At 42.8% G+C, this 72,089-nt stretch overlaps 1 protein-coding gene and 4 long non-coding RNA genes across 7 annotated transcripts in view; 1 reads left to right on the top strand and 4 right to left on the bottom strand.

The window, feature by feature from the left end:
• Window positions 1-10,179, bottom strand: part of LOC143109065 (uncharacterized) — a 15,208-nt gene extending 5,029 nt beyond the window's left edge. Inside the window, exons 1-4 of one of the 2 annotated variants that reach the window (XM_076271642.1) lie at window positions 10,099-10,179; window positions 8,676-8,876; window positions 8,178-8,259; window positions 2,646-3,667 (exon numbers count right to left, since the gene is read on the bottom strand). In XM_076271642.1, coding sequence (XP_076127757.1) covers window positions 2,646-3,667; window positions 8,178-8,259; window positions 8,676-8,799 — 1,228 coding nt within the window. In that variant the 5' untranslated portion in view covers window positions 8,800-8,876; window positions 10,099-10,179. Of the gene's footprint in view, window positions 1-2,645; window positions 3,668-8,177; window positions 8,260-8,675; window positions 8,877-9,927; window positions 10,019-10,098 lie in introns of those variants that run through there. The other variant, XM_076271643.1, reaches the window with a different exon arrangement.
• A 6,781-nt stretch (window positions 10,180-16,960) lies between these two features.
• Window positions 16,961-18,405, bottom strand: LOC143109900 (uncharacterized). The gene is made up of 3 exons (XR_012983997.1): window positions 17,727-18,405; window positions 17,220-17,295; window positions 16,961-17,027 (listed from the first exon to the last, which is right to left on the bottom strand). It is a non-coding gene; the product is annotated as an uncharacterized LOC143109900 (long non-coding RNA).
• Window positions 18,406-26,760: 8,355 nt separating this feature from the next.
• LOC143109667 (uncharacterized) lies at window positions 26,761-27,952 on the bottom strand. The gene is made up of 3 exons (XR_012983933.1): window positions 27,814-27,952; window positions 27,178-27,237; window positions 26,761-26,957 (listed from the first exon to the last, which is right to left on the bottom strand). It is a non-coding gene; the product is annotated as an uncharacterized LOC143109667 (long non-coding RNA).
• Window positions 27,953-28,147: 195 nt separating this feature from the next.
• On the top strand, window positions 28,148-29,494 carry LOC143109698 (uncharacterized). Its single transcript, XR_012983936.1, has 3 exons — window positions 28,148-28,366; window positions 28,445-28,556; window positions 28,710-29,494. It is a non-coding gene; the product is annotated as an uncharacterized LOC143109698 (long non-coding RNA).
• A 3,549-nt stretch (window positions 29,495-33,043) lies between these two features.
• Window positions 33,044-48,112, bottom strand: LOC143109932 (uncharacterized). 2 transcript variants are annotated; one of them, XR_012984009.1, is made up of 4 exons: window positions 47,951-48,112; window positions 33,783-33,912; window positions 33,603-33,668; window positions 33,044-33,192 (listed from the first exon to the last, which is right to left on the bottom strand). It is a non-coding gene; the product is annotated as an uncharacterized LOC143109932 (long non-coding RNA). The 2 variants fall into 2 exon arrangements; XR_012984008.1 differs by lacking the exon at window positions 47,951-48,112 and adding an exon at window positions 34,016-34,060 and having other exon boundaries at window positions 33,045-33,192.
• Window positions 48,113-72,089: the final 23,977 nt, after the last annotated feature.

Here is a 72,089-nt window from a genome sequence, read left to right as displayed (position 1 = left end):
GGCTAACCACAACTACTAAAACAAGCAGTTAAGCTAATAACCAGATATACACCAATTATGCAGGGAAATATCTGTTTTAATGTATTTTGACAAGTTAATTTTAAACTGCTACAACAAAATTCCCTGATATTCCATGACTTTGCCCCAAGAACGATTAAATTCCTTGACTTTCCATGTCTAGAATAGACTTTCTAAGATTCCATGATATTCCAGAAATTCCATGACCCGTGGGAACCCTGTTACTAACTCCATACAACCTTCCACGGGGTCTGGACGTTATAACAAGCAATGTGTACATGGGTGGTTGACATGACATGGCCTTTTTTTGGTCCAATGTGTCAAAGATAAGTAAATTATAAAAAGATATATCAAAAACTATGGTGATATTGTTCAGAAAATGCTGTTTTATATGAACATGCAGAGCATTCATGGAATTAATCTTCCATTTTTTCACAATTTCCAGCCAAACCAGAAAAAGCTCATATGGCGTGACTGTCCCAGTCACATTTCACAAATTTTGATTTTGAATAAAAACAAGAAAATTAATTCATTTTCTGTTTATTCAATCATATATTGATAACCCAGATGCCTACTTGTGAGTCTGCTTGACTAAAAGTTCAGGCATAATATTGTGAAGCCACCCTTAACTAAAACACTTTGTCCCAGAAATGGATATCATATGGTGTGACGCCATATTATTTTTTTTAAACAGGCAATTGTTTGGAGACCTTTGGGGAGTAGGGGTCCTCCTTCTTTCAGGAGGAAGAACAACACCTCAGAAGGACACTGAAAGTTACAAGGTGAGTTTTCTCTCTTCATGTTTTCCAAAAAATCAAGTATATCCGGCACTCCTGCTTCAGTTCCCTTTTGCATTGTCTTTTGGTGTGACGCATTTTACGCAAAAATGCCCAAATAAAATTACTTTTCAGTCAATATTACCTTTAAAACTATATAGTCATATTGCAGTTAGCATGTTTTTAGGATGTTAGCATAAAAGCACATTGCATGAAACCTCATATGGTGTGACCCCATATCATATAGTGTGACCGGGTTTTTTTGTCACACCATATGATTTATTTGTCACACTGTATGATAGAAACTGCATTTTCCTGCATAAATAATGTTTTTTCATACATATGTTTAACTCATAATTAAGTGTAATATATATTTTGACATATTTAACATGATTTAACATTTATTATTTAAGATGTGCAACTATTGCATGTATTGCGAATCACACACACATAAAACACAGAAATCACCCCCACACACACTCACTCACTCACTCTACAGCCTTGGATACAAAAGATACATATTTGACATTCTAAATATCAATAGTAGTCTGAGAAAATAAATTCTGGTGTTAAAGAAAACAGTAATATTAATGTTGTCTGTAGCACTATAAGTAATTGCAACAATTTAATCTGATTATAATGCAGGAAAACTTTTTAAATTATCTAAATAAATTGTTGAATTTGTCTTTTAACAGATATAAAGAGAATAAACTCAAAGGGGAACGACAAACATTAAGATTGAAGCCCACCATTGAGAAGAGAAAAACTCAGGGAACCCAAGAGCTATACAATATTTGGTGGCATTCTGTTTTGCATAGTTGTGATTTCTGAAAGTGAACCTTTACATGATATACCTGTCTTAAACTGTCTTTTGTTGCTTGTGAAATACATATAATACACATTTTTGTATTAACAGATTGTTTTGTGGTGTTATTTATCATATGGCGTGACACCATATCATTTGGTGTGACATCAAGAAATTATGAAAATAAAAAGGCTTTTGGGGTCTAAATCATACAAATCTCCATGAAACAGATAGAAAATAGGGTCAGCAAAAGTCACAAGCATTTTCTTTCTTTTATACCAAGGTATGTCAAAATGAATATGATGTTTATTGAAAGATTGAGGACATATGCCTTACTCTGTGTATTGATGAAGAAATATACTGTAAAATGTAATAAATTTGCACAAGGAAATGCTAGATCTTGATGAAGTAATGATATAAGATTATAATACATTGCTCACATTAAAAACAAAATACCCCATTATAATTTTACAAACAATAACTTTCATGTCACACCATATGACAATTTTAGTCATTACCACAACTAATTAGTGAATAAATATGAATTTCAACAAAAAATCTAAAAGACCATACATATTTTTGGGAATGGAAGGTACTGTGATTTCCATGCCTAATATCTGAATTTTTTTTCAAGAACTTTTTTTCGGCCTAAAACGTCAACCACCCACATGCTAATGATACAGCACTAGCTCCACACTACCTTCCACAGGGGTCTGGACGTTAGCAAGCAATGAGTACATGCTAATCATACAGCACTAGCTCTATACTAACTTCCACAGGGGTCTGGACGTTAGCAAGCAATGAGTACATGCTAATCATACAGCACTAGCTCTATACTAACTTCCACAGGGGTCTGGACGTTAGCAAGCAATGAGTACATGCTAAGCATATTACTAGCTCCATACTAACTTCCACAGGGGTCTGGACGTTAGCAAGCAATGAGTACGTGTTAAGCATATTACTAGCTCCATACTAACTTCCACAGGGGTCTGGATGTTAGCAAGCAATGAGTACATGCTAAGCATATTACTAGCGCCATACTACACCTTCCACAGGGGTCTGGACGTTAGCAGTGTGTGGGGGAGCAGAGGCAGGAACTTCAGTAAAGGTGTTCACAATGTCCTGTTGGGGATTGTTCGAGCTTTGAACTCCCAAGAACTCTGCTTGCCAGACTTTCTGTTTGTCTTCAGAACTGAGGAGCTCCAGCTTGAAGTTCACAACCTCTTTCAAGTGCACGTCAAAGAAGTTGGGAACAAAATATCTGTCTGTGAGGTCCATCTCTACTGGATAAATTCTGGAATTGCAGTCAGGCTTTGAGCAGTCAGTTTTGAAACAGTCAGTCTGCAAGACATAAAACCCATCCATCTGCATGGGTCTGACAGGCCGGTGCTTGAGGTGTCTGCGGCCTCTGAATCCCTCCAATTTTTCCTGGTCCTCCACTAACTTTCTAGAATTGGTATCCATGGGCAGGATGTATGTGCGGAAAATGAGGGGTACTCTGCTGCTCTGATAGACCAAGACATCTGCATGGATCTTAATCTGTTTCTCTCTCTCTTCCTCCTGGCCAGGAAATATGACAGATTTCAGAGAGTAGAAGACCCCGAGTAGAGAAAAGGAGGGGTTGACCAGCCTGGCATGGAAGCGACTCAGCTCACACTTCTCTATAGAAACTCCACTGTCCTGCTTATGCAGAATCTCCACAGCATCCTTCAGCGAAGACTGGCTACCTCCCAAACAGAGAAAATGTGACAGGTGGATCTCCTCCAGCTCTCCTGAGATGAACTTGATGTCCATTGAAGGGCCAGCTGGTCTGTACTGCATGTGGGGCAGGTCATCAGCCAAGAGATGCCAGTCTATGAAGTGGTACTGCAGGGTGACTGGACCAGCACACGTCCAGCGCAGACCAGACTCTGAGCACTCATAGCTCCCTGCAGGAGAGCTCAGTCTGAAGATGGAGCCACTCTTCTCTGTGGAGACTTCAGGTTCCACCAGGACCCAGTGGCTAGAGTCTGGAACTTCAGCACAGGATTCACAGCTCATCTTTGGGGTATCATTGTGATAATCCTTCCTTTAACACACAGACACACACTCAAATTACTTAAACACTGAAAAGAGCAGTGTACTGAAAAGTTTCTCCCTCCAAACATTAATCAGGTCAAGGTGTTTGCTTTCAGAAGGTAATGTGACCTTTCAACTGTGCCCAGTGTATGAATCACAGAGCAGAGTAAACATAAACAAGGCGGCAGGCTCAGATAACATCCCAGGTCGTGTCCTAGGCTATGTGCCACAGTTAGGGCTGTCACTTTTGTTCCTGTTCGATTTGAGACATAAGTGTTCATTGAATCGATTGTAAAATCAATTTTCCATGTCTAAAGACGCCAAATATAGGCCAATCCATGGACAACTAACAGGCATTAGGACGAACGTAAAAAGAGGGTGCTTGAGACGCACAAGCAGACCTGCCAACCTTGAAGAATTTTTTTGAGTAGCACCTCGAGCCGAGAAAAAAAAAATTGCTCACGTCGGCCTTCATGCATGCAGCCAAAAACAGACATAGCCATACTCGCAAGACACGTTTTGGATAGCGACCCAGCCAAAAACAGACATAGCCATACTCGCAAGACACGTTTTGGATAGCGACCCATCTTTAATGTTGAATATCTAAATGGGATTCAATGTGTTCCTGAAAGTACAAACTGAATCTTTTACAGTAGCTCTATAATGTTGACAATCTATTTTAGAGCCTAATTATCCTGACCTATGAAAACCACTTGGGTTGAGGCACTGATGTGGGTATGTTGTCCATTTTCTTTTATGTGGGCCCTATTCGATCATCTGATATTATACCTCTTTTTTCAATCCATTATTAATACAGATTTATTTTGTAAAGAAATACATCTATCACCCATGTTATGCCAACATACCTAATTCACCTGGATGTAGGTTACAGTAGGTAGAGGCTTATGGACATCTGCTGTTGTCAGTGTGTAGTCTATCCCTTTACTCACAATAACCTACATGTTTTGTTTATTTGTAAAATTTATTTGTTCAATTATTACCTGCCGACTAATGCAAACTACTGATTGCTATTAAAGAATTTCACTTGCTCATGCACTCAAGTTTCTTTCAGATCGCGGTGTCTCTCTGCCATCTGTGAGGCTGCAATGATTAGGCCTACATTATCCCAACTACAGTGATATGTGCGCAATCTCCGTCTGTAAGCCTATTATTTGTTCTCACTTGTATTCACGCTAATAATCAAGAAGGATCCATATGCTCCAAAGAAAAAAACAAATTGAACACTCATTAATGAGCAGTTCAAAATATTTTGCCCTGGTCCACTTTCAGACTCGTTGTTAATGGCTGCATTTTGCCTTGGAAAGGTCCGCGCTCCATTAGCGCCTTAGTTATGAAAACTTTAACCATCAGCGACACGTTGAAAATATGCTAACTAAGTAATAACTTTCCAAGACATAGTCAAACTATTAGGCCAAGGTGAATTTACAATCACTCAGTGGAATATTTTCAGTTTCACAGCAAAACGGCAGCTAGGGGAAGGCAAATTTGTGAGTGAACACTTGTTAAACTCACCTCATCAAGTCTTTCATTTAACCCACTGTTGGCTGAAGAAAAAATAACATAAAGGCCACTATGCTTTGCCTGTCATTCCCACTTGTCACTTTCTCTCTGTATCTCATCCTCACATGAAATATATTAGCGGGAGATTCATATGCTCATGGAGCTTTCCGGAGAAGTTGGATGTCTGCTCGTTTTGCGTAAATTTAAGTAAAAAATCTTAGCGGAGTATTTTGATGTGAAAATGCGTGGTTGCTACGCAAAATGTGTACAGGTTAGCAGGTCTGCACAAGTCAGCAATATTTCTGATTATTTATTGGCGTGAAGTTTCGTACACAATGACAAACATGAGTGCAACATTCTTGAGTGGACTCCCCTAACATCAATGAAAAACAACACGCTGACACTGGGCATCTGACTGTGATAATCCAAAACCGTACAATAGTAAAAGTATTCCACCTATGAGCCTATCAGTAACAAAGTTCGATCTGCGCAAATATCAGTAGCCATCAATGTAAAAAATAGCAAGCGACAATTTTTTTAGGCCTATCTAATTTTATGTGTGAATTGCAAGAAAAGAAAAGTGAAAAGATAACTTCAAAATTAAAACACTTAACACATGACAACTGTGTGTTTAACCACTCACATCTAGTTAATGCACAGTTAAAGTATTTTATCACCCAGAGAGAAGAAGTACTCTTTTCTGATTGGCTGGTTGGGTGGCTATTAATTCAGAATAACGGGACACCTGAAGTAGATCTGGTAAAAAAAAGTTTCACCGTTCCATATCAATGCTTATGAATGGTAACTATAACAACCATAGTAGGACGACGGTTGAGCCTGCAAGCAGACTTTGCAACAATGGAATCAACTGTAAACAAGCTACTGTCCATGCTATCGCTGTTAAAGGGTCAAAGAAAGTTGTACAACAAGTCGGCTTTTTTTTTTTTTTTTTTTAATGGTACCGCGTGTTTCCTTTGCATGCTATAAATAGTGGCAACCGGGTGATAAGCTGGATAACGGCCTTCGAGGTATCCTGTTATACGGAATTAATGGACTTGGGCGCGTCGCGTCAGGGAGTTCTTTGCCTCTCGCCCTCGCCCGTTAATTCTCTATAACAGGACACCTCGTCGGCCGTTATCCCTTACTTTACAGCAGTGGTCCCCAAACGTTTTCTTCCGAGGGCCAGCTCACTATGCCTGGCTCTAAGAGAGGGCCAGAGACTCGAAGTATATCAACCATAAATAGCTTAGTGCTGTGAACAACAGCAGTCTACCTTAGTTGAATATTCCATTACATTTAATCATAGGCTACTGCAATGTAATACCATTGCTAGCTGTGTTTATGTTGCCACCATGCCATATCAGTGTAAAATGTAGCTCAAATGAAACAATACTAATAAAAAGACTCTGTTTCTTTGCATACATAGCTCAAGTTGCGAACAAGCAATATCCTACAAATAATGTAAAGTTATCAAACTATGAGAGTTTTATGAAGTGCTGGCAAACACATCTGAAATGACCACCATTCTAACTTTCACTCACCTGATGAGAACTTTGAACTCTGTATGAACATTTGAACGTGTGAATAGAAAATAGAAATAATTATCCCAGAAATATGACTTGAATAGAAGTTAGTTAGTTATTAACAAATAATTTAAAAACTTTTAGAATACTTTGAGCACTGATGCAGTCAGCATAGGTCTCTTACGTTGTTTGCAGGTAGGCCTACATTTCATTCCGTTTTCGATGGCAAACGCGAAACAGCGCCAAAACAACCACCAGTGGACAAAAAGAGTATTACATGTGTACTGTTAAGACTCGCCATAGAGAATAAATGAGGAAATTACGGAGGTTATAGTTTGACGATGTCGTACTCCCGTGTGGGCCAGATGCTATATACCACGGACATGTTTTGGGGGGCCACCCAAAATGAGTTGGCGGGCCGTATTCGGCCCGCGGGCCGTAGTTTGGGGACCACTGCTTTACAGCCTAATGAAAGCTTGGTCAGTTGACTATTAAAGTGTTTTCATTGTCAGGGTTTAAAAGGAACATAGGCTTTTTTACCTTTCAGGTGCAGAAACACTAGAAAAGCCACCTCATTCAAAAGTTCTGTGACCTTAAAATCAACCCTCAAAATATAGCCAGGACCGATGCAGGCTTAAAACGAAGTGGGAGATGAAATTACCCAGGATACCGTGCGAGCTCACTGAGCCGGCCGCATTTTTCATATATTTTCGCAAATAAGCATATTAAAATTTCGAAATATGTTGGAATATGTTAGTTTGATGCACATCTGATGGACTGTTGAGTTTTGAACACTAATGTTAGAAAATATCTCACAAATCTATCTGACGATGTTCCTGATATCTGCTGAGTGCTTTGAGAGAGTCTGCCCATCAAATAACGTTATATATCTGATCTGGGTAGTTTTGTCAATATTTAAGGTATGTGTTCTGACTTTCACATGAACACGTATATCTTTGTTGATTAACCAGACGTAGATAAAGCAGCACAGCCCACACAACAATGACCGCTGGAATGGGCATGTTCTTGAATGAAAATAGTAGCAGGCTACTACCGGTAGACACATCGGCGCTGCGTGTGACATAGGTGAGCACGTTCGCTACGCTAATTTGCATATAGTGGTGTCCCAATTCATAGGGAAAGATCTTCACCTCCACTTCTGTTGTCGAGGGGGCTTTAATGTTGAGTGCAATCAAAACCAAGTGGAAGTTTTAAGGGAGGAGAAATGGGACGGGCCCTTAGTCATATCCAAACCATAACTCCAACACTAGTGTCACATCCAAACCATAACTCCAACACAAGTGTCTTATAGTCACAGGCACATCTTATAGCTGTTCCAACACTATTGCCTTATGTCAGACAGCCGACATGAGGTAGTGAGTTACTAAGGTTAACTGTCTAATTGTTGCTTTTGACATATACACTGCTTTCCAAACTAAAAACTCCATAAAAAACTCCCCTTCTATGAAGACTGACCTGTCAGAGTCAGATGAAGACACGCCCACTTTCGAGGCTCTGCTGCTCCCCTTCTTCCCATCTGGATCAGAGTCCATCACGTCTGCAAACACACACACACACACACACACACACACACACAGACAGACAGACAGAAACCATATGATACGGTGTTCTGCATTAACCCCCCGTGACGTTATAGAGCGTTATAAAGCGCAGTCTGTTTTATATATTTATTTATATAAATTGAAAGGAACACAAGGTCTGAACTCTGTCACCTTGTCCCAGTTAATCCCTGATGAAGTTGGTTTAAATTACAATAATCGTTTGACCACACAGATTACACTCTATTCTGTTTAAAAATTGTATCACGATTCCTTTTTTTATCTCAACCGGTTATTATCTAAACACATTTGTATTCACAGTGATTGTTACATCCCTACTGATCTACTTGGCAAAGAAAGTAAAACTGTAAGACTGTGTAGTAGGTAACCTGATATAATCAGAGTATAGACTTACTGGTCACAGATGTCTGGATTTTTTCCTTCTGACTGAGTTTGCCTTGAGAAGAAGGTCCTGCTTGATCTTCCTCTTCCTTATCTGTCTTGCTAGTGATATCCCCTTTCCATTTCCTTTTGCTCATGTTTTTCTTTCCATCTGTATATTTCTCTTAGCTTGTTACATCTGCCTGTGTTAGACCTTAAAGGAATGAAACGGACCCTGAAAGTAAGAGAAAATTACACAATCAAGATTCATTAAATCAAGATCATAAATGGGGTTCATTTAATACCTGATGGCAGTTTAACATTAACTCATGTAATTATAATAATAATAATACATTGTATTTATAAAGCACCTTTCAAGACACCCAAGTTTGCTTCTCAAATAAAAAAAAAATACAGACAATTCTAAAACAATTCAAAAAAACAAAAATATTAGGTCATAGGCATAAGTGAAATCAAACAGAACCAAGATGGCTGACACTGACTAAGATCAACTGCCACTATGTAGCCTAACAATAACATGGCAACATGTCTGATTTTGCATTTCAATTCAGCTTTTAAGATAATAACGGTTTCTTATTAGGCCTATATTTCATACAAAATTATGTATAGGCATACAAAAGCAAACAACTCATAAGTCACTCTGGTCAGTGTGATATCTGCACAAACTAACGATGTGCTTTAAAAAAAAAAAAAAAAAAAGTAGCCTAAGTCATTATTACAGGATAGTATGGCCTAGTTGTTACTATGTGACAACTTCCAGTTCTTCAGAGCTAGCCAACGGCGGGACATCTTATTGCATCTGGCTGGTGAAGCAGCCGATTTGGTTGCCCTTTGGAACTCGTGTCACCGAACGCCGAACTCGTTCACCGCTTTGCATTGCGGAAGCGTTACGCCTACCCGCCATGCTTCCCGCTCCGAAAAAAATAATAGGGAAGGCAATGTGGGGTTTGCCGCGATAATTGACATACATTAGACCTCCGGCAGCTTATGCTGGCGATGCAACAAGTTGAATTGGCATCGAAGCCGTAGGGGGAACCCAAAGTGAGTAAAATAGTTAATTAGCATCGTTGCCAGTGCCCTGAAGTCTGCCCTGTATGCAGTTACCTTTACGCGGAAACAGCCGGGTTTTGTAATAGCCTAACACAGCACCTCAATCCTGCCTCGTGCTGTGTGTACCCTACCCTGTTTTGTATGAAGAGTTACATACGCGACCGATTACACACATTTAAATTACTTGAGCATTGTTTGAATGCAGAAGTCCGTACCTCACAGAGTCTCACCAGCTGCCTCTCCTCACCGCGCGTCGAGAGGCAAAGAGATTCTTATCAAGTGAAAAGAATATGCTGCACATTCTGCACTGTAAGAAACCGCTTTGGATAAAACCTGTTATAGTTTTCCTGGCTAAATAAGGAGATTGGGGGGCTAACATTACCTACCTGCACGGTGACCGGAGTAGCCAGCCTAGAGTTGAGTTGCAGAAGTACTACTTTCACTTTCGTGGTCAGAGTCCCACCCCCCGTGTTCCTGTTTCCCTTTACGCTGCTAAACTAAGGCCCTGTCCACACGTATGAAACCGATCTTTTTTTCCTCCGTCTTCTCTGAAACCGCATCAAGAATATTTGCGTCCAAAAGGATCCATCTCAACACGACTCAACACGTTACTTCATACCCCAGGCCTATAGGTGGCACTGTTTCTTTACAGAAATTGACCAAAATTTGAGCTTTACAAACAGACAGAATAGGCTACCTACGACCAAATGGCTAGTGCAAGGAAACCAGAATTGTTTGTGTGGACTGATGGTGAACTGTCAACTGTAGTCAACTGTAAAACTAATAAACTTTATTTTACGGTTTGTGAAGGGTGCAGTCCCGTCCTTTATTTGGCTAATGCAGGTAGGCCTACTAATCACCTTTACTTTCTTTGGTTGTAGCCTAGGATAGTCCGTGATTCACATTAGTTTTGGCTATCACCGCAATTAGGCTACTAAACGCAAGGCTTACCCAAGTTCTAGGCTAAATGTCGCCACATTTATACTATTGCTATAAAATCTTGGTTAGTAACAGTCAATAGCCTACTTTTGCCTGCATCAAATCGCGCATTCGCATTCAGTGTGCTACCATCGGCTTAACGTGAGTTCTAAGCGTCTTTCTTTGTTCACTCGACTGTGAATGCATGTATATATGTTGTAAGACATGTAAAATAAATGAATGACACTGGCACTACGCACAAATTAATGTAGCCTAAACTTACACCGCACTTTCCTAATAACTTAAGTTCTCTCGCGTCACTGACAGTAGGATGCATAAAAAAACACCGGGAAAAACAGTGTTCAGTCCATCAAGTCATAAGCTATTGGCGCTGCGCAGCACCAGTTGTGATATTTATCTTACGGAGTGTAATCGTAGGTAATGTCATGTATTTCGGGCAGTGCGTTTACAGGATTCGTTTGGACGCTCGGCCAAGACGAAGCAAAACCTCTGCGTTTAACCTAAAAAGCGTCTCCGTGTGGACGGGCCCTAAATTCCTGCCCCTTCCGTTTGCCTCCATGGGACCTATTTTCAAAAAAAAATAAAATAAATAAAAAATAACGGTGGTCAACGGTGAAAGACAAACTATTTTCTGGTCCTGATCGACTTGTGCCTTGGATTATACTAGATAGATAGAAAGGTAGATAGATAGATAGATAGATACTTTATTGATCCCCAGGGGAAATTCAAGAAATACTATGTTTTTCAAAATAAAAAATGATTTTACATGTCAAGAATGTCACAGTTTGTCGAAAGATATTTAATTAAAACGCTAAGGAAAATACGTAATTAGACAGACTACAAGTCCAAGTCGCTTAGCAAGTATAAGTAGGCTATAGTATAAGTAGGCTATACTCTTTTGATCCCGTGAGGGAAATTTGGTCTCTGCATTTATCCCAATCCGTGAATTAGTGAAACACACTCAGCACACAGTCAACACACAGTGAGGTGAAGGACACACTAATCCCGACGCAGTGAGCTGCCTGCAACAACAGCGGCGCTCGGGGAGCAGTGAGGGGTTAGGTGCCTTTCTCAAGGGCACTTCAGCCGTTCCTACTGGTCAGGGTTCAAACCAGCAACCAGTAGGCCACGGCTGCCCAAGCGTATGTCACTACATTTTCCCTCTACTTATGGTTCTGCCCATCTGTTAACTTACAGTAGAAGATACAGCTAACAATGCTGGTGTGTTTTGTGCCAGAATGCCACCATTCCAGCAACGGGAGTTGCTCTTTCCCAGATAGCACAATCATTTTGGCCCAAGACTGGCTTGCTATTTTGGCTAGGTTTTGGAGGGATGTAAGGCCCCTATATGGCCCAAATGAAAACAAAAAGTGGCCAAAACGCACCCAAAACCAATTATGGAACCCCCAAAAATAGCCATAACTGAACCCAAAAGAGTTCAAAATCCCACATTCTAACCATAAAATAGCCAAAAGTGACCCAGAGAGGGGCCATACATTTACCAAATGATGGCTTGCGTAGTTGATGAAATGCATATAAAATATTTTATTTAACAAAGTGAAACTCATTAGAAAAGACAATTTCCTGAAAAAAAAGGTATATTTAAAAAGTGGGCATCAAAAAAGAAGTAGGGATCACTGGATGATTTCTGCCTCTTGTGGCAATTTCTGCCTCTGTGGCAGCAGAGCAAACTCGATTTCTTCTCACAGCATCTGACAACACATACACAAAAAAAACAGAATAGAGCAATATTAATCAATCTATCACCTCATTGCTGGTGAGTCAGCTGAGTTGTGTTAATGTGCTGCTGAATCTGACTCTGTATGCGAGTCATTTGAGTCAGTTTCACCCCATTGATGGCTCTGAGTCAGTTGTCATTCAGTAATTAGTGTGTGCGCTTTTTGCCACTGATCCTGAGTCTATGTGTGCGAGTCACTTGAGTCAGTATCACCCCTTGTCAGCTTTGAATCTGCTGAGTTGTGACTTACTGACAAGTGTATGTGCTTCAGACTACTGATTCTGACTGTACATATGTGAATCACTTGAGTCAGTTGAGTCAATCGAGTGAATACTGCAATACACGGTTTAAGTAATTACGAGTTTGGACTCAGCAAGGACTCAAAGGATTCGGGTTAATGGAGACTTAGGATTCATGACTCACAGGTTAATTTATGGATCATGGTGATTGAACTGAGTGAGCAAGGGATCGCTCAGATCTATTTCATAGACCTTATTTTACAAAAAGTATTCTGAAGCCTTTTGGAAAGAGTAGAAGTAGGGAGGGCAGTAGATATAAAAACGTACCAATTACCACTGCCTTTAACTGAAGCTGTTCGAAAGCTATCTTTCCATTCAACCCTCGCCAGGTGATAGCTTTTGCAAAGTCATTTTTGATATCCTGCTTCAAAATTCGCCACACTGTCTCTTTAACTGTGGCACCCCCGGCCAATCCATGTTTGATGACCTAGAAATTATAAATGGAAAAACCAACATTGTTTTTTTATTTTGTTTTTAAATAAAACGGGTTTTATTTTACCCTACCCCAAAGAAATCAAAGGCATCTTACCAGTTAATTTTTCAAGTCTGGCAAGCTCTGGAGGTCACTCTCAAGTAGGGTTACCAACTTTCTGATATGAAAATAAGGAACGGGGGGGGGGGGGGGGGTAATACACTTCAGTATTTGTTTATCTTGCACAGATGCACTGTAAAACTCTGAGCAAGACATGTCATCTCATGCTACTAGGCTATCAGCGTAATATACGTGACTCACAGTGGCTCAAACGAAAAGTGCATTCTCTGTTGGGATAGTGATGACAGACAAACTGAGAGGGATAAAGGACAGCAGCAAAGTTTCCCTTTATCTCATACAAATCGTGAATTTTTCATTCAGTCTAACTTACACTGTAAAACATTTTTTGTGAAATTTACGGTAAATTACTGGCAATTAAGTTGCCAGCTAATACCTGTAGAATTACAGTAATGTCCAGTATTACTGAATTACAATACATTACTGTAAAATAAAAACAGTACCTTACTGTAGTTGTGTTGCGATTTATTGACGTTATTTTACAGTGTTTAACTGAATAAATAATGTATAATACTGTAGTTGTGTTGCGATTTTTTTACGTTATTTTACAGTGTTTAACTGAATAAATAATGTATAATACTGTTTATTATTTACAGCAACAACCTGTGACTGATTTGCTTTACAATACTTTATTGTAAGTTACTGTAAAAAAACTGCATGCTAAAAGTACTGTAAAATTACTGTAAAATGAATGCTAAAACATGCCTAATCTTGTTTCTCATTAAATGCTTTTCAACTAAACTAATCCCCTGGAGTTAGGCTAACCATAATGATGACTGAGAAGGTTCAGAGTTAAACTTCAACTTTATTTCGAATGTAGCAAAAGAATGCCATTCATTCAACTCAGCATAATTTCACCATTATTCGATCCATAGCCCTGCTGTTTAACGTCACTTAGTGCTATCTGTAGAAAAAACAATGACAACATTTGGGACAACATAGACCGAAATAATGGCCCGGCAGCTTTCCACTTGAAGCCGGTGACTGGGTTGATTCCCACAAAGCACCTTCAAAAAAAAAAGGGGAGGGGGAGAGAGGGGGGAAGAGTGGTGGTGAGAGGGTTGGACAAGTAGATAAAATATGCTAAAAGACGAATGATGGAGTGGTGAGCAGTCTCCAGATCCAGATGGTATTTACTCACATACACAGCACATGTAGGCCGCAAGCTTCGGGGCCTTACTATGCTGAACATGAATTTGAATGTTAAAGGAGAATTCCGGTGTGATATTGACCTAAAATGTGTTGAAACATGATACCGAGTGTGAACATATGGGTCATAGCTCATCTCGGCTTGTCCCCTGCACTCCGAAAGTAATTCCGTGGAAATGCATGGATTCCAGTTGCTGCTACTGGAAGTTACTTTTGAATCTGATCCCTTATCATACGTGTTCATTCGTACTCGTCACTCGACTTATCATGACTAAATTCAAGATGGCAGCGAACGGTAAACTTACTGAAGGTACTGTCTGTATAAATCGTCTTGTAAATAAACTACCAGTGCTGTGTAAAACAGTGATTTATTTGCATGGCTAGGCCGATGCCCGAGGCCCCCCCCCGTTTGAAAACCTGTTGGTAGCATTGGCTAACTAGCGCCAGATTTCGGAGTGCAGGGGACAAGCCGAGATGAGCTATGAGACATACGTTCAAACTTGGTATCATGTTTCAACACACTTTAGGTCAATATCACACCGGAATTCTCCTTTATTTAACATTGAACATTTTCGGTTGCAGTACCTGTTTCAGCCCCATGAATAGATTTACATTGGAAATGCATTATAGGAACATGACAGTCCATGACAATGACATAGGGGAAGGTGTGACATCTGTCTATCATGTTTCATCACATGTAGAGGGCATAAGCTTTCAGAAAATGTATAGTTCGAGTGGTTTAATTGGCTTTTCCTAAAACAATAGAGACCAAAATAGTCTTTCTACTTGATTTGCCTGGTGACTCTGGTGAGAAGCTTATACATTTTGGTCTCTATTATTTACATATCTATCTTGTGACTAAACATGCAAAGACAGATGTCACACCTTCCTCTATGCCATGGACAGTGATGTTCTTCTAATGTATTCACAATGTATTAAAATAGATTGATTTTCAATGTAAATCTATTCATGGGGCTGAAACAGGTAGTTCAACCCAAAATGTTCAATGTTAATCTATTCATGGGGCTGAAACAGGTAGTTCAACCCAAAATGTTCAATGTTAACATTCAAATTCATCTTCAGCATGGTCAGACCTTCAAAAAAAAGTTGGTTCCCTTGGGAGGTGAGGGGGTGATTGTAAGGCCCCGTAGCTCATGGCCTAATTCAAATTCTAAGAAAAGACTTTAAAACAAACACTAGGCTATCACTCAAGAAACTGTGTCATCATATTTTTCATATTATAATTACCTTTGGATGAATTCAAGGACACATGAAGTCTCCTCTTGGTACTCCAAATTGAAGGTATAGAAGGTTGCAAACAAGGTGGCCAGGCCTGCAGTGAAGCTTGAATGTGGAGTCATCAACACTTCGATGGCATCCATTTGTTGGAAACAAATTTGTTCCCTGAAATGAAACCAAGAACATAAGAAACGTTTTACACACACACACTAGCAGTCAAAGGTTTGGGCTAGAGGGTGACACGGGAAGCAATTTTCACTCCCGTCCCATCCCGAGCCCGCACAAATACTCCCGTCATATCCCGATCACGTGACAGCCCCCCCAAAAAAATTCTGTCCCGCAAAATCCCGAGAGAAAGACTCCCGAATCCCGTCCCGCTCCCTATGTTGATGTCTAAAGTTATCCGACTGTTAGGCTACAGTAGCGTGCGGTGACCATACATTTTGGTAGGGCAGAAAGCCTTGTCTAACTTTTCTTTAATAGCCGATCATTTTGGGCTATATTAAAATTACATATTTTACAGTACTTTGCTGTAGGCTATGCTTAAATCATTTCATAGTTAGATCTCATCCCATCAGTTAAGTTTGCACCGTTCTCATCACGTTAAACCAGCGAAGCATAGCAACGTTGCTATGAGTAAACAAAACAATTTTTTGTGTTCCGCCAGGGTTATGCGATAAATATATTGAGGAATGCGATCGTCAAGGTGTCATGCCCCAACATTGCATGACACATTAAACTCAACGAGAATCGCTTTCCCGGACAGCTCGTGCAATTGAATAGAGTTGTCCTTTGCTGATACTTTCGCCTGTAACTGTTTCTTTGCATCCATTTTGCCTTAGGGCCTATCGCTGAAGCTGATTGATTGTGAACAGGGCAGCTGCTTGTCTTGCTCTGATAGGCTACCAATCAACAACAAACGTATTGTGGGTTGTAATTGGTTCTCTTTTCTAAAACGAAATGCCTCACGTCTTTGGGCGCACTCACTGCATTGCAGCGTCATTTTTTAAGTTAATAATCTCTGGCTTCCCGCCAGCTCCCGTTTATTATTTCCTGTCCCGTCCCAATCACGTTACCAACAGTGAAATTTACTCCCGTACTGCGGGAAACCCGCGGGAATACCGTGACCCGCGGGAGTCCCGAAAAATTGTCACCCTCTAGTTTGGGCACACCGGACTGCAGACTACAAACAAAATTGACATCTGCCACATTAAACACCCAGCAAAAGACAAATATCATACATAATACTACATTTCCTCTTAAGTTTTATTATGGTCTTATGTTGCCCTTTTCTATTTTTTACCACTACCAAAAACCTAAATTGGAACACTTACCTTGAATAACTAATCTTGGAGCATCCGGTAAAGGCAATCTCTCCAAGTCTGCAGGAGTGGCTGTTTCCTGAAACAGAAGAATAGCAAAACAAAACACAACTGATTATAGACAAACTAGACACAGACATAGACAATTTCCTGAAAGACCGTGTACAATCAGATACTCCACAAGTAAATGATTGGTTTGGGGTATTTTTATGTTGCTTTGTATGTCTACAAAACCCCAATGTGCTGTTAAACTCATGCTGATAAAACTTACAAAGAAACATAACTTGTTTCAGGATGAACGGAAGGTTGTCACGGCTTCAGGATGAACCGAACCATTTAACGTTAATCTGCAAAACAACAGAAACAAACGGTCATGTTAGAAAGGAACTAACGTTAACGTTAGATCATATGTAGCCTATTATGTTAACGTTAGAGGTGCTAGTTAGCCTATCATTTCGCTAACCTTGGCTAGCAACCGAATGCTTCAGTTCGAACCCCGCTGAAATGCTGACAGTTTTACTAACGTTAATATGTTAATCTTTTTTGTTTCAAATATACCAGTGGGCTGGTGGCGTGCGTGGCTTTCCCATGCTAGCTAGCAGCAAAGACTAGAATTTAGCGCCATCGCTAGCTAGCTAGCTAGCGTAGCCTAACGTTACTTATTGCACTACAAGCTGGCACTTTATTTGAACGTTAACAGATTGTTAAGGCGGAGCAGATTTTGTGTTTCCGTAGAAATAGCCAACTACTGCAAACGTTTCAAAAGCCATGTACTTACTATTACATCTCTTTGGGAACCGCCGTAGTGTCTTCCTCTTCAACCCACAACGTGTTCGTAGTGTCTTCTGTGTCTGTGTCTTACCGTGGGAAAGTCGTTGGGGTGTCTGCTCAATTTGCAACAATGTATGAGGTTGTCAAGGCGACCTCGGCGCAGTGCATTTGATTGCAGAAAGCTAAGCACTCGTTCACTCATTATCAGCAGAAGTTTAAAATGCAAAAATGCATTGCAAATCATTTGTATTACAATTCAAAACTAAAAAAGACAACATCACTGTATCTTTTGGAGCTTCCTGTTTGCAGTTTGCGTTAGGCTGATCGTTCTACATCCAGCCTCCTCCTGATATGTCACAAACTACACTTACCCCAAACACCACTACAAAGAAAAAATCTGAAGCTAAATGTGCATGGGGTAAATTAACAGGCAAAATAGTGGTTTTAATATGAATAAAATAAAGCAATACATAAATAGGCTACACATTCTGGTTAGGACTACAATTCGTTTAGCCTACAAAGCCTGACAAATCAGGAAATTACGGGAAAATGTTGTGGAATCTCGTTGGTCTTATTGTAATTTTGCAATATTGGACTGTAAACTGTATGATTTCCCACAATGCATTGCACATTACATCGTTTTACTGTAAAGTTAAATATACAGTAATTTCCAGTAAGATTTTACTGTAAAATTACAGCAATTTTTTACAGCGTATAATACTGATCTGTCATGTATTTGCACGAGTTGATTCTCAATAATACGGAACAAAATGCGTTCCGTATCAGTTCAATATGGAACACATCTTTTTCCTTGCAAATACGGGACGATTCCGTATTTTACGGAACGGTTTGCAACCCTACTCTCAAGGGCCATTAATGCCTGGTTGTCTGCCAGCGGAAGATAGGCCCAGTGCCCATTAGTTGTCAGATTGTTTCTGCCACTTGTCACTGCTGCCACCACAGTATGGAGATACTGGATCATCGCTATTATGTTTCTCTGCTGCTCCAGAATCATGTTTTGCTTGATGAGCATGTCAGGCAGGAGAGCTGACCAGAAACAAGGCAAAAGTTAGTCAAAGAAAGATACATTTCTTCACTATTTTATATGGTTTCAGGAGTGGCATACACTAATCCTTACATCCACACATTTGACTGCACACTCCAGTTGTGTTTTTTAATCACTGCTCTGGTGAAGAGAAGCTTGGGGAAGAGCAGCTCTCGAAAGCTGATGGACTTTCTAGCTCCCCTCACATACTGGCCCTCATACTGACTTGCACATTCCTTGTGCTCCTGCCCTGAGATCTGCCCCTGATCAACATTTGTCACCTCAAGGGCCTGGCGGATGGATGACCCAAGGGTTGTTACATTGAAATGGGTATTAAAACAAATACAGCATGATTATTTAAATGCTTACACCTGAATGTTTTTGTTTCACCTTTATAAAATTGTGAATTTGGCTTCTTAAGTTAGACAGACCATTAAAGGAGAATTCCGGTGTGATATTGACCTAAAGTGTATTGAAACATGATACCGAGTGTGAACGTATGTCTCATAGCCCATCTCGGCTTGTCCCCTGCACTCCAAAATCTGTTAGCCGATGCTACCAACAGCTTTTTCAATAGTGGTGCTTCGGCATCGGGCTAGCCATGCAAATAAATCACTGTTTTACACCCATTTACGAGGCTCAATGTATCTCCACACTTCATTGGTAGACTTCCGAGGGCCCTGACATTTAAAACGAGACATTGAGAACTTTGAAAAAGCACTGGTAGTTTACTTACAAGACGATTTATACAGACAGTATCTTCATGAAGTTTAGCGTTTGCAGCCATCTTGAATTTAGTCACGATAAGTCAAGCGACAAGTAAGAATGAACAGGTATAATAAGGGATCAGATTCAAAAAATAATTCAGTGGAAATGCATGGATTCCAGTTGCTGCTACTGGAAGAACTTTTATCTTAATATAAAAGGCCTAGTCCTATTTCTCTTCCCTTAACACAGTAGTGAGGAATATGACTGCAATTCGCCTTATTCACCCGGTGGCCATTACGAGTCTGAGGGGTACACTTGCCATTACACCTCAGTCCAGCAGATGGTGGTGGTAATGCACTCCGTTTGCAAACTGCTAAAAAACAATTCACTGAAGAACAGGCCAGTGAACCCTTCTTTAATCGGTGAGCTTTTTTTGGCAGTTTGCAAACGGAGTGCATTACCACCACCATCTGCTGGACTGAGGTGTAATGGCAAGTGTGCCCCTCAGCCTCGTTATGACAGCCGGGTGAATAAGGCGAATAACTGAAATTGTGACATTTGCACTACCTGGTCTTCTGTATCGTCTGCGGCTTTTTCTGCTGGGAGCTCAACACAGTTAAATTCAGTCCTGTTGTTGCCACTGGTAGTTTGGGACTATGTGATTCTGAACTTGCTTGAAAGGCACCCTAATGAATGGGGCTTCAGGAAGAGTTTTAGTCCTGGGGGGGTTGGTGGTATTCTGGTTCACTGTCTGACTCTATCATGCGTTTAGTCTGCCTTTAGAGACAATCACAGATAAAGAACCGTAAGTTTACAAAAACAGAGCTTTGACATAAAGCACAGCAATCTCATCTGCAATGTGTTGTTGAGTAAATATTGATTATGGTTCAAAATTAGTAGACCTCCATGAATAATGATTCATGAGTTAAAAGTTGTGGTTAGAGACAAAGACAACGGGGGGTGCTGTGGCGCAGCAGGCTACGGCGCTCGCACCATATACGGGTCCGAGTGCCCACGGGGACCCAGATTCAAATCCGACCTGCGGTCATTTCCCGATCCCACCCCATCTCTCTCTCTCCCACTTGCTTCCTGTCACTCTCCACTGTCCTGTCCAAATAAAAGGCAAAAAGCAAAAAAAAAAAAAAAGAGACAAAGACAACGGTTCACCAATACTGTTCACAGGGAAGGAAAAGCACAATAACTGAGATTTGCTGAATTGTTACTTGATCCTTCGTTGTGGCCTTTTGTCTGGGTCTACCTTCTCAGGCTCTGCCTCGGACTGAAGGTGGCAACTTTATCCGAGCCACCTCATAGTCACCTGTCAATGAGCGAGCCCTGTTTTAAAACTATTTATATATATACCTTGGTTGTTTGTGTTGGAAGCTCACAGAAGGGATCACGTGCCTGGTCCAAATCTAAACCGAAACAAAAAAGAGTAACAAACAAACAAACATGAATACACTACAGGACTGTCAATACACACAGGTAAAGATAACATACAGAAACACACAAAACACACACAAAAAAAAAACAGCGGCACAGGGCTGCTTTTAAGAAACTTACTGACACTGTATGGGAAGGTCTCAAGATCAAAGAGACTTATATCAGCAGTGTTATTTATCACTTAATCCAGGGGTTCCCAAACTTTTCAACCCGCGACCCCCAAAATAACCGTGCCAGAGACTGGCGACCCCCACTATCCCTGGATGTGACTCAAAAAATAAAATAAAATGTGCTGTCCAAACACGGGCTTAACGACAACACAAAAGAACAGAGCAGCCTGTTATGATTTTACATATAGAACTTTACTATATGATAAAAGCAGAATACCTTAGTCAAAAAATAATATCCATGAGTGCACATTATTGCTGTCATATGCAAACGTAACTTTGAAACATTACTTTAATTTCCATTTTAAAGCAACACCAAAGCACTTTTCCTGTCGCACGCACGCTTGTTTATCCAGCACTGGCTTTGGAAATAACGATGTCTACAGACAAGGTAGAGTACGTTGCATGATTTTATGAAAGTATAATGTATTGCGACATCAGAAGCAAGTGAAATTTGTAGTTTCTTATGTCTCATTCCATCGAACTACAGATCCGCTACCCGATCTGGCAAACTTGCGGTTATAGCCGATAGAGGGTCGCGAAGAGAATGCAGAAGTGCCGTTCACCCTGTTACGAGTTGATGATTTTGGAAACAATATTTTAATGTACAAAAAAGTCTTTGGTGTTGCTTTAACAGAAGAATATCTCAGTCAGGGTAATATCCACAAACTGTTGTAAACATATGTACATTGTTACTGCGCAAATTTACATTTTGGCAACTACGTTTCAGCGTTAATCTCATCTAATGAGATGAATGCGCGCTATGCGCGGAACACAGCAAGTCCATTCTTGGTTTAATTGTGGAGACGGCCACACGGAGATCATCCTCCACATTTAGACGCGATCTGTATTTGTTTTAAATATATTTCAGTGCAAAGAACGGCGTCAGTACGTCCATCGCGGCCTTAGCTGTGGATATTCCCTCTCGACTGAAATCCAGAACTCAGCAAGCGTCTTGGAATTAAAATCTGTCTTTAAAGTGCGGTCACATGACAGCTCAACCAGTTCGTCCTCCATGCCGGCCGACAGATGACTTGCGGTGGTTACAGTGAATGGTGATCTTATCCAGTCATAATTTTTCAGAATTGTATTTTTTCCAAATTTATTTGATTTATGGAAATCATTTCGCGACCCACCCCTCGCCGTCCCTCGCGACCCCCACTTTGGGAACCCCTGACTTAATCAATATGTAAATCAGTATGTTAATCAATATGTAAATAATGACTTTTCACACTGAATTCTTACTTGATCCCTCATTGTGGTCTTTTGTCTGGGCCTTCTCAGGCTGAAGGTCTGTGTGGTTCTCTGCCAGTGGCAACTTCATCTGAGCCGCCTCATAATCACCTGTCAATTAGCGAGCCCTGTTTGAAAACTATTTACTATTACTGTGTACAGGACCCTGGCTCTGTAGCCAACCCAGGAGTTTGCGGGCTTCTCCATGTTTTTCATCGCTCTATGGATTTGGTCCTTTTTGTAAGGAGGCCACCAGCAGACTCCATCTCCAACCCACAGGGATGGCACCAACTTCACCTCAGAAGTCTTCTCAAAGAGGATGATGCTGTACCTTACGACTAGTCTGTAACTGGAATGTTTTTTCCATTAATTGCACTAGTAATACACTAGGCCCATTACATTATTATGTTACAATGTACAGCTATATAAAGCTATATAAGCTCTATAAATATGTATGAAGGTATGCCATTTTGAATTTTGAGCATGACATACCTTCATACATATTTATAGTACATTGCCATGAGATGAAACCTCAACAACAAATGATAAACAATGAACGATGAACTAGAATTCACCATATTCACACGGCGGCCATCTTTCTATGACGTCATGCTCAGGGTGGGAATCCTCTGGGGAAGTCCAAACAAATAACTGTCAAAACTGTCAGCTGTTCGGTGTCTGTTATTATTAGCCCAGTTATGGCAAGATGGTACAAAAACTTAACCCATCTACCAGCCTTGACATTCCAAGAGATTGATACATGGGCAGATGAACAGGTCGGCATCCCTAAAAGAATTCAAAAAAAGGGATACAGCAACTGGATAGAAGGTTATATCCACGATGTTGAAGGTAAGACGATAACCTAACTGCTAACTTAATAACGTTTATGTAGGCTAACTGGGTTGCACTGATAAACCTGTATTAAGGTATGGCCTTGTTTATCATTTCTGTCCAGAACAAGACTCAGGCTTGCATTTATAGCCAGTGAGACCGTTTTATACGTTGATATAGCCTACTATTGAATTTTGAAGTAAAATGTTAACTTACGTAGCCTACGTCAGTGTTAACGTTAGCCTTAAACTGTCAACAGTAACAATTCTAGATGTAGGCTAAACTTCTTCTATCAGGCTACGCTGTTGGCCGATCAGGCTGTCTTACATAGGCTAGCCTATAATTTTGTTTGTGCATCCCACGTCATAGCTTAATTTATCTCCCTGTTTATCCTTTCATTTTATTGGCTTATTTTCGCGGAGATTTAACAATACGCGAGGTTGTCTATTAATGAAAGTTATGTTCTGCTTTCAGTCAGGGTTGAGGAGGATAGGACTAATGCTGTCAGGGTCAGGGCGAAGGCATACCCCAGTATGCGTAAAAATGAGCCATCTTACAGGGTACAGGTAGGCTAATGATGTCAAATTAGCATTCTATATATTTTTTTCCCTAGACGTGTGTGGTCTGAGCATCAACAGGCACAAAGACTTAAGCCATGAACAAGTTTTAATATTATCTTTTTTTTTCTCTTGAGCACCTCACCATGTACACAGAACTACAGGCCAGTCCGGCCCTGTCACTGCAAGCATCTCATGCTTGATCACCCTCAAGCACACTGTGGATTATTTAATTTAATTTATATAGTATATTTAGTATTTAGTTTTGTTATTTTTTCTTATCTTCTACTGTCTCTATAGTACAGTGGAGTTTGGTTATATGTTTATGCTTATATGTATTCTTTATCTTCTACTGTCCTTATTGCTTGTTGTGTTTTTTATATTATATACTTTTAATTACCATTTCTGCTGTAAGTGCATGTTGTGTGTGATGTCTGCTGCTGAGACCTTTGAATTTCCCCTTGGGGATCAATAAAGTATCTATCCATCTATCAATCTATCTATCTATCTTTTACCTAGGTTGAATTGTCCAGTACTGATCAGCGGATTCAGCATACCAGCTGTGCCTGTAAAGCAGGTCTCGGGCACTGCTCACACCTTATTGGCCTCCTGTATACTCTGGCTCATTACTCAAAATTAGGATACAAATCAGTCCCCCTAACCAAAAGTAAAACCTCCTTACCCCAAACCTGGCACATCCCTTCTCGAGAATTAGGCCTAGAGCCCAAACCTGTCACTCTCTTGAAAATTAACAAGGTAAAATCCAACAAGACTGATCACAGTTCGGTAAATAAAAATTACGGTATTGGCCCAAAACTGTACTCTCCCGTCCCTTTACCCCTACCCTGTGAATCATTTGCCAGTTCACTGTTAGACAACTTAAAGTCAATTGGAAGCGACTGTCAGATGTCCAGACTTCTAGAGAACAATGCACAATATGTTACATCCCCACCGAATTTGGGAATCTCCCATTTGGATCACCTCTCACCTATCAGACCCTAACCACCCCTGATCTCTCTAACAACTTACCCACTTTTACATTTCCTGCACAGCCATGCAATTACTCTTATGTTTTGCCCGAAGTTTTATCTGAATTATATGACACTTTCAAAATTTCCTGTGATGAAGCTGTACAATTAGAAGTAGAAACAAGGCTCCAAAACAATAGCACAGTATGGCATGAAGTGCGATCCCAACGGCTAACTGCCTCAAATTTCAAACGCATCTGTTCCCGGCGTGCAGATTTTGAGTGTCTTGTCTCTGTGTTACAGAAGAAAACTAGCCAAACTAAACTCATGAAGAGAGGAATTGAGTTAGAGCCAGTGGCTGCCAAATTATATTCTGAGGTCACTGGTAATGAAATTTTCCCCTGTGGATTTGTGATCAACATTAATGCCCCCCATCTAGGCTGCACACCTGACCGTAGAGTTACTGATCTGAATGCGGATCCTTGCCATGGCCTACTTGAAATAAAATGCCCAAACCAAGAGTGTCATACAAACTGCTCATACCTGAGAAGAAAGAGGATGGAACCTTCTCCCTTAAGCATGGGCATGAATATCACTTACAAATCATGGGACAGATGGCTCTTACAGGAGCAAAATGGTGGGATTTTTTTGTAATGTGCAAGGAGGATTACCATCTGGAGAGAGTGCACTTTGATGCTGTTTTATGGGAGGACATGAAAGCCAAACTAGATCAATTCTTTTTTGAATATGTCTTGCCAACTCTCGGCCATTAAGTGACCACAGCCCCATTGTTATGTATATACTTTGTTAATAAAAATGTATTTCTTCATCTGTAGCTATTCACCTTATTGATGTCCATGTTGTAAGCTAATTAAGCATCATCATTTAAAGCCAAAGTTTAAATGCATTGCAAGTAAAATAACTACATCATGCTACTTTAGAATCTATTCAGTTTATTAAAATTCCAGTTAAGAATGTTAAATGTGATGACTAACATAACTCCATGCCTAAAAGAGTGGCCCTTGAAAATTGGTCAGCATGGCACAAACATACCATAGTTGGTTGACAGTCCCCAACAGAGAAAGGGGAAGGACTCCATCAAACACATGATGCTGCTTAATTCTCCCTATAGCTCTCTCTACATGTATCCTGAGTCTGGCAATTTGTTGTGTTGTGGTGACTTCCTCCCTAGTGAACGGTCTCCTCTGATTAAGAAATGGTGGCACAACAAGTGAAGCATTGATAGGTGACAACAGATCTCCAATATGAAACCCCTTGTCTGCCATTACCTCATCCCCCTCCTCAAGTAGTGACAAGATGCCTGACTGTTTGGTAATCTGCTTGTCAGAGATTGATCCCTCATAGAGACTGCTAACGGACGTTATCTCACCAGAAGGACACACACCAATCAATCCCTTTAGAGTTGTTGATCCCTTGTAATTTGAATAGGTTTCAGAACTTATTACCTTGGAACTGGCTTTCTCAATGTAAATTTCTGTGCAGTCCAAAATGACCCTTGTTCTTGGAAATGTGTCCTTAAAACACTGTGGCATAATTGCATTCACCGCTGATCTGTGTAGCCATACGGGCAATGAACCAAGCATAAAGAATAAGTAATTTGACCATGTTATTATTATCCTACTAACTGTGGATTGGGACACATGAAATCGATCTGCCAGTGATTCTTCTAATGCTCCCTCTCTTACACGGCACAGAAAGAGAAAAAACTGATCAAATAAACATAAGCCCTCTGCCCTGAAGCCCACTAGGGCCATTTCCTGACGAGTCTTATCCTGTTTGACCATTTTCTGTGCCTGATTCCACCTAAGCATGCCCTCTGCAGTTGGCTGAAGGGACAAGAACAATGCTCTCAGTGTCTCGTAATCCTATATAAAAAAGTATAGAATAGAAGAAAAAAGAAAATAGAAAATCGACACCTTTTATTTTTACTGAACAATACAGAGATCAGCACAATGTTAATGCACAAGGAAAATAAATTACTGTATGAGTTTTTTGTGCTAATACTGTAGAAAGTACTGTAGTAACAACACTAGAAAAAGACTGCATGTTTGATTATTATTCACCTGAAATCCAGTGTAGAAGGTCAACAACTTTGAATCATTTTCAAAACGCTTCAAGCTGAAACGGGATGCCTTGAGGATCTTATTCTCCTGTGTAAGGCGGGTGATCTCCTGCCGTGCTGCTTCTAGCTGATCTTCCAGTGACCGAGAGGGTTCAGCATAATCATGGTCAGGGTGGGGTGCTGGCTTAACAACTTGGCCAGCACTATAGGAGACAATGACAAATCAAAAAAAGTTCAGTTCCAATTTCATGTGTTATCACATAAGTTGTATAGTATACCATGTAAGCTACTACAGTGAATTTGTTTCATTAATGTAGATTACATGTTATACCCTGCTGCTACACATAGCCTATGTCTTATGTAGCAGCTGTGTGATATTTTGCAAGATGGACATAGGCAATACTTTATAAGTGTCTTACTTACCCAGTGTCAACTCCAGCCAGGCCTACACTGGCATCCTCTGTCTCTCCAGGAGGTTCATTGCTGTATATGTAATCATAAAACATGAGAAAAACTACAATGAATCAACACTTTGTAACTTAGACCAACCAATAGGACAAGGCTACATGACGTTAGGAGACGTATGAAACAAACTTCATTAACTGACCTCTCTACCTCTATAACTCTCATTTGTCTTTTATGCGATGTTTTTGTCCAAGCAAACAGCTGAGGGACACTTCCTGGCAGCAGGCACGTTTTACCAGACTCATCGTGGTGCACAAAACACTCCTCAGCGAAATGTTTGCCACAAACTTTTGTGTTGGACGTAATCTGCACGAACAACACACAACAGCCTGCCTGTTAGCTGCAGTTAGCCTACAGTGACCAGGGCTTTCCCTGAAGTCGGTAAGACAAGCTTAGGCCCTACTGCTTGAGACGTGGCATTTCTATCGAGGGTGTTCACAACATCCAGTCTACCATACATAAATAAAACCACATCATGTTTGCGGCTGATCTAACAAGTAGTGATAACGTTACAAATTGGGTTACTAGCTATCATTACAACATTAGCCTGAAGTTAAGCTAACCGGTTGGGTAGCTAGATAATTATGCACTTACCTGGAAAAATGTGCCGATGTCTCTCCTAATTTTTGATATCCATTCTCTCTTCAGTTTGGTGTCTGTCGGGAACCGGTGGAACGAAAGTTGTTTGTCTTTTTCCCGTCTTTTGTAGGAATTACACCGAGGCACACAGCAGTAAGACATATTTGCGACTGATACACACAACCGTAACTGTTTTTTTCAGAACTCGAACTTCCCACCCTGAGCATGACGTCAAAACAAGATGGCCGCCGTGTGAATATGGTGAATTCTAATTCTGGAATATGATGGTACTGAGTAATTAGAGGATCAGAGGTGCAAATGGGTCTAATGAAGAATGTATTGTAACCGGCAGAGTGATAACGGTCTGTGTGAAGTTTGTCCCTCCGCAGCTACGGTAGCCCCCTGACGTCATGGTGCCCAGCTAGCTGCTGAGTGGCTAACAATTCATTGGCGGCTAGGCCAGTTTCTATAAAATAGTTTTAGCGTCAGGCTAAGAGAGATTCCCTGACATCCAGATAAAACTACAGCCTTGTTACGGTTTGGATACGCGTTCCCCTGTGCAACCAAGGTATGTGAAAATGTTTATATAAGGTAGCAAGCCAAGTATTTAGTTATGTTTATCTAACACTGGGCTATTGGGAAATAGGTGTCGGACTGATTGCCAGACGCTTCCGGGTAGTCGTGCTGTGTACTACCGAAGGTCTTGGGCAAGGCACCCGCCGGGTAGCTGTACAGCGTTAAGACGCGGCATCCACAAGGTAAAGGTTTATTGTGTTACCAGGAGAACCGGTGTGTAAAATGCAATGCAAAATGAGTGTTTCCCTGATGTAATGCATGTTCTTGTTAATTGTCAAACCTTAATAATGGAAACGTATCTAATGAATATGCTGTGTGTAACAACTGTGATGTAGGATTGTGAAGACTGATGCAAGGGCTGCTTTTCTACTGTCATTTCGTGTGGTTTCCGAGTCACCTTGAGGTAAAAGAAAAAAAAGGAATGTTTGGTATGAAATGTTTGTTATACTATGTGACGTGATGTTATCTGTGCCTATGTCTATCAAGCACTAATGTTAATGCTTTTGTGTCTGCAGGCAGATTGCTCCTGCTGCTTTGCCTTGCCTAAATTAAGTGTACAGTTGCCTTTCCTTATATTTTCTTTTCTTTCTTTTGTTTGGTTATTTTGCCGTGACCTCCGTCTAGTGCCCCCCCCTCCGACTGATGTATTGGCTGTTCCAGTAGTGTGCATTGTCCTGTTAAGATTTTGCCCAGCTGTATACTGTATTTAACCGGTTAGTAATAACAACCTCCTCATCCTTGTCCCCCTTTTCAGAGTACTAGAGCAGCTGCTCATAAGAGGTTCCTGGATCCGCCTTTGCGCACTGCACCGCGTATTGTAGTGGTAACCTGCACCTCACAATATTGATTGAATCACTTGCTTGTAGTGGTTGTGCCTATGTGTGTGCGTGTGTGTATGCATTTGACTGTAGGCACCAGAGTCCAGAGCACGGTTGGTGAACTTCACGCTTATCCCGGACAGGTAACCTACCTTGACAGCGAATCAGTATTGTCCTGTACATTGTTAATGATATTGTCCCTGGTAGCAGCCAATACCAGTCTTGGTCTCCCCCTTTAGGCCCGTCCTTACCGTTCGCACCTATTGTGCCTCTGTCATAATGGTGTGGCTCTTTTAATTACATTATTGCCTAATAAAGTACTGTTATTTTTTATACTGAAAGCACGTCTCTGTCTAGTTCATCTTTGGTGTATTCCTATGAACCTGCTTGCCTGAGATCAGGTATTCAGCAGTTAATGTGTAAATTATATCTTGGTGTGAGAGGCACCAGGTGGCGTAGTCAAGAACCTTTAAGTCTAGATCTGGTCAAAGTTTCACAAGGTCACAGTATGACTGTGTTTTCCATCAGTTGCATAATAGTGTGACTTTGAGAATAAAAAACTATTTTTATTAAAAAGCAAAAAGAAAGAAAAGAAAACTGCAATGTCAATAGTGTAGGAGAGGGAAAACAGCAGAGCTGTCCCTTATCTCGAGGAATCCTGACATATATTTTAATATTACCCTCAACCTTTGCACATTGGCGCAAAAAGTGGGTATGCGCTATATGCGGCGCATAGGGGCGCAGCACCATGGGGGCGGCAAAGCGATGGTAAAAAAAAAAAAATTATATATACATATATATTTGGTATTTTCTATATGTAGCTACTGCTGTGCTTTTCTAAATAATTTCAGCATTTTCTCAATGTTAAATAACATTTTAGAGGAATAACAGGCTAGAGTAGGCGCCCTATCTCATAAGATTCCATCATAGAATTTTGACATAGAAGAGGTAGTGGGGGCGCCGTGAGCGCTGAGTGAAGTTGGCTGAGCGAGCAGATAGGCTTACGAGTAGTGAGTTGCCGTCTATGGAACAAGATGGATACAACAAATAAAGCTGTTGGTAGCTAAAAATAGAAAAAGAAAGAGGGAAAAGGAGGTGGCATGTCAAGGATTGCGACAGCAGTTAAATAAGTGGACAGTGAAAGGCAACAGGTAGGATTTAAAGTGATTATGTCTGTGCTTGGAGGCTTTCAAATAATCATGTTAACAGACTAACTAGCGTTTGTTAAGCATATGCCGATCGAAACCCCACACAGCAAAAGGACTCCGCGGATGTATGACAGCATCCGGAACGGACCCGCGAAACGGACCCGTATCGGAGTTTAAGGTCAAGACATCAATTTACTGTACAAACGTGATCACTACTCAATGGAAATATAAAATGGACATTTATGGAAAGTTACAGGTTATAAGCTATTCTGTTTTTGTTAAGTAGCCTACGTTGCCTAGGCTACTCTACATTAATTTTGAGGTCAAAACCTAATTTAGTGCTTTATCAGCCTAGGTCAGTGCAGACATGAAATATTTTATCTAATAGGCTACAACTTCAATGAAATGCTGCGCTATGCACATCTAAAATATCAGAAAATGAATAACTGGTGAATGACAAGAAGTTCAATAAAAAGATTGTTTAATGCTTATTTCTCCTACTAATCCATTTGTGTGGATGGAGGCGGAACATGTCTCCTCGTTGCCCGATCCAACCCCAGTTGAAACACCTAATTGCGTGCTTGGTGACCTCAGCGTCCGTGGCTGACCGTGTCACCATGTTTTTCCTCACAGCACCTGTAATCAAACAGATAGATATGTTTATGTTTATGGTATGTAGCATCCAAAGCCAAGTATGCTTACACAATACAATATATGAGATAGGTATTAAGGAGATTAAATTTAAAAAGAAACATGACTTACAAAGCTCCTCTGTTCGCTGCACGTTGAGGGCTGGTGTGGGGGTGGAGGGAGTTGAGGAGGGACTGCCATTCCTGGCCCATAGTGAGGTGGGCGGTGTGCGAGAGGGGGAAAAAATGTATTAAGGGACCGTTCGTTATTTATAAACGGGGTCGCCGGAGGGATTTTGAGTGCTTCAATCAAAAGTTGCATGACCCTCCCCTGCCTGCAAGAAAATTTTCAACGACCCTCCAGCAGTCTGTTCAAAAAAGACATGACCCTCCCCGGCCAATGGTCGATACCTAGCGCAATGGAGCGCTATGAAAACACATCAACTTAAACAATAGTTCTAAGCTCACCCTCTGCTTTCTGATCTTACACATCACACTTCACCAAGATGGTGGCCATTTCTGTAGATTTACTCACTAACATTGTTGTGGAAACACAATAAGCATGGAAACTAAATGCACACTTCCTGCAACTGCATTAGCCTACTTGAAATAATTTACTCCTCTAGTAAGTATTCACATGAAATAAAACAATAAAACATTGAGACCATTCAACAAAGCACACTGGGTAATAACAAATTCAACACATGAACTTGTTGCTATGGACTCGTCTCTAGGCTTCCTCAGTCATTGTAAAGCTGCCGAAGCTGAACATTATCCAAAACTCAATTTCTCAGACGAGCGTCAATTTGGGAGCTTACACCTTCCTTCTCAAATGACTTGAAAAGGCCGTTTGCACAATTTCACAAATAATCACAGGGACCGAAAAATACCTAACAAGCCAACTTTTTCCGGGTTTAGGCCTATCATTTTAACTTTTGCCCGCTGTCTTGCCGTTTTAATATTTTCCCGTAGAATATCCCATATTACTGTAATACTCTAATAACATTAGTCCTGCATTCTGGCCTGTCTCTGTGTTGTCCTGTTGTTACCCCTTGCCCTTCCAGAGAAACATATGTATTCGTTTTGCTTGCTTGAATGCGAACTCAGAGTGATGTTAACCTACAGTAGGCCTATTTAAGTTAACGACGTGGTTGTTGTGAGAGCACGATTCATTGGCGCTTGCAGTGTTCGGCCGTAGGCTATGTCTACGTGCGCACCTGCCAGGCTAAGAGCCAAAGAAATCCCCCTGTATATTCACTCCAAGTTGGCCTACCATAACTTACCCACTCTAGCCTACACTGTAGACCATAAACTGGCTATTTATATGACCAATGTATTTGTATTCTGTACTCTGCATTATGAAGCAGAATTACGCACTGCTACTTGGAACGTAACACATTTTACGCACTGCTAATTGGAACGTAACACTTGTTGCTTACCAATAAATAGGGCCTAGGCCTACTATATATTTTTTTGCAAACAACAAAAACAGAAAGGATGGAGACAGCAAAGCTAGAGATGGGCAGGAACAAGGTCAATTGGTAGAAATGCTTGTCAAAACGTTAGGAGCTGGATGTGTGGATGAATGAAGCACAAGCTATGCTTTATAAACATGCACACTGTTTAAAGTTAGGCTATGGCTACACGGTAAACTACAAGTAAACCAAAGTTAGCTTTTTTAGGGCTGGATAAAGTTGACCAAATGGATATAGGCTGTTAGGCGTGAATAAAGTAGGCTACTTTGTTGCTCCAACCCTTCCAACGTTAATGGGGATCGCATTTCCCGTATTTTGCGTGAGAAACCCGGGAAATCTCCCTTATTTTCATTGTTCAATATTGACAGAGCTATGGAACGAAAGAGAACGTTATATGGCGACAGAAATCAACTATCAAACAAGCCACTTTGATTTTTTGCTGTTTTCATTAATACAAAAGATGGGTGACCCCCCCCCCCTCCTAGACAAAAAAAGTTAGGTGACCCTCCCCTCAACAAAGAATAAAAAGACATGACCCTCCCCTATTTTCCTCCGGTGACCCCGTTTATAAATAACGAACGGTCCCTAAATGGTAGTCATCATTGATAATACACATGGGGCCTTTCTATTCACTAATATTTCAGAGATCAGTCCCTACCTTGAGTAACTCTCCGTATGTTAAATGCGGGTGCAGGTGCAGGGAGTTGAGGTGGTGAAGAGTGTTGCGGTCCTGCCCCATGGTGAGGTGCTAAGGGAGATAAATGGTTGTGATCTGTTAACCATGGTAGGCTGAGAGCTACAGGGCCAAACAATGGCAAACAAAAACAAATCTCTGGTCATACTGGACATGAATTTGTATGTTTCAACATTTTGGTATGCACTATCTATATCAACTCCATGAATGGATTAACATTGAAATCAATGTGTTTCAATACAATCTGATAATAATGAATTAACTTTTCAGGCAATATTGCATGAATGCAGATGTTTTAACTGACAAAATATTTGGCTGAGATTTTGAAAGTAATGTATGAAGTATGCAGAAAATCTGAGATGGTAATGCAGATGCAATCTGTTGATTTGAAATAGAGTGACTACTGCTGTGTTAATATAGATGGGGCCACTGTATTCAATTTTATTTCAGAGATCAGTCTTTACCTTAACAGTTTTCTCCAGGTTGAGGGGTAGTGACTCGGCTGCCTGGCACTCGGCAAGATGGTGGAGCTGGAGGAATAGATACAAGGAGAGGGGAATGTCTTTAGCACTAAGAATGTTAACCATATCTCTAATATTAATATAATGATTTAGTTATTTCAATGTTAAGAGATTATTACTTACTTTGCCAGTGCAATTGGCTTGGGCTTGAGGCTTCAACTGATATACCAGGCGAGTTGGAAGGTACCTCAGAGATGCAAAGTCACCATTTACTGGCTCTTCTTCACTCTCATCAGAGTCCCCGAAACGATGGCTGTTAAATAACCATATCATTATGGTTATTGCAATCCCAAAATTTCCAAATATACATATAGTACAAGCATCTCTGGTCTATTTTGGAATGCTACGGGCATTACATTTTAACAACCCAGAAAGTATCTTCATCAAGCGAACCCAACAGAAGCAATCATAACGTTAGATAAAAGTTGACGCTGCAGAACAAACAAAATAGAAGATGGGGACCAAGTTCCATACAGTTAAGTTACGTTAGCATAATAAATCACAAACAGACGGCAATACCCATTAGTTGTCTGAACCGACTTAAACAGTGTTTAAAATGCCGAGGCTTTCATTACAAAGATGGCAGAAGGACACTAAAGTTACGTATGAGACCAAACTTGGCAAAATGCAAACGTTAATGCACAGCTAGCTAGAAGCTAGGGCTAAACCATTAGAAGCTATCAGTGAGTCAACATGCTAAAGTTGTAGGTAGCTTTCATAGCAGACGAGTGCTTCACTGACTTCATTGACTGAAATACCAGTGCCAATGTATCAGTATGGTGGATTTTCATGATTTAAAGGGATGTAATCATGGGTTTCATAAGGGTTTATAATATTGCATGGGTTTTCATGTTTCAGAAGAATGTAGTCATGAGTGTCATATGTTTTTATGTCACTGCATGTGCTGTGAGCAGGGTGAGATCATTGTATCTTGTGTAGGCCAGACCAACTATCAGAGGAGTGGGGTGAGTGGAAAAATACTGGGGGTACCAGGATGAGGAGCATCTCCACCTTACATGGTCAAGGGAAGGGGGTGTTATCCAGCTGGTGAGCACCGGACATGACAGGGAATAGGAGGCCGCTGTGTCTTATGATTTAGAGCCTGTCCAGCTAGGAAGAGAATCAGATAAGAAGGCCCTATTTCCCCAAACTGGAAAGAACCAGCAAACCTCTAGTTTACATATGTTTCCTATGCATTAGACAGGTTTGCATATAGTTTTATGCATGATGGGAAAATGGTTTCCACCAATGTAAGTGACCCTGCTTAATGCTGATTGGTGAAAAGTGGTTTTGGGGATGACGAGAGGGTGGCACTTCTCGAGGGCCAAGGGGTATAAAATATAGTGTATAGCCCTCCGTAGGCAGATTTCGTCGGGGGCCCCAGCTGATGACATCTCCTCCCTATTGCTTTGACGGTTGGTCTGGACTTTGGTTAGGCTGTACTATCATTGCAATATGGAGAATAAAGATCAACAGTCCTCAGAAAATCTTCTGTCTACATTGTCTCCTTCGGACGCCTTGTTCCAGAGTGCTAAATTACTAAATAGTCAAGTGGTAATTGTTAATTGGAAAATTGGATTCGGAAGTGGACTTTTTCCACGACAGATCTGGAGGTTCGCCACCGAGATTTGACACAGGATTCATTAGGAAAAGCAGTTCTGCCCCGGGTGAAGCAGGTCCCCAGCTGCCAATTCTCCAAGGGCCCAAAAAAAGGTAAGCACTTTTGCTTATATTAGTGGGGAATCGGCCTGTCTGGAGACTGGTGGGTAACCCGGGACACGATTGTTTACCTAGGTCCTAAAAAAAGAATAATGGAGACATAGGAGGGAGATGGGGGTGTACTGTTGATCTTTAAAAGCGCATGCGTTTTATAATTTTATGGTATTTCCTCTATAGGTTAGAGAAGTCAGAATAGGGTTATTCTGAATCCCTTTGAAGGTCAAAGGGGCAGACAGAAGGTCTGATCTGCAAGGTATTTTATGTTTTATAATTTTATGGTATTTCCTCTATAGGCTAGAGAAGTCAGAATAGGGTTATTCTGAATCCCTTTGAAGGTCAAAGGGGCAGACAGAAGGTCTGATCTGCAAGGTATTTTATGTTTTATAATTTTATGGTATTTCCTCTATAGGTTAGAGAAGTCAGAATAGGGTTATTCTGAATCCCTTTGAAGGTCAAAGGGGCAGACAGAAGGTCTGATCTGCAAGGTATTTTATGTTTTATAATGTTATGGTATATCCTCTATAGGTTAGAGAAGTCAGAATAGGGTTATTCTGAATCCCTTTGAAGGTTGAAGGGAGCAGGCAGCACAGCTGATCTGCAAAGGTTTTTGGTGTGTGTGTGTCTTGTCTGTTTGTGTGTGTAATCCCACTACTCTGCTGCAGCAGAGTAGAGGGGTGATAAGGTCAACCAGGCCATAAATTAGCCTGGCAAGGAACATTTCAAGCTGGTTAGAGGGTGAATAGGAACGAGGAAGATATAATATTATACAATAGAATAATAAAATAATACCCCTAGAATAGGAAAAAAAATGATGAGCCGATGTCACTGGACAGGGGAATGAGTCAGTGACATTTCGGACATAGGAAACCTAGAAAAATATATAAATGATGAGCCGATGTCACTGGACAGGAGAATGAGCCAGTGAGATTTTGGACAGATAAAAAGCCTAGAATATAAAAATGAGCTGATGTCACTGGACAGGAAAATGAGCCAGTGAACATTTCGGACAGGTAGAAACCCTCAGAACAGAATAAGGAGATAGGGATAAAACGTGGATCATTAGAGATAGCAATTGGGATACTGATCAAGGATTTGCATGGGATACATACGTTGGATATAAATGCTTTGATAAAAGCACTCACCAACCTCTCAACAGAGACGCCTGAGTAAGGCCTTTTCCCTTACAGCCCCTCTAGTAGCAGTCCTCCCTACAACCCCTTAAGCCCAGAGAAGGACAGAGGGAGATAAGGTGGTGAGTGCAGAGGTGGTGAGTGAGAAAGAAGAGAGTTAGAGAAAGTAGGGACAGAATCTAAGAATCCGTCTTAGAAGAGATAGAAAGGAGGGATCTGGGAGTTCTCCGTGGACCTGTCTGGACTTCCTTTGTCCAGTTGAGAGTGTGAGCGAGTTTTGGGAAGTTGAATCGGAGCTCACAGTGGGAAGTGATTGGGAGGAGCTAGATGAGGCAGGAACGTGGGATAGGCCAGAGTCAGCTAGTGCTCAGCCCGGGGGCCAGCCCAGATTTTACGCCCACAATTCCCCAAAGTGAGCGCAGAGAGAGAGCGTAGCTGGTGGGAGGTGCCTCAGCCTGAGTGGCGCCTGTCAGATCATAGGAGTGACTTACTGCCTAGCTACATAAGGGAAGTGTTAGAGGTTTTAGTATTTTTAATAGTAGGAGGTGATGGAGAGGGAGATTGTTATCAGATAAACACTATACTTTTGGACAAGTAAGGGAGGAGTAAGACAGACTTGACTACTAGCTTTGAACGAGTGGTAGTTCAGGAAGCAGCCCAGAGAGCAGGAAGGTTTGTGAGAGTGAACACCCAGCCTTTGATTGATTAACTGTTCTCCCTCTAAGGGAAGGAGACGTAAGTTTGCAAGAAATTCTCCCCCTGTAAGGAGACGTGGAAGGCTCACACTAGATTAAAACTTAGAAGAAACATCACTATAAAATCTTACAGTGTGCCTTGCTATAATAAAGGTTGTAATACACACAGGAAATATAATAAAAGTTTGTGATGCACATGGCAAAATGTATTCATTTCAGTAGAACAATATCCTCACATCAATAAAGAAATAAAGTATAAAACTGCTAGAAGGTTAATGTATTCACTCTAGTAAAACAATACTCATATCAATAAGGAAATTGATTGTAACCTGGTAGAAGTTGGTAAAAGTGTTAAATTGATAAATTAAGGAAATAAAATAAGGAAGAGAAACAAATGTATAGAGTGAGTGTTTGAAAAAAATGTTTTTTATATTTTTTATAATAAACATTTTGTAATGTTTTAAAGGGTAAGCAGCAAACATCACCTTAGATAGATAGATAGATAGATACTTTATTGATCCCCAGGGGAAATTCAAGGTCTCAGCAGCATACATACAACACAAACACATTCTTTAACAGCAGAAAGACTAATTAAAGTATATAATATAAAAACACAACTAAGCAGTAAGGACAGTAGAAGATAAAGAATATGCTAAATATACTAAAATACAGATTATACTAACACTTAATACAAGTGGAGGGTCAAGCTACCAATACAGGACAGACAATATTTAAAGTTCTAAGAAGGCTCCTAGGGTAAACTACATTGGAAGGAGATAAGTTAGGATTGATCTTAATACAGGAAAAAGAGAGCAACCACATACCACACCATTTGAGCAGAGCTCTGAGAGTTATCCATGGAGAGGTGAATTCCAAAAAATATATAAAACTAGAGGCCTAGCCTGGGACAGGGCAAGATAGTGATACAACAAGCAAAGTCACAGAACAAGGAGGGGAGATTTATGTCTCCAGGCCCTCAAGTTCAAAGAGAGATAGCAGAGAAGGAACACCACCCAGTGGACAAGGAAGAACAACATAACTACAAAAAACAAAGGAAGGAGAAGGCCGACCAGGACAAGGTACCGCCCCCAACACCAACTGTACAGGAAAGGCAGGAAGAGGCCCAAATGGAGACAACTCAACAAGGACAAGCATCCCTGATCGATCAGGCTCCAGAACCAGGAGCCCCGCCTATGGAGGAACCGCGATTACCTCCATATGTAGAAAAAGACAGACTGTAAGACCACAAGAGACCACAAAAGAAAGAAGATAAAAGGGAGATGAGCCAACGGGAAGAAGGACAACAGGTCCCTGCAATCCAAGAGGCCCAAGTATTGAGAGAAGTCACTTTGGGAAACTGAATGGAGGTGTGGGAGGAAGTACAGAGAATGATGGAAATGCAACAAGACTCCCCATCAGAAGTACCACCACCTTCAAAACCAACTGCGCCTTCAGCCTCGTGGCCCCCGTGCTTTCCCCGAGGGGTGAAAAATCCGGAGGGGCATTGAAGGAGGCGGAGACAGACCTAGGGAGTTCAGGGAGAAGACAGAGGACTGAAACAGAAGTGGCCAGAAGGTGGGGAGAAGCGCTTCGGAGTGAAGAGAAAGTGGCAGAAAACCATAGGTACACCCTGGAAAAGCTGCAGGATGATGGGAAGGTAGGATAAACCACATCACCACTCCCAAGGGACAAGAACAGGACAGAAGAACAGGTATGGAAATGAGAGATCAAGAACAAGACAGAGGAACAACCCAGGAGCAACAGAAGATGATGGAGGAAGAACATGTTGCAGCAACACAAGAAAGGCCGAGAGAATGCTCGAGCACTGGAGCGAGAAGAAAGCGCTGGAAGCAAAAAGACTAATTGATAAACTGATAAAGACAGAAGGTAATGAGTCAGGAAAAGAAGAACTGGTGACCAGAGCTTGGGAGAAAATGGGAGAGGCTATGAAATGGATAGAAGAAAGAGTAAGCATGTGGGAATTTGAAAAGCACCAGGAATACAAGGTCAACTTCTTGAAGTTCATGCAAGAACAGAGGGAGAAATTAGGAGTCATAAAAGAGATGAGCCTCGAGGAGAAGCGTGAAGAAGAAAAGGTGAAGGCAGAGCTCCTGGAACAAGACAAGGAGAAGCATCTGAGGTGGACAAGATGGGAAGAATTAGAGGAGGCTAATCAGTCTAGCAGCTGAAAGGACCAAATTGGAAGAGCTGAAAGGAAGAACAAATGAATTCCTAGAAAAAATATATGAGCGCGTCCGAAAGTTGAGGAACAAAAGCAGGGAAGAAGAGTGTTTACTGAAACTCTGCATGGAAGAGTCCAAGGTGGATCAGAGCATAAATGAAAGCGAAGGGCCCAGCGATGAGGAATACGTTTTGGGAATAGAGCAGGATATAGCCTATTACCCCATGGAACTGATCCAGAGGCAACCGCGAACACTGGAGCAGGCCCAGACACAGGCAACAGAGCTAAATCTACTAGGCCGAGGGGCAATATGTGGAGGGTGCAACGGGCACTTCAAAGGTGCACAAGCAGTGCAAACCCATCAGGGCAAAAGAAGGCAATGCGGAGGAAAAGGAATGACAATGCTCTCAGTGATGATCCCACCCTGTATGATTACGACAGGACTCTTGGGGCTGAGCAGAGTAAACAAAGGAGTCGAGAAAAGCCTGGAGGAAATTCGAAAAGGAATGAAGAAAGGACTAAATGAGATTGAAGGAGAAGTAAAAAAGAGCTTGAAAGAAAACAAAAAGGAGCTGGAGAAAACAGAAGGAAGAAGAAGAAAAAAGAGAGGATACAAAAGGAGAAAGAAAGAGTGCAGAAAGAGGCCCAAGAAGATTCAGACCCAGAAGAAACACATATGATGGCACCATTAATGCAGCTCCAGGAGACAAAAGGTGCAAAAAAGGCTGCCACTCAAGCCCCAGTGATGCCAGCCGCAGACCCTGTGCCAGCTAGTCAAGCTCCTGCTCCACAGCAGCCTGTGGCAAAACCAGGGGTACAGCAGCCTGTGATGATACGGCCATAGCCAATGCCACCTATGGTACAGACACTTCAACCAGTGATGTGTGGGCCTATGCAACAGCAGGGCCAGCAATGGTATCCGCAGCCAAGAGGCCGGGGTGGGCCCCGCCGAGGAGGATTTGGGCCAGGAAGAGGAGGCTATGGAAGAGGTCAACAGCGGAATCAACAGAATCAAGGGCCAGGCAATATCCAATGCTGGATGTTTGGATGAGTAGGGCACATTTCTACGGACTGCCCAACTAAAGCTGGAAGACAAGGCTTCCACGGGGGACCAGCACAACCACCACAAGGGCAAATACAGCTAGGTGGTCAGGCTCCTCAGACCCAGAGGAGGAGCTCCGTCACAAGGACATGTGTACGGTGGAGCTGCACCACCAGGTCAGGCCCCGCTGGGCAGCCAGGTTACCCATTATAGGGGAGACCTGCCACAGGGGCAGACTCAGTCTGGCCAGGTCTTCCCCTATGGGGGAGCCTACTATTGACGAGGCCCGGAAAACCCAGGGGAGGGACAGTTCCCCACCCTGACGAGGGGAACTGATGCAGAACTGATGCTGCAGGTTCTAATACAGGGCAGAGAAGTTAAATGTTTAGTAGACATGGGAGCCATGTACACTTGTCTTCATCCAAAAGATGCCCAGCACCTCCCAGGTCTTCAGGAAAATGTATGAAGACGGTGGGTTTTTCGGGAAAAAACAGGCTTATTCCAATGACAACCCCAGTGTCAATTCAAATAGAAGACAAGGAAATTAGGATACCAGGTTTAATAGCAGAACACACACCTGTTAACCCACTGGGGCAGGATGTGTTGTACAATCTTAGACTCCAAATTGAATGCTCCCCATCAGGAGTGCAGATAACAGGTTTAGCAACTCAGATGGCTATGATGAGACACGGCCCCCACAAAGCCACGTCCAGCAAAGTTTATTGGATCAGTCAGCTGGAACCAGACCTGGAACATGTGATTTATAACGAGCTGGCATACCAAATAAGCACCCTCCACAGCCATCTACGAGCACCAAGATGCCCCTTTCACTGCACAATAAAGTATGACCTGATGCCAAATGAGGAAAGAGAAGAAAAGTGGACCACAGAGGTGGGAGGATGGACACTTATCCCACTGGATATACATGCATTAATCGTGGCTAAAGAGGGAGTGGCCATTGAAGTAAAGTTTGTGGAAGGATGGGACATGGGAACACACTTTGAAATGCCTGGAACAATGCCGCATATCACTCTAAGAGTGGCAGTAGGACACAGAGCAAGACAGATGGGCCCAGAAATGCTCAAAGCCCGATGTGCCAAATGGAAGGGAACTATGACTGAAGGTGTCCAAATAGCCCGAGCCAGAAGATGGTCCAATGTTCAGGATAAAGCTGAGCAACCCTATCACTGTCTGGGGAGTCCCACAAATAGATGAGCGCAGGGACGCAGAAGTCCAGGAATAAAGGGACATCCCCTATGTCAAGGGATGCCCACATGGCAATGCGTTTTGTTTATAGAAGTTATTTCCAGGAGCAGGACGATGGTGTGGGGACAAAACGCAACACAAACCCTTTGACAGCAAGGAAATGGAATGGGACACATACATGTGACACCTGTCATGGCATCTTAAAGGGACTACGGCACTGCCAGACCAACACCTCAGACCTAAAACCAGAAGGGACTGAAGAGGAGCAGAGAGGATGTCAAGGTCAAGAAACTGCCATGGAAGAAGCCCTCAATATACCTTATGTCAAAGGATGTCCATATGGTAATCCCTACTGCATGCATAGCCTGCTGGGAGGAATAGGGTACCGATGCTGGGACAGGAAGAATCACGTACCCTTTAGCAGGTCTGATCCGACTGGGAGAGATATGTGAAGCACTGTATGGATCGCAAATCAGGAGACAGGCTGGTAAAGCCAGAACGAGCATCCTGGAAGATGATGGTGCTGCAGGAGGCAGTGGAAACGGATGAGGAGCGCATGGAAAGAATATTAGCGCTAGTGCTATCCGTGGTATGGTCCCAAGGAGATCGGAACATAGGGTTGGTTAAATCAGCAAGCCCCATGAAAGTGAAATTAAAACCAGGAGCAACACTGCCATTCCAGCCACAGTATTTTATATCAGCAGAAGCAGCTGAAGGAATTAAGGGAACGGTTGAAGACCTTCTGAAAGCAGGAGTCCTAGAAGAAGTCCCAAGTGCCAGATGTAACACGCCTATCTTTCCTATACAAAAGGCAGATGGAATAAGATGGAGAATGATCCAAGATCTCAGGCCTGTGAATGCATTGAGGATTATCCGGCAGACGTCCCACATGCTAACGTGTTACTGACCAACGACCCAGCTGACGACACCACGTTTTCCGCCATATGTTTGACCCAGGCTTACTTATTTATTAGAGTGTCCCCAGCGAGCAGGGAACTCTCCTATGATCATGAACGCAGGAACCAGCAATCTAAAAAATGCCTTACCTGGACAATGGATGGAAACAAAGCATTCAAGTGCATCAAAGGAGAGCTGCAGCAAGCACCAGCACTTGCACTGCTGGACTATGGAAAACCATTCTACCTACATGTGTCAGTGAAGATGGAGTAAGGAAAGGAGGCCTACATGACAGCTATCTTAGCACAGAGACAGTGTCATGGAAAGAGCAAACAAGCAATCGTGTACTATAGTGTATTCAGCATATGTTAAGGCTTCAAGCACAACCAAGGGATGGCCAGTGATAATACAGTACACATACTAGTCATGCAATAGCTCAGTTAGCCGAACAAGGAAAGTTCTGACACCCCAGAGACAGCTCAGGTATTACAATCTGTCCCTTTGCCCTGATGTCAGCATAAGGACATGTGACATAGCAGGAAATCCAGCGGATCTTGTTCCTCTTGACTATGAGGATGAACCACACAACTGTGTAGCAGACTCAGTAGCCTTCTCTAAGCTTAGAGAGGATTTAGAGAGTGAGCCACTGGGGGAGGGGATAACTTACTTTGTAGATGCCTCTAGTCATAATTATGACAACAAAACACATGCAGGGTCAGTGTAGTACAAAAAGTGGATCACAAAAATGTCATTACGGTCATGTGCGAGCCCTGTACACAGCCATGTTCAGCTCAACTAGTGGAGCTTAAGGCATTAACAGCAGCATGCTCACTAGCTGAAAGACAGGATGCAACCATATACACTGACAGTGCATACGCCCACAATGTTTGCCATGTGCATGGCGCACAGTGGAAGCAAAGAGGCTTCAAAAAAAATCAGATGGAAGTCCAATCCAACATTTGGAACAAATTCAGTTATTACTATCTGCCATGATGCGACCAAAAAGGCTAGCTATAGGCAAATGCAAAGCACACTGTAAGGGACAGGATTCTATTACTGTAGGTGATGCAACAGCGGATGAGGTAGCAAAGGAGGCTGCCCTTGAGGCGAGAAGGCATAATGCAGCCCAAAACCCCTTCAGGAAAATTAACCACATACTGTGCTGTTGAACAGGGCAGTTCTGAATAGTATGCCATGCCAGTCAGAATTGTCATAATCAACCCCCAACTTAAGCTGAATGACATAGAGGAAGCACAGGACGTTGTCCCTGATAGTGAAAAGGTGTTGTGGGCACAAAGGGGTGCGTCAAAGAGAGGGGATGGCGTGTGGAGGAACCACGGTGGCAGGATGGTGGCCCTGAATCGGCTGCTCGATCTCCTTATTGTCATGCACATAGTGTGGGTCACTTGTGCAAAGGGGGAAGGTTAGGCAGCAGATTCATGATAGAGGATTTTGGGCACCATCACTTCAAGATAGTATTGCTCATTTGTTGAGGAATTGTCACACTTGTGCAATAAGCAACACAAGAAAAGGCATAAAAATAGGCATAGGTCCAAGACCCCTGGGACACATCCCACTCCCAGAAAGTTCATGTAAACATCTAGTAATGGATTACAGCGACATGGGTAAAACAGTCAATTCGTATAAACATGTTTTGGTGAGAGTATGTCAATATTCAAGGTGGGTGGAAGCCTGCCTGATTTGCTTTTTGTCAAGAGAAGTGATCCCCAGGTTAGGGATTCCAGAAATAATTAGCAGTGACAATGGCAGAGTTTGAACGCAGATCCAAATTTGGCAAATCTAAATTGGGTAGATGCATTGCCAATTGCATTGTTGAAAATGCATTGTGAAAAGAATCACACCACACACCTAACACCGCATGAATGGTCACTGGAAGACTGATACCTACTCTGTGAATCAGTGGCGATCGGAAACCCTTGTTAGAAATATTGGAGCAGAAAGTGAGCAGTTATATTAAACAATTTTCTTAAGTTCACAGAGCAATTGTCAATGAGCAGAAGAAGGGAGAATGGAGAAGAACGGAGGAGCCAGACGATGATGATGGGAACCAAGGTCCACCAGACTCCCCTGGGGAGGATGATGGTGGTGGGGACTGGGGGAGAATCAAGTACGAGTAGGGGTACGGCAAGGAGGATACTGCCGGCTCCGATACTGGCTCTAGGTGTGATGTGCCTAGGGGGCATGGTGTTTTCTCTCCCCTATCTGTTTCTGCAGGTGCTGTTGATGATGGGGTCGAGCCAGGCCCAAGCGGGAGGAGGTGGACACTTCCACCCAGCACTGAGGCCACATCCGAATCCCCAGGTATCCGAGACCATGACAGCTGCCCCGAGAGCCAGCCCTCCAGCCGTTGCTGCAGCTGGCTGTACAGTCGTCTCCACAGCCCCTACAACGATGAAGGATATACCGAAGAAGCGTCGGGACTGGAAGAAGAAGCAGGGGAAGCGACACCGCTGCCGCACCAGTACGGAAACACAATCAACTGGGGAATCTGGTACTCCTTTGACCTTCCCAGTGACAGACCAGCCGCTACAGAGGACTTCATAGGATGGTAGTAGAGAACAGGACAGTGGGGACATATTCATGTTGCACGTACATCCCTGGAACAGATGAAGACATGGAGGACTTTGTAAAGGCAATGAATAGACTTCAGAACCTGAACAAGGAAGCTCACAAAATTTCGGGAAAAGGACTGATGTTAGATGTAAGTGATGTGTTAGGTATTTTTAGGCCAGTGACTCAGTGGCTGGAGGACACTTTTGGGTCACTGGGAGCACTGATTGTGGCATTTCTGGGTAAACTGCTGCACGGAGTTGCCCTTGTTGTAGGACGGTTTTGTGGCATTACCAATGTTGTGGAAGAATCTGCTCACAGGCAGTGGCTAAAAAAGTGATGATTATGGAAGATGAGTATGAAAAAGTATGTATAGGAGAAAGCGAATATGAGAGTATGATGGGATTGGAAGGGCTCCAGGCTTATCTGGAGCTTCCTCCCTCGATTGGGCTAGAATAGGGTAGGGCCCTGCGAGGTGCCCACACCTATACACAATAACACACACACACACACACACACACAATGTTGATAAGTAACTTACAAGACATGTGCCTGCACGCCTGGATGACAGAGGAAAAGAGGATAGAAGTTATGGGCTGTGACCTGATACGAATAGACGCCTAAGTAATCATAGCATAACAGAATAAGAGTGAGGGGACGATGATATACTACTAACAAATACTTATTACACATAGATGAAACTTAGAGTTGTGGAGGACTAGCCCTCACCCGCAAGGCCATCCAGAGGAATTGGATAGTAATGCTTGCTTGAAGAATATATATTGAAATGCCCTCACCCTGGTGTGATGGAGTTTGTGGTTCAGGCAGCACCCCTTGACGGGTAAGATCCCACGTTGGTCAGCAGGGACAACCTAAGGTAGGGTGCTGGCGGCCCAGCTCCATAGGGAGACGTACACTTGCGACCGGTGACGTCCCCCAGCCCGGAAGGGGCACAAGTGTGATGACACTTGAGAGACATCAAAAGGGGGATACGGTGCGGGAAAGCAGGGGGGTGAGGCATGTAAAATACCCAAACTATAACCAATATATATATTCAGTGTCTGCATACAATTGCAAATATAATATTATCACTTTATGACAAATGTGAGGAAAGAAAGTATTGACAGATTAGGACGAATGGAATCATGAAATTGTGATGTAACTCTGAATTGGCACGATGGCCGTTCCATGAAATTTTATTTTATGTTCAGAGGACTGATGTATTAGTCATTCTCTGGGGACAAATCCGTCTCGGGTCCTAGCCATTTGTTGATAACAAAGAATTGGTCTTTCTGTCACCTGATCTGGCGTCCGGGGTTTGATCACGTAATTATCATTCACATAGACATATATACAGATACATTCACATATAACACTTAGTCATTATTAAATAAGTAGTGATAATTCATGTACTCATCACTTATTAAGGGTGTTAATCATCTGCAATATTCCCCAGTAGATGTTCACATGTGTTTGGATACAACATGTCATGATGATATATTGTGTTGGGACATGTCATTCATGTTTGTTATAGTGAGGCTAATTTAGCCTCAAAGGGGGGAATATGGTGGATTTTCATGATTTAAAGGGATGTAATCATGGGTTTCATAAGGGTTTATAATATTGCATGGGTTTTCATGTTTCAGAAGAATGTAGTCATGAGTGTCATATGTTTTTATGTCACTGCATGTGCTGTGAGCAGGGTGAGATCATTGTATCTTGTGTAGGCCAGACCAACTATCAGAGGAGTGGGGTGAGTGGAAAAATACTGGGGGTACCAGGATGAGGAGCATCTCCTCCTTACATGGTCAAGGGAAGGGGGTGTTATCCAGCTGGTGAGCACCGGACATGACAGGGAATAGGAGGCCGCTGTGTCTTATGATTTAGAGCCTGTCCAGCTAGGAAGAGAATCAGATAAGAAGGCCCTATTTCCCCAAACTGGAAAGAACCAGCAAACCTCTAGTTTACATATGTTTCCTATGCATTAGACAGGTTTGCATATAGTTTTATGCATGATGGGAAAATGGTTTCCACCAATGTAAGTGACCCTGCTTAGTGCTGATTGGTGAAAAGTGGTTTTGGGGATGACGTGAGAGGGTGGCACTTCTCGAGGGCCAAGGGGTATAAAATATAGTGTATAGCCCTCCGTAGGCAGATTTCGTCGGGGGCCCCAGCTGATGACATCTCCTCCCTATTGCTTTGACGGTTGGTCTGAACTTTGGTTAGGCTGTACTATCATTGCAATATGGAGAATAAAGATCAACAGTCCTCAGAAAATCTTCTGTCTACATTGTCTCCTTCGGACGCCTTGTTCCAGAGTGCTAAATTACTAAATAGTCAAGTGGTAATTGTTAATTGGAAAATTGGATTCGGAAGTGGACTTTTTCCACGACATCAGCTTAATCAAGGATTGCATCGCAAACGTGATCTCAAACATATATATGTATTATAGACATTAGCAATAACTTATGCAATTGCGCTTAGCAGCATGCTAGCTATCGATAGCAGCTGTATGCCGCTAGCATAGTAGCACTATGGACTATGGACAACAGCAACACATTAACAGACAAGACCAGACTAACGTTAAATAACAATGTGTGTTTTTTAAATCACACTACCATAACATATTCTGCCGAAATTGCTAACCCATTTTAAATCAAATAGGCTACAGACTCATATGAGCATCACAGCTAACAATAATGTTAACTTAGCCTGTTGCTCAAAATTACAAACGTCTGCACTAACATTAAACAACGTCATTACAATCAATAAACATGATAAGTATAAAACCACAAAGGCCAATGTTTAGCTATTGTGAATGTCGCAATATATTAATAAATATCACTTACTCGAGAGGGTTCAGCGCAACCGTGTCCCAGCAAAGAAAATATCCACTAGTATGACTCTTCTCGGCTCTTGGTGTACAGTCATATTCAACCGTTACAGTACAGGCGCGTCCGCGCCCGCGGATCCGACATGGGTCCACTCAGGACCCGCTGTTTGACAGTAGAATTTACAGAGCCGCCTGGAGGCGGAGCTGATCCTCTGTGCGGCACCAAAACGAATGCGACAGTCACGCGGGTTTGGCGACTTGAAGGCGGATCCGCCTAGGAGTCTACTGCTGTGTGGGGCTATTCCATTCAGATAGCTAGGTGGCTACCATGCTCATACTGCATGTTTAATGGCAAACTGCAAACAGAAATGTCACGCTAGCAACAACTCATTACATGTTTCATATCCTAACAATGAAGGCCCCTTGTAATAACTTAATATTGTGTTGTCAATGTGGCGCAAACAAACAAGGCTAGAGTAGGCCTATCAGCCTTATCCTTTATGAGCAATAGCTGGCAAAATGACGTTATGAGAACCGTTTAGACTCTCTTAAAGTGACAATGCACAATACTTCAAGTTAAACATCAAATTGGCAGCATTTCTTTAATAATATATATATATACACACTAATGCACAGTAATTATAAATGGAACTGCCTTGGAGATGTGCTTCAAGGCATTTTTTGTGTTTGATGTGCAGTATCCCGGGTCGTGTGCACAGGTTTGGGAATTTTTACAAACCGTGTACGACATCCCTGGACCAGTAAGGCCAACTATTAAAGCGATGCGTGCACAGTTCGCAACTTAATTTCAACTTGCTCAACTCGCTTTTTGGCCGTTTAAGTTAGAGGTCATAAATGTTTGTCCTGTTTTTTGCTGTTCTTGTCAGCCGATTAATTTAGAGGCCATATATGTTTGTCCTGTATTTGTCTTGTTTTTTGCCGTTCTTGTCGGCCATTTAAGTTAGAGGCCATAAATGTTAGTCCTGTGTTTGTCCTGTTTTTGTTGGCCGTTTAAGTTAGAGGCCATAAATGTTTGTCCCGTTTAGTTGCTGTTCTTGTCAGCTGTTTTTGTTAGAGGCCATGTTTGTCCTGTTAACCTCTTAGAGTTAGACCAGATCCTAGTTTTACCCTGGAACAATTAAGAAATTAATTTTTCTATACTTCGGCCGTTTAAGTTTGAGGCCATGTATGTTTGTCCTGTATTTTGTCAAATATCAATTGAGTGATTGAAATCTGAATATTTTTGTTATTTCTTAAGCAGTGTCACATTGATAATTATACATGATAAAAAAAAACGGTGTAACATTGATAATTACAAATGATTAAAATAAAAAATTTATATTTGGTGACGATGAATGAATAATGTTAACCCATTTTTAACCCAGAATTTGGATTGTAATTTTGAACACACTTATTGGTAGTTTTGACCCAGCAATGTGGTCATTTTTACCCAGCTGCTGGGCAGAAAACATAACCCAACACGCTAGGTTAATTAAACCCAGTGCATGGGTCAGTTAGGGCTGGGTTAATAATGTTGGGTCTGTCCTTATCTGACTCTGCGCCTGGGTTATTTTTGGGTTAATTCTAACCCAGCAGTTTTTAGAGTGTAGTGTAAATTATTGGCCTTTTGTTTTGCTTTAGATGTTTGTCTTTTTTTTTGGGGGGGGGGGGGGGCATATTGTTGTTGCATACCCTTCAAAAAATGGCTAGTTGCGCCTCTGGTCATGGGCGACATGTTTCCAGGTCACTAGGGGGAGACTCGATGTTAAGCGTAAAGTTGAATTGCAACGATGTTCCGTAAAACGTATAAAGTGAACAATAAGTTGTCATCAACATGGTTTCATTGGGCTGCGGATAAGAGACAGCACATTGTCAATATCCCATAAGTGACGACTAAAGAATAAAGAACTACAGAGAGAAACATGGAAGACGAGCACGCTGCTGCGAATGGCGGTCAAGGAGTAGCTAACGTTGTGCTCGGGGCCGAGGAGTGTTCTCTGTGAGGCCAGCCAATCAGAGCCCATGTGTCTAAAAACGAACATACACAATCTTCTACAACCAAAGCTGTCCGAAGATTCAGCCAGTCAGATCTCCATGTGTGTAAAAACGAACATACCCGATCTTCTAAAACCGAAGCCGTCCGGAGATTCAGCCAATCAGACCACCATGTTTCTTAAACCGAAGGTGTCCGATCTTCCAAAAAATTAAGCTGAGCGAAAGCCCCTAGCAACGCATAGAGACCACCACACACACAGCAAACAGCCAGCGAGAGAGGAGAACGAATAACTTTGACATATAAAACTATGAATGTACTGAAATGCTCAGAGCAACCGTGTTTTAGTGTGTATCTGCATCAAGTTTTAGAATAGTTGTTGTTTGTTCGTTTCATTGAACACGTTAAAAATAGTTCAGTGATTTGTTGTTATGCTAGTTATCGTAGGTTTATTGCTATGCTAGTTATCGTCAAACTTTTTTTTGAAAAAAAATTATGGCGATCTATGCCAGGAAATGTTGTATGTTGGAAAAATATGGCTATTTAAGCTTGGGAATATGGTTTGCAAGGCATAATTTCGAACATACAAAGTGCTATTCATGGGTTTCATCAGGTCCCTTTACACAGGTGTATTAATCAAGCACCATGTAGTCTGCATTCATAATCAAGGTGCATGATTGTATACACCTGTGGAAAGGGACCTGATGAAACCCATGAATATCCATATGCCTCCATGTGTTTAGTAATGTGTTTACTCCATGCAAGTGTTTATTAAATTATTACGTAGCCCACGTGCAAAAGGAATGCTTTTTATCCATGCATTCCTGTGCATTTTGCATCATATAGCAGGCCTTTGCTGCTGTTAATACTGTTCATACACTTAACTGCATGCATTATGCATATATGGCTTGTACAAACAACATTGCATGGCATGTATTGGCAGCCTATATTTAATGTATATATATATATATATTATATGTTATCTTTTGTTTGCAGATATGGATATTGCAAAACTTCGCCTAAATGCCTCGCAGCAGCTTGTCCTGCGGCCCTCCCCGGCAGCCGTAGCCTTTATCAAGGCTAAGGAAGACAAGGCTGCCGGTGGCCCGCAGGCAACTGCTGCGAGGGCAAAGAAGCCGGAGGAGGTGGAGAAGGAGGCGAGAGCCCACGTCGTCTCTGAGGGGGGTGACCCTGGGAACGCCAATCTGGTGCTGAGCCGCTACAGCATCCAGTTTGGCCAGTACCAGGGTCAGCGCTTCAAGTGGCTGTTGGAGAATGACGTGGGCTTCACCAACTACGTGGTGTCCACCCACCAGCGGGAGACCAAGACCTCAGACAACCCCCTCATGGCCAACAAGGACGCACTCGCCCGATACTCGTGCGCCCATCCAGAGTTTGCCACCCACCTGAAATTCCACCGGGCGCACGAGGAAGCCCGGGCTCGTGCCAGTCACCCCGGGCGTGAGGGCGAGGCCCTTGTTGGCTTTGGGTCATTTAAAGAGGACATCCTGAAGGACCTGTACGAATCCTCTGATAAGGAACGCCGAGGGTGAGTGATTGTGTGCTACACACAATGGATTGTGAATTGGTGTATGTTATTATTGTTCACTAATGTGATGGCTGTCTGTGTTGTAGATTCGTCAAGTGGCTTCGTAGGAAGACAGCGCAGCCTGGGACTTCAATGGACGCCGCCAAAAAGTACATCCTGCGCCGAGACGCGGAGTGACCGACGGCAACAGCTGCTGCTGCTGCACCCCCCACCCGAGCAGAAGCACCAGCACCACCACCACCGCTGCATCAAGGGGGTCGGTCGCTCCCGCTGTCTCGGCTCTGCTTGGCAGGCGTCCCATGGGCCCAGGCGAGCTGCAGGCCAAGGTCAGGAAGATTATGACCAAGACTGCACGGCCTGCAGTTCCAGGTAGTAGCCCTTTTTTTCTGTTTTGCTTGAAATGTTTGATGTATATGTCTTAACAAATGTACTTCTCCAATAGCGCTGTCTACAACTACGCGAGACCAGCCCCCCTCGGTTCCGCCACCCCCCTCCTGTGATGTGACGGACGAGGAGCTGGTCCAAGTGGCCCTTGACCCCCTCCTGTGATGTGACAGACGAGGAGCTGGTCCAAGCGGCCCTTGACTCCCCCTCCCTGAGCGGACACTTTGTGTGTGTGTGCGTGCGCGCGTGTTTGTTTGAGAGGGGTTTGTAAATATTGTGTATATAGTTTGTGTTTCATAATAAATATTATATAGTTGTTTTAATTGTTTTTGTTCTAAATAAACTTTTCTCTTTTTTTAAATTTGCTTTCTCCTGCTTTTTTTTTTTCTACCTTTAAAAATCTAGACTAGGTGTCTGATATCCAGTGTTGGGAAAGTTACTGAAAATTAGTAATTAGTTACAGTTACTAGTTACTTCTTTCAAAAGTAATTGAATTACCTTACCAATTACTTTATATCAAAAGTAATTAGTTACTAGAGAAAGTAACTTTTGAGTTACTTTTAAGTCTGCTTTTAAAATGTCAATATGAACAGTACTGAAGTCACACACACAATAAACCTAACTTTTTAGACCTATTTATTGTAGTTTCAACGGGCCTTCAAATCAATAGCCTTGTGCAAGAGTTCTCAAACTTTTTCCGACCACAAAACATTCTACAATGCATGAAGGCTTCCCTGACCTTGTTTTGTGCCACCCTCACCATCTAGGTGGTTTGATAGATATGTACAGCACACTGCCTACTGCTTGCCTTCTACTACTACTAGTATGCATGGTGGTGCACTGACACTGAATTCTGCAATATAGTAAGTTATTATTATCATTATTATTGCAATCCTATAGGCTACATGGAATGAGTTCAATGGGATGTAATGTGAAACAATGTTAAATGGCTTATTTTCAAAGCACACACACATACAACCTTAGGTTATCCTCATCCTGCTTTGAACACAGTTGTATAATATAGCATTTTAAAGCAACACCAAAGAACTTTCCCTCTGTCGCACGCACGCTATTTGTTTATCCAGCACCGGCTTTGCAAATAACGATGTCCACAGACAAGGTAGAATATTTTGCATGACTTATAAAAGTATGATGTATTGCGACATCAGATGCAAGTCAAATTTGTAGTTTCTTATGTCTCATTCCATCGAACTACAGATCCGCTACCCGATCTGGCAAACTTACATAGTGCGGTTATAGCCGATAGAGGGCCGCGAAGCGAATGCAGAATTGCCGTTCACCCTGTTACGAGTTGATGAACCACTGAAACGATTTTGGAAACATTATTTTAAGGTATAAAAAAATCTTTGGTGTTGCTTTAAGCACCATCAGTTTGGGAAAAGCCTGCGCTTCACAAGTGCTGACCTACAGAAAATAAGTTCTAATGCGCATCCGAGGGTTTGGGGTTGTCGCGCACTATGCAGAAGGTTACTCTTCGGCTGATAAGGTGTTCCAGAGAGAAGTTGCATGTTCTGTCGCAGACAAATGAATCCATAACACCACGGACGCCAATTCCGATGTAAACATACTGTGCAAATAACTCAAGTCGCTGTAGTATGTACGGTAGGCTATTTGGAGGTTTCTTTATCTGGTAAGTGAAATCTGCATTTTCCTCTCGAGTTAAACGTGTGCTTGCTTGTGCCAAGTCTATATATAGGCTACTGTATGTAGGCCTATTGGTGTTGTTGCGTGGCTATGTTGTAAGAATGAGAAATTGATATAACGAGGCTTTTGTGCAATAGGCGAAAAAGAGCAGAGATAAAATAAACAACAATGCGCTTTTACTGTAGTGGAGCTTACGAGATGGAAACGAAAGGGAAAAGGTTTTTAAGATGCCCATTTAAATTGTAGCCTAATGCACTCGTGTGTGTTTTAGCATAAATATGAAATAAGGAGGAATGTGAGGAGGCTCCTATTAACTGTAAAGAATGCATCTGCAATCTAAACATGTACACAATCGCTGGAAACACAGCTAATGTCGGGAGACGTTAGATCAGAAGCAGCAAATGTGCATCTGTCATCTTGTCTGCAGTCGTTCATTCAAGATCATCAAAGTAACGCAAATAACGAACTCTTTGAAATTTCAGTAATTGTAATTGCGTTACTTGATTTACAAAAATACTTTGTTACATGCTCGTTACCACTAAAATTCCATTTTTTTAGTGCAAAAATCGGGAAAAATATAACGAGAGGCTTTTTCGGCCCGATTTTTCACACACGAGGCCTAGCAAATGTACTGACCTCGCCACCAGGTGGCCACCTCCGCACACACTTTGCAAAGGCCTGTGCGAGCGAAGAACCGTTCCCAATAATGTGATTTCACTGTAGTTTGATGTATTTCTACAGAGAAGAATGTAATTTCACTACAGAGAAGAATGCGATTTTACTGCGCTCCGAGGACTCTTCTCTGTGAGGCCAGCCAATCAGAGCCCATGTGTTTAAAAACGAAAATACACGAATCTCTTAAAACCGAAGCCGTCCGGAGATTCAGCCAGTCAGATCCCCGTGTGTGTAAAAACGAACTTCTAAAACCAAAGCTGTCCGGAGATTCAGACCCCCATGTCTCTTAAACCGAAGGTGTCCGATTTTGTATACACGAAGCTGAGCGAAAGCCCTTAGCAACGCATAGAGACCACCATACACACACACAGCAAACGCGACGAGAGAGGAGACGTGCTTTTTGGTGAGTCCATAGAACGAATAACTTTATGACATATAAAACTATGAATGTACTGAAATGCTCAGAGCAACAGTGTTTTAGTGTGTATCTGCATCAAGTTTTAGAATAGTTGTTTGTTCGTTTCGTTGAACGCGTTAAAAATTGTTCAGTGGTTTGTTATGCTAGTTATCGTAGGTTTATTGCTATGCTAGTTATCGTCAAACTTCTAATAATTCGACGGACAACGTTCATCTATTATCAAATAATGTTGTATGTTGTGAAAATATGGCTATATAAGCTTGGGAATATGGTTTGCAAGGCATAATTTCAAACATACAAAGTGCTATTCATGGGTTTCATCAGGTCCCTTTACACAGGTGTATTAATCAAGCACCATGCAGCCTGCATTCATAATCAAGGTGCATGATTGTATACACCTGTGGAAAGGTTATCAGGTCCCTTTCCACAGGTGTATAAAATTAGGCACCTTGCAGTGTTTCCCACAGAATTTAATTCTATTTGTGGTGGTAGGTTTGCAGAATTAACTTGAATGCAACAGTTTTTAACAAATTAGCGCAGCCTGGTTATGATGCTAACCAGATTTAAGCACAATTTGGTACAACCTGGAAAGTCATTGTGTGGTGGTCAATGTTGATATTGTGGTGGGCCGCCACTAGTGATGGCGAACTGAAGCTTTCTGAACCAGTGAAGCTTCCAATCCAATAAGCCTATTTCACAGTGTACAGGTGTCTGGCCTCATTGATGTTAATGATGCCTTAATTGGCAGGGTAAAACGTCTTCCTGCTTTTGTCTTTCCTGTGGACTTTTCTTTTGCTGTCTATGGGACAGTGCTGTTCCACAGGAAGTTGATTTACACAGCGGCCCCATCTTGTGAAATGGGCTAATTGTATCGAAAAAAGGTTCAGTACTCGAAGCTTCAGAACTCTATGAGGACCTCTGGTGGTGAAAGTTAAGGATAGCATTGTGTCACAAACTGTTTCGTAGATATTAGCCATGAATGGCTTTGAGTCGAAGATGAATACATTTTGAGTATGAATTTATGGATACATAAATAATGACACAATTACTAAGCCTATTTGGGACCTTGCATAAATAAAAATGTAATTGCCTTCTCCACACAAAAAATCAATAAAGTAAAGATTTTGGTTGTGAACGTGTCTTGTGTTTGTAAACAAATACATCAATTTAGGAGGGAGATGAATGAAGAACACACACATTGCACACACATTTCTGTGATTATTTTGAGTATGTAGCCTAGAGCAACTTTGTCTCCTCAGCCAAATAGGTGAGATAGGCAGTGCAGAAGGCATAGGCTATGAGCAATCTAACTGTCTGACGTGTAGTCTACTGCCAGTGTAGTGTTTATAGAAATTGTTTGAGTCAATTGATTGGGGAAGTGCTGTGACAGTGGCAAGGACATACTTTGGGACAGTGAAAGTGCTTGTGACAGTTAACAGTGATGGTGCTTATGGACAGTAACAGTGCTTGTGGACAGGTCAGTGATGGTGCTTATGGACAATTACAGTGCTTGTGGACAGGTCAGGGCGATATGATTGTGCTTGGTGACAAGTGTTTGTGGGAACAGAAATTAAATGTCATTTTTATTAAGGAATAGAATTTGTTCCACTGTGCCAGGGCTTAGTCTGTTTCGCCTCTTGCTGACAACTTCACCAACTTTCGAAAAAAACCCGCTCACATGGCACAGAGGAGGCTGGTGTGCACAGGATGTTACGGGCCAGCACATACAAATGAGGATACACATGCTTGTGCTGAGCCCAAAACTGGAGTGGGTCTTCTGATCGAGGAATGTTCCGCTCACTCAAGTACCGCTACACCTCCACAGTTGCATTAGCAGTGGCACTTTTCACTCTCCTGGTCTCCGAGACATGTTGGTCCAGCAAATCCCATAGACCAGTTCCTGAATGGCGACAAAAAACAATGCATTACAAAAATACAATATAAACATGGCAATATTGACCATAGATTCATACCTGAGGATTCAGCAGGCTCTTGTGCTGCTGGGTCAGGTGGAGTGCTGTCTCTTAAAAGAGAAGAACATTCTGCTGTGAGCCTTCTCACAGCATTTTGTGAATTCCCTGAATTGCAAAACCCCATCGCTTTGAATCGTGGATCCAGAAGAGTGGCAAGGGAGTGTTGACTGGCTGTCTCATAGTGACTCAATCTTTCCGTCATAAGCCGTGTGAGGTTGTTGCAGAGCTGCTTCGCCATTTCACCATTCACCTCCCTGTGTTTGGATGTTATGGCATGCCTCAACATTCGCACAAGGGGGATAATTTTGGAGCCAGAGACAGTTTTTCGGCTGACAGCTCCACTGTTGCCTCCTTTAGGGGAGACAGTGCTCCAAGGCATTCGGCTATGCTCAGAGGTCAGAGCAGCCAAATCGGTGCACAGCGACACCACTGCAGCACCGACGGGTTCCCTTTGCTCATACAGCCTGGACATCATGTCATAGGTGCTGTTCCACCGTGTCTCCACTTCCTGCACGAGGTGCTCGTCCTGAAATAGGCCACAATCTTCCTTGCCTTGCCCCTTATTTCTTCAAGACCCGGTGTCTGGTCAATGGCTTTTTTTACAACCAAGTTTAAAGCATGGGCAATGCAAATGCTGTGCCTTAACTGCAAAATAGTCCCACATGCCAACATGTTTGCAGCACCATCACTCACAAGGCATCTCACCTTTCCCAGAATCCCCCATTCCTCCATGACAGCAGTCTTTTTAGCAGCTATGTTGGCTGCCGTATGCCTCTCTGGGAACTTCCCCACAGATAATAAAACAGTGGACAATTTGTCATCACCATCGATGAAATGGCAAGTGATGGCAAGATAAGCATCCATGTGGATAGAAGTCCACATGTCTGAGGTCAGGCTCACAGCTGCAGCCTTCAGCAACTCTTCTTTGGCCTTCTGCTTTTCCTCCTTATATCTGGACTCCACCATGGCTTTCAGCGTTTGCCGTGATGGCAAAATGTAGGATGGATCCAAAAGGCTCACAAAAGCTCGGAATCCAACATCATCCACAATTCTGAATGGCTGTGAGTCTTTTACGACCATGTCAACAAGAGCTTTGTCCATCTTGTCCTTTCTAGTTCCTGCAACACAACAAATGTACATTAATAAATTATGCAGTATGACTACATGTATACTTCATAAATGCATGCACGTAGTGCCTACTGAATGTGAAAAACACAAACAGTTAAGACAGAAGTATATTGAGACACCAAGTTCACACTTGAAAAGGAACTGAGTCAGAAGAAAAATTCACCCTGGCTTCTGGATTCAGCTTGTTCAGAGGCAGAGGCAGAGGCATGATCATGCTTGGCACGGAAGTGCCTCGACATGGATGAGGTGTTGTTGTTGTAGGCCAGCTTTTGGTCACAAATCAAGCACTGGACCTACAAAAGAATCCACAACTAGTAGCCTAAGTGAGGTTTCAATTGAAAGGATGTGCTTCATGTTTGGCCATAGCGTTTGACCATTCATTTAAAAAAAAAAATGCATGATAGATCAACAGGTTTTGTGAATAGCCTAGGCTACCCCAAGCCTATATCCCAAATTATAGAATAACACTATGCTTGGCTTAATTTATATGAAAGATGTGCATATTAAGAAGCTATTGTCTATAGTCACAAACAATTTTATTATGAAAATATAGTTTAAGTTGTGGCTAATTCAAATCTAGACTTTCCCACATTATGGAGAGCCTATAGCCTAATATAGCCTACACATTGGCGTATCCCAATAAAACAACATCGCCTAGGCCTACCTTGTTGGGCGAAATCAGATTAAAGTGTTCCCACATCTCTTCGCAACAGGTTCCATGTCTAATCTATAGACTCTATCACTCAAACTATATGAACTCGCTATAAACTCTCTACTCACTATCTATTTGATAAACTCTCTACTTGCTATATACTTACTTGCAATAAACTCTCTATTATAATCTCTCTACTCGAACTTGCTAGACTATGAATGAACTCTCTATACGCTTTCTATCGCTATGTCTTCTATAAACTCTAGGCTAAACTTTCTAGTCACTATAATCTACTCGCTGTGAATTTACTATGCTAAGAACTCTCTACTTGCTATAAACTTTCTACTCATAATAAACTAAACTACTCGCTATACACTCTAAACTCACTACTCGCTATGAACTTCCTAGGCTATGAACTTTCTACTTGCTATAAACTTTCTACTTACTATAAACTATCTACTGGCTATAAACTTTCTATGAACTCTCTACTCGCTATAATAATCTCTCTATTCACTAACTCTCCTGACTCTGTTGACTCTCCTACTGCAACAACCCACAAGGGCGCGCCCCGTTTCGCGTGTCTTTAAAGCTTTGAACCAAACTTCGAAGCAGTCACGTGGGTGTGTGTGAAACGAAGCTTCGGACGTCACTAGTCACGTGATTCTCACGAAACGAATCAAGCTCCGATACAAAGCTCCATTCCAAATTGGTTCATGTCTTCGATACATGCCTCGAAGCAGGAGGTTCACGGGTAACTTTACTAGCCGCCACAAATAAGACAATGTATGGGAAACACTGCCTTGATTATCAAGGTACAAACAACATTGCATGGCATGTATTGGCAGCCTATATTTAATGTGTATATATATATATATATATTATATGTTATCTTATATATATTATATGTTCTATATATTATATCTTTTGTTTGCAGATATGGATGCAAAACTTCGCCTAAATGCCTCGCAGCAGCTTGTCCTGCGGCCCTCCCCGGCAGCCGTAGCCTTTATCAAGGCTAAGGAAGACAAGGCTGCCGGTGGCCCGCAGGCAACTGCTGCGAGGGCAAAGAAGCCGGAGGAGGTGGAGAAGGAGGCGAGAGCCCACGTCGTCTCTGAGGGGGGTGACCCTGGGAACGCCAATCTGGTGCTGAGCCGCTACAGCATCCAGTTTGGCCAGTACCAGGGTCAGCGCTTCAAGTGGCTGTTGGAGAATGACGTGGGCTTCACCAACTACGTGGTGTCCACCCACCAGCGGGAGACCAAGACCTCAGACAACCCCCTCATGGCCAACAAGGACGCACTCGCCCGATACTCGTGCGCCCACCCAGAGTTTGCCGCCCACCTCAAATTCCGCTGGGCGCACGGGGAAGCCCGGGCTCGTGCCAGTCACCCCGGGCGTGAGGGCGAGGCCCTTGTTGGCTTTGGGTCATTTAAAGAGGACATCCTGAAGGATCTGTACGAATCCACTGATAAGGAACGCCGAGGGTGATTGTGTGCTACACACAATGGATTGTGAATTGGTGTATGTTATTATTGTTCACTAATGTGATGGCTGTCTGTGTTGTAGATACGTCAAGTGGCTTCGTAGGAAGACAGCGCAGCCTGGGACTTTAATGGACGCCGCCAAAAAGTACATCCTGCGCCGAGACGCGGAGCGACCGACGGCAACAGCTGCTGCACCCCCACCCCCCGCCCGAACAGCAGCACCACCACCACCGCTGCATCAAGGGGGTCGGTCGCTCCCGCCGTCTCGGCTCTGCTTGGCAGGCGTCCCATGGGCCCAGGCGAGCTGCAGGCCAAGGTCAGGAAGATCATGACCAAGACTGCACGGCCTGCAGTTCCAGGTAGTAGCCCTTTTTTTCTGTTTTGCTTGAAATGTTTGATGTATATGTCTTAACAAATGTACTTCTCCAATAGCGCTGCAATGACTACGCGAGACCAGCCCCCCTCGGTTCCGCCACCCCCCTCCTGTGATGTGACGGACGAAGAGCTGGTCCAAGCGGCCCTTGACCCCCTCCTGTGATGTGACAGACGAGGAGCTGGTCCAAGCGGCCCTTGACGTTGAAATGGGTATCTGCCGGCACACTTCATGCATTACACTGACACATTGTTCCTGATTTTGAGCCATTATTTCAGAATTTGTAAATTAACTATTGTTTTGTATTTGCTTGTGAAGCAAAAGCTGGTGCATAATGGATTGAGGTAGGTTGAGAGGTAAAGTGTCGTGCATGGCCTGCCCCGATGTAGACTGTAGATATAAAACACCTTCACCATGATTTATGCTTTTAATGCTGGAAGTGATTTCACTCATTTTCCCATTGGTGAGCACCCTGCTTGAGTTTAGATTTCACACCTCCACCTCTCCTCCACGTGTGTCTACCCTGTTGCATGTCCTGGCTTTTAGCACTAATACACTAATAAATCCACCCCATCTAATGTCCCTCTTCATTGGCTACTAGTAATTTTCAGATTGGTCCGTCTGCATCTGCTCCCCTGTTAAGCTAGGTTGTGTGTTGCGCTGTTTTTTTCTGTGTCCTGTGCCTGAAGTGGATGTACAGGTCCTTCAGGGTGAGAGTCTCCCGCTCCCAGTGGTGACGCCTCCTCCACCACCTCCTCCGGCACAGTCTCCTCTCCCTCCCGTGCGTCATCGTTCGGCTGCTCCACCCACGTGTGTTCCTGTGCGCGCTCCCTCTCCGCCGTCGGCGGTGATCCAGGAGCCTCGCCGCGTCTCCGTGGAGGAGACGCCGTCGGGGGAGGCCACCCTGGCCCCAGCGCCGGCACCAACGAAGAGGAAGGAGAAGCACGTGGAGCAGCCCATTTGGTCCACTCCTGCTGAGGTAAGCTTATGCCCACGCATCAGCGCAGCTTCCTGCCACGCACACTTTGCAGCACGCCAAAGCCATTCAACCATATCTTTGCAGCCAAACATACCAGAGAGCTGGCGGACAGCTCTCAGTCGTGAGCAGCAGGAGTGGGTCGGCCGGGCGCTGTTCACCATGGACAGCAGGGGGAAGACCTCTCTCACCACCGACCTCAACCTGTGGTGGGATCCCCCGCAACCTCGGCCAGAAGCAGGAGCTTTGTTTCACGACTGAGTTCCTGGACCTTGAGGAGGTGAAAGAGATGTCAGCACACTTTGGGTGTGACATCAACGCCAAAGATGAGGACCTTCACCTGCTTTGGTCGAGATTTGGGCTCCAAGACCTGATAGGGTTTTCATGCCATACCTACGCCTCGTTGGGGATGCACGAATGTGTAAACGTACAAACACCTTTGGACGGCCGTCCAGTGGACGTTAAGCATCCTATTTTGAGGGTCCTTGCTGATGTCCCACTTCGCTTCCTCCAAATCTATGTGCCATCGCCGCACGTACCCTCTAGGGTCAGCCACCCGCCTCCCCAGCTGCCTTCTTTTTTTTTTCATCCGTATGTGGGGCGTCCAGCCCGCATGCGCCCAGGCTGGCTGCACAAAGCCATTCACAAAAGACTGGGCTCTACAAGACCATCCGGAGGGTCCTGGACATCGACGGCTGGTACTTGATGGCCACGGAGTACCTGGAGTGCCGTCGGTGTCAGAGGAAGGTGTCAGGATGGTCGCAGGAGGTCGTCAGAGGAAGGTGGCTGGATGGTCGCAGGAGGTCGTCAAACAGCTGGAGCCGGGACGCCAGTGTCAGCTCCCGGCTCTCCTGACGTACCAGCTCTCCTGCGACCGGCGGGTAATTTCCATTCTGCATGAGCGTACTCGGGGGAACAGCGCCACGCAGCTCTACAAGAAGCTGTGTGAGGTCCACAGCGAGTCCTGGATGCGGCGGTCCATGCACTACCTCGGCGTCATGGAGCCCTTCACATCGATGGGTGTCGTGAGCGCGTGCACCCCACCACCACCTATGCCACCCGTTCCTCAACCCGGGTGGCTGTTGACGGTGCACGGCCACGACATCCTTTCCCGTCTCGACGACGTGAAGGCCCGGGTCACCTCCATCTTAGGAAGAATCCTGGAGATGGATTCAACAAAGAAGGTATGTAAAAGGGCATTGTATTGAAAGCAAGGTGTTCTGATGTTAGGCTGTTTGCCGATTTTGTATCATTCATTCAAACAGGTCACCTGGAAACTCGCCGCTGCCGGGACTGCAGCATGGGCGACAAACGTCGGGAACGAGCACGGGCAAGTGCTAATGTCCGTGCTCACGGCCTCTGAGGGGGCCTGTCTGTTGCCCATGGCTGCGGGGATTGAGCCACCACAGGTCCTCTACGTCGACCAGGACTGTTGTTCCTCCTACGGACGATCGGGGGCAGCTGCTGCGATGTTCGCCTGGTGGTCCAGTTGGACATTTGGCACCTGATGCGTCGAGTGGGGCGAGCTGGTGGTCCGGTTGGACATTTGGCATCTGATGCACCGTTTGGCGTCAGGTGTCACAACCGAGAGCCACCAGCTGTACAGGCCCTTCATGCAGCAGCTGTCCTCCGCCATTTTCAAATGGAACGAGGAGGACGCAGCCCGGTTGCAGGACGCTAAAAAGAGGACGCTGGTAGCGCAGGGGATGTCCTTCCCGTTCGACGCTGGAGTTTGGAGGCACGTCAGCCGCAAGGAGATGGCCCTCCACTGCTGTGGCCGCCGGAGCAGCTGATTGGTGACCTCCTAGAAACCTTTGGCGGCGACTGGGGATGGGACACCATGGCCATTCCCCTGTTGGACCAGGACCGCATCCAGGCAATCTGGGCAGAGCAGAAGCGCCACCTTCGCTGTATTCAGGACCCGCCGGGTGTGGAGCTGTACACAGAGACGGGCAGGCGGACCAAGGGGGGGATTAGCCTGTCGGTGTACCGTTGTGCACGTGGCTCTACATCCCTGGAACCGTTCCACCTGCACCTCAACCTGTTCATTCCAAGTACGCTACACATTCACAATTTCCCCTTGGGGATCAATAAAGTATCTATCTATCTATCTATCAATTGTGTACCGTCATGTGTTTTCAGTCTTAGAAATGCAAAAGTTGTTAATTTCACCTCTCGTCCCCGCAAGAGACAGTGCCAGAGCCTGGCTATTTCAGGCTTTTCTCCTGGAAAGGTTGACACGATGGAACGAGGACAGGGCGGCATTCATAGGGAGGGAGGTCACAGAATGCTCTGCTCCTACTGCGGCCCACTGCAGCAATCCCTGGACCAGCTCAGCCAAAGGGTGCTTGGCAAGAGTCTGGTTCAGGACTACACCAGGCCCAGGGAGTGACCGGTAAGAAAACTCAAACTGTTTTGAAACAGCTACACCACATGTCTTACAATATTATTGATTGTTGTGACTCAAACAGGCCTGTCCCAAGGAGAAAAAGAGGGGGGGGGGGGGGCTTCCTGTTGGGTGTAGGCTGCAAGCTCTGGAGCCAGAAACAGCCCTTTTCAGAGCTACAGAAAAGCAATCTATGGCCTTCCATCGTTGCCGCAGGAGAAAAGCAGCCATCATCAGGGCCTGGCTGAGGGCGATCTGCGTGGTATGTATGTCGTATATTGTTCTGTGTGTAACGCTTCTTAGTTCTCCCTTTGTTTATGTGCAATTCTCCTAACCTAGTCCATACTGTTCCATTATAACTTTGACAGGAACACAGAGACAGTTCAGAGGTGCTGAGGTCAGCAAGGCACCTCTTGCAGTTATTGACCGCACAGTCCCATGGCCCTGTTGGGCCCAGTGCCCAACCTTCCCCCAGGTGTCTACCTTCACAACATATAACAAACATCCAGAGCAACATGCATTAGGTGTGTATAGATTATTGTTTATACATTTCAGAAGCTTTAATTATTGACTAAGTTATTAAACATGTTATTTACAGTCTTGCCCCTTCTTGTAAGCTTAACTGAATGGTATTTGGGTGTAGTAAAATGTAAATAAAATAGAAAGTACTAATATCCTCATGAACAACATGAGAGCACATCTTAACAAAAGTTCTTGGCATTCAAATCTCTGATTGGCACAGAACTTTTAATGGTGGCGAAGCAAATCCATAGAATGTGACAGGGTAGTGAACGCTTCTCTGCCCCTTTCCCTTCTTATGCTGATATGGACACAGAAGCACCAGTTCCGATACCCTTAGTCCACGTCGTCCCTAAGGTATAGATTTAGGTGGCGTACGTAGGGCGGCGTAGACTGCCACTAAAAACACTGCGTGAAATAGACTTTTTTTAATGTTGTTTTTCACTCACGCTATTGTGACAGACATATGTGGTTTTACAAACCAGAGGGGGTGGGAGCTTGTGCTTAGTAGGCCGTCGTATGCAAATAGTGCAGGGGCATGGGACGAAGTGACCCCAGAAGAGTTTCACAGTTTCTGGGGCTGATCATTTACATGGGCTTCACTTCCTTCCCAAATGTCCATCGCTACTGGGGAAACGAGTCTCTGCAGGGGTCGTGGGCCAAATTGTTCATGAGGCGCAATCGTTTTAAGGCTCTATTAGCGGCTCTGTATGTGGTAGATCCAGCTACAGAAAACAATCGAGATTGTCTTAGGAAACTGCATTATTTGATGGACCACCTAATAAAATAAATAAAAAATAAATGTTTGGAGCCAGGTCAGCACCTTAGCATAGATGAACGCATGGTAAAATCTAAAGGTCGTTCAGGATTTAAGCAGTATAGGAAAGGGAAACCAGTTATCCTTTAGGTTTCAGACTGTGGGTGATAGCAACATCAGATTCAGGGTATACTTTGGACTTTAATATTTACATAGGTGGTAGTGATGGACATAGATTTAGTCTCAAAAGTTGTAGAGGAGCCAATACAGCCATTTAGAGATAGTGGTCACATAACTGGTTTGATAACTTCTACACATCACCAACCCTTATGGTTAAACTTAAGAGTATGGGGCCTAAATGCATGCGGAACATGTAAGATTAACCATAAAAAAAAATTCAGATGACTTAAAAGATTTACGACGATCTTACTACTTCTTTTATAATGTCGAGTGGGAAAACAAGCCAAATGGACAGATATAGTTTCCTCGTTAGTTAGCCTAGCTAGCATAGTTATTGCTAACGTTAGCTAGCTACAGTAGTTAAGTAGATATAATATCAACCTAGTCCCAATTATGTCTTTATTTCCTCATTCTCTACTCTAAGCTATTTTCATACATAATCTGTAAGATCGCTTGTACCTTCATCTGTGACCGGAGGCCACTGTCTAACATCATCAACCCAACAAGCCATACTGCCTGGCTGTAGCTGTCATTGAGGGATGCGTTACGGAGGTTTGTTTACATACCAGTAACAGCTCAGTAATGGCATCACCACAAGATGGCAGCCTCCACAGAACGCTCGTCGGATTCGTGTATTCACGGCAGCTAGGCAGCCTGGATTCCATGGAGCAAATTTTCGCCTCAGTTAGGGGACCAATCGCAGAACGGAGGGAGGGCAGCAAGACGATGACGACACACCGTACACTACGTACAGACGCATTTAATATACATTCGTAGCGCCCAATAAACGGCTCTGGGCTTTCGTAAACCACGTTTCAAATACGAGAAAATTAATGTCTAGTTCCCAGACCCCATCTCAACGAGATGAGGTCTGACGTTAGCCAGGCTAACTTTCTCCCGCAATTTTCTTTGCAAAACAATGTCTAAAAACATTGCAACTTCCATCGCAATGTTTTAGAAAAGTTCTCACGAAATCAGGCATTTTAGGTCGCAACAATCTCAAAAAGTCCTCACAAAATCCTGGAGGGACTGATTACAGACAAGATTGACAACGAGATCAAAAGAAGAATAAATAAATACATATTATTTGATTCTGACAACTGTGTTATCATTAGCCAACAAGCTAAACATCACCAATCCGTTGCCTTACCCTGTCGTAGTACAAAACATGTTGGGTAATCCATCCAATCGATATGGCATTAATATAAAGTCCATTTAGATGTAGGATATTATCCTTATAGCTTACAGGACGTGTGTTTGTCTCCTACAAACTTTATGTAGCAAAATGATCCTGTCAGAAGGCGGTAGAGAGAAGGCAAGGGAGTCGTGGTGCATGGTAAGAGTGCTAGACTGCTATCCTGTTGTAGATAAAACAGGATGTTCTAGAATTTAGACCAAAATTCGACCACAATTAGCCTGGGTTTTCCCCCATGCTGCCTTCCGTGTGCGATTTTTTTTCACGCTGCTAGGCAGCCTGGATTCTATGGACTTCGTTTTCACCTCAACGAATGAACCAATCACAGAATGGAGGGAGGGCAGCAAGACGATGACGACACACCTAAGTCGTTATGAGCTATGTACACACATTTGATAGACATTCGTAAACCACGTTTCAAATACGAGAAAATGAATGACTAGTTCCCAGACCCCATCTCAATGAGATGGAGTCTGACGTAAGCCAGGCTAGACCACAATAATAAAATAGTTGAATAAAGGTTGAATTGGGGTCAATACACCGTTATCTCAACGTTCTCAACGTTGATTAGACACAAAACAGTATTTGCAAATTTACGACGTTAGATATCATCCTTTTGCTATCTGGGTTGACTACACTAACCGCCTAGCCTAGGGTGACCAGACGTACCGATTTTGATATGCGTGTCCCAACAACTTTCTACTGTATTAGTACACATTAACTCGATGTTTGAACTAAGAAAACAAATGAGGGAGAGAGAAGTCAAAAGGTTACATAATGCATGGTGGGTTAGCTCAAAGATTGTTAAAGGGAAACTTGGCAGGATTAGCTATATTTCCCCCTCTGCTAATACTGCTAGCATAAGTTTGGCAGAATAATGTGGATGTTACAAGCACGATTTAAAACAAGCTTCTTGTTTCTCACTTCTCATACCGGGACGGTAGTCCAAAAGTTGCAAGGTTGGTTTTCCGCCTGGGGACGTGAGGGGGAGCCATTTTCACCTGAACAGGTCACATCCAAATGATTTCTAAACGCTTTTGATATAGTTGCCAAGTTCCACTTTAAGGCGGAGCAAGATAGTTCGTCATAGTTCATGTCTATGGGTGCAAAATGGGGATTAAGTCAATCTTTAGTTAGCTAGATATTTTGCTAGAGGTCTTTTTTTTTCATAGCCTACTTGTGGTTGTTAAATTTGACTAAATATTGCTTTTGTTTTTATGCCTTACTACTAGGGCTGAACGATTTATTGCATTTGCGATAATATCGCGATATGATGAAACACGATTTTCAAACCGCAAAGGCTGCGATTTGTAATATGTGACGTCACCAAAACGCATTTATACTTGCGCTTGCCGACGCGCCACCGACTCTTCTCACCTACCACTGAAAAAGCAAAAAACGTAAACAAGAGGACCAGCTAACAGTGTCAAGAAAGGTCTGATCAGTAGAGCTACTTTGGTTAAAAATAAACCTCTTCATTACCTTTTGCTCGAACCTGCCATGTCCCTGGTTCTAATTCATAATTCCCCTGTGCTGCTACTCTGGCTGGTAACTTCGTTCACTTGTCCAGCTGACGATTAAAACTCCACAATTGTTTAGGCTGCACAGCAGCCATTCACCTGTGCACTGGGGACTTTGTTTACTGGAGTACAGTGACAGTGGGGGCATTTGCGATATCCAAGGGGGTTGGCGGCACAGAATTGATGCATAATGTTATCCGCAAGTAGTTGACACAGCTAACCACCAAAAACCCAGCTGTTCTAACATTAGCTTACCAGCTAAGGCTCTAGGCTACATACATGCTGCTAACTTTGCATGTTTAAAGAGTTTTGTCTCCGCGATTGGCTTTATGATATGAACAAACTAGTTAATTTGCATGCATGCGTATTGCGCTGCGGTGTTGATGATGCTAACCTTTAGTTAACACCGAGCCGAACGGTCATTCGGCCGCATTTATTTGCGCTACAACAATCTACAGTAGTTTGTTCCGATTCACGTGTAAGTAGCCTACAGAGGAGAGGAGCGGGTCTGTGTGTGTGTGTGTGTGTGTTTGTGTGCCTGCGCACGCGTGTGTATGGAGAGCACAGGACAAGGAGAAGCCGTGTCAGTGCCACTACATGTAGACCTATTTGTTAACTAACTAGAAGGTCATATCTACATGAAATAGAAACAAAATAGAAACGAATCAGAATCATTAAATGTTTACAAGGCTGGAAGTTCAACAAATATAGGTCTACTAATGTGATTAAAATATTTCATTCATCAATCTTATTCAATGACCTAATGCCATCATAACATAGGCCTGGGCTCCAGGAAAGAACAGTTTATGTTTAACTTATCTAATTTTGTGTTGGTCATACTATAGAATAATATATTGCTTGTCTTTGTTGAATAAGACAGAAGATAAAGAGCTTAAAAATAATCGCATATCGCATCGCAATCGCAATATTGGTGAGAAAAATCGCAATTAGATTTTTTTCCAAAATCGTTCACCCCTACTTACTACTAAGACATACTTTCGCAAAACCTGATGTAATATTGATTGTAAGTATTATAGGAATTGCTAACTAAACTAGCACCACATTTGTAGTTGCTAGCACATTATGCTAGGGAGCTCAAATGTAAAGATGGCTAAGTAAATTGTAGCATTTACTTAGCCATCTTTGCAAGTGAGCTAGCTTGTGGTGCTTAACCCGTTTACTGCCAAGGGCGCATATGTGCACCCAAGGAGCATCATCATTGCCGCGATAACATGTAGCCAATTAAAACATCGTTATTGTGCTGTTGACATGATAGTAAACATATTCTAGACAGATCAAGATTGGTTAATATTGGACAAATATGCTAATTAGGTCATTTACAAACTTCAAGAAACAAGTTAGCTTATGCTAAATATCAAAGCTATCTAGCTAGCACCCAGAAAGAGTTTGTGATTGCGGTACCGTCAATTTACGACAATGGAGGAGAGTTTTCATTTTAACTGGGACAGTGACAGCGATGAGGAGTTCTTCGGATTTGGAGAGGAGTTGGAGGGGGTCGTGTGTGGTCCAGGGGAGGACGAGGAGGGATATGAGGCAGGAGGAGCGGCCGGCGACTTCACTGGCTGTGGTGAGGGTGACGCTCCGCTAGCAATAGAGCTGCACAGTCCCGCCCACAGCCGATGCCGGATGTAAAAAGTCAATGCAATTTCTCCATTGACAATTGCGGTGTAAGCCATAAAAACTTAACTGCACGTGGTAGACTTAAAACCAGCTACGGTTGTACTAAGCGATTGTATATGCTCCTATAGACACCAAGAGTTCGTGGGGCACTAACCTTGTTTTGAGATAAATGCCTTTTATTCGCGATCTCTTGGATAAGTACTTCATTACCCACAATCCTGAACAATCCCACAGTAATGCCTCTGATTGGTGGAAAGGCCGTTATGGTCATAGTTTGAAACTTTCTCAGCGGAAAAATATTGACAAAGATGGAGGAGTTTTTTACTGCCTATGGCGAAAATCTTAATGTGATTAAAAACTTTCTTGACGAATATTGGTACTTGTATCAACAAGGATTGGGGTTTATACATCACACGAACTTAGTCAGGGCCAATACACTATCAAATAGACCACTGTAAATATTAGTTTAAACAGTCAAACTTTTCAGGTAGGCTAGCACTAGCCGACAGGCTAACCTTTAGCATTTCCGACATTGTATGTCATTACATAATGCAGCTAACATTAGCCTACATGCTGCAACACAGGTATGAATATTATGTTTTAGTGAGTGTCCAAAGGGGTGAAAGCCACTTTAAATCGGGTCACATTATTGACTGTTGTGTGTCCGAGAGTCAGTTTGTGGGTTTTGTAAGGGTCAGCAGCATGAGGGACAAAACCTACAAAGTTGTGGTGAGTTAGCTAAGCAGGGAGGTTGTAATGTTAATGCTGCTAGCAGTGCTAGTTAACATTAGCTAGGCTACTGTAGCCTTCATACTGTATGATTCATATTAATCATTAACCTAGGAATACTTCATGCATTTAATGAACATTTTGTGTAATAATTCACGGCAAATTAATAAACTGAATATGGTGGTCCAAGAGCAGACCATGCATCAGCCCGACTGAGCAGTGATGACAGCATAGGCTGAGTCAGGTAACGTTAACGTTATGAAGCACTGCCGTTAACGTTAACCGCTTTCACACACACGATATAAAATACACGATGATAAATATAAAATTCAATATCAAAACACTATTATTTACACGATTACTCCTGAAATAACTGCTATTAACTGCACAATCACTATATAAATATCACTGTTTGGAGGAAAGGGTTCGCTGCTGTCGCCGGTTGGAAATGAAATATTTCGCGCTGGTTCGTGCTGCTTATATATTTTTCAGTGAGGCCCGGTGGTTTATGGGATGAGTAGTTCCTTCGCTCGGAAATGAAAATATGTACACAGTCTTGTACCTTTGACTTTTTTTGGATTTTCTCTTCGTTTTTTCACTCGAAATGATATGTTGTATGCTTATGAGTTATGCCGTAGCTGGTTAGCCTAAGACATGCTGTAAAACTCTTTAGATATGGATTTTTCCCAACGTCAATGGGACAAATGAATGGGAAGCTTACATCCGGCACCTAACCGCGTTTTGGCTGTGGGCGGGACTGTGCAGCTCTATTACGAACGTTGTGCTCATTTAGTTAGCAACAGTTCATTTCCTTGGAAGGAATATGCTGTCCAAATGTGGTAAACTGACACGACACATAACATGCCAGACTAAATTCCATGCATGATGCATACTGGAGGTGAAATACATCAGTCCTCAAAAAGGTATTGTAACGTTGGTGCCTCGGACTGTGTTAGGCTCCTTACTGTCGCATGTTGGGGGATTCTGGGAGAACTTTGGGGTGGTTTTGTGTGTGTTTATGGCTTTATATACTGTTTATGTACGTGGTTTAGTGTAGCATGATTCCCCTTTTAGTTCTACCTAGTGTGTGACCCTTCGTGTTGGTGGGGCTGCAACCCACCGTGTGTGTGTTCTTGACTACTTGTGTGATTAGTAAACTGAGTAGCAAACTCAAAAAATGTGATGCATCGAGATGCATTTAGATGGTTTAGAATCGAATCATTGGCCTTGGAACCTACAACTTCATGATTATGTGTACTTTTAGACAAAACAGCAGTAGCTAATGTGTTCATTGACCTTGACATTAAATTTACATATTGAAGGTAAATAGAGTAGACTACGGCTAGATCAGCTAATTTCTTTTTTAAAAATGTGTTCATTCATAAAGGAACAAAGACCCAGTAGGCTATGCCGACTAACATGTTTAAAGGCTTGGCAGAAAGATTATTTTGATGGAAAGGTTTCAAGTCCCCATTTTGCCTAGGCTACAGATATATCGGTATCACGACTACAACCGATATATTTTTAAAAACGATATGTAGTTGAGACAATATCGTAATACCGGTATTATGTCAAATAATGGGCCATTTTATCATAGCCACTTGTTCTTCTGTGTTCAGACCATTAAGACAGCCGCAGCTCTGCTCAACTGCACCCCTTGCGTGTGAACGTTCTCCCTTGCAGCACTACAAACTTTCAAACATGACTGATACGACAGTCAGATTTTGTTTACCGTGATCATGCAGAGGTTGGTGCTGATCCGTCGGCACATCAACGGCTAGACCGAGAATTCTCGTTGTGAAATCAAAATTCCACTGGAGCTCCAATCGGTTTTAGATTTAAGTTAGGCTACAACACTGTTTACAGCTCTTCAACTCACGGTAAAATGTCATTTTTGGTACATAGCCTAGCTAATTTGCATTTAGCGATATAGCAGATCTAAAGTCCTCAGGGAGACA

This window comes from Alosa pseudoharengus, unplaced genomic scaffold, assembly GCF_046254945.1.
Source record: "Alosa pseudoharengus isolate Yale_2024_CS ecotype anadromous, Long Island Sound unplaced genomic scaffold, YU_APseudo_1.1 YU_APseudo_1.1_scf_7, whole genome shotgun sequence".
NCBI lineage: Eukaryota > Metazoa > Chordata > Actinopteri > Clupeiformes > Clupeidae > Alosa > Alosa pseudoharengus.
Note: the sequence above shows the minus strand (reverse complement) of the source record. Positions and strands in the feature narration are given on the sequence as shown.